General features: G+C 46.8%; 2 protein-coding genes and 1 pseudogene across 2 annotated transcripts; 1 reads left to right on the top strand and 2 right to left on the bottom strand.

Moving 5' to 3' along the window:
• Positions 1–1,942: 1,942 nt before the first annotated feature.
• LOC125447709 (sphingolipid delta(4)-desaturase/C4-monooxygenase DES2-like) lies at positions 1,943–2,776 on the bottom strand (annotated as a pseudogene).
• Positions 2,777–22,031: 19,255 nt separating this feature from the next.
• On the top strand, positions 22,032–37,421 carry polr2i (RNA polymerase II subunit I). The gene is made up of 6 exons (XM_059640890.1): positions 22,032–22,162; positions 27,042–27,096; positions 31,151–31,224; positions 33,140–33,214; positions 36,036–36,087; positions 37,146–37,421. The coding sequence occupies exons 1-6, from the start codon at positions 22,068–22,070 to the stop codon at positions 37,206–37,208; spliced, it is 414 nt and encodes a 137-aa protein (XP_059496873.1). The 5' UTR covers positions 22,032–22,067; the 3' UTR covers positions 37,209–37,421.
• A 6,027-nt stretch (positions 37,422–43,448) lies between these two features.
• On the bottom strand, positions 43,449–45,137 carry LOC125447690 (putative transcription factor Ovo-like 1). Its single transcript, XM_048522306.2, has 2 exons — positions 44,987–45,137; positions 43,449–43,762 (listed from the first exon to the last, which is right to left on the bottom strand). The coding sequence occupies exons 1-2, from the start codon at positions 45,099–45,101 to the stop codon at positions 43,470–43,472; spliced, it is 408 nt and encodes a 135-aa protein (XP_048378263.2). The 5' UTR covers positions 45,102–45,137; the 3' UTR covers positions 43,449–43,469.
• Between the last annotated feature and the right edge of the window lie 26,486 nt (positions 45,138–71,623).

The following is a 71,623-nucleotide window of genomic DNA, read 5'->3' as shown; positions in this document are numbered from 1 at the left end:
GAATGGCCCAAGGGAGTCACAGAAAACAAAATCCAGAGGACCCGAAGCCAGGAGCTGTGCTGAGGCAGATTCTCATAAAACTCCGGGGCTATCTTCCTACCTAAAAAGCATAAAAAAAACAGGAATTCAAATTATTTCTCTCACTGGGCAAAACACACACACACACAAGTTTTCTCTTCAACCCAAACTCAATTTATCCCTTTTTAGGGGCAGATGTAATTGTTCAGAGGAGATGGAAGGAAGGAGGTTGGTAGCTCAGTCAATTTGCAGCAGAGTGATGCCAACAGCACACAGTGTCAATTCCCACATCGGCTGAGGTTACTACAAAAGAAACTCTCCCTTTACCTTTCCCCACCCCCAACTCAAGGGGTGGTAATGCTAAAACACCTCCATTCGCCACTCTCTAGTGAGCATGCATCCATACTGTCTAGAGGAAGATATAGGGGAGACAGACGTAGGTTCTTTACTCAGTGGTCAGGGCATGGAATGCATTGCCAGAGAGGGTAGTGAGTCAGCCTCATTAGGGCATTTAAGCAGCTATTAGATAGGCATATGGATGCGAGTATAAGGTAGGGCTGGAGCTTAAATAGACCTTGGATTTAGGGTAAAAGTTCAGCATAACATCATGGGCTGAAGGGCCTGCACTGTTCTTTGTTCAAAGCCATTGGCAATTCGTTTGCCTGGGCTGGGGCAATGACAGTGAAGCAAAGAGATGTGGAACCAGGACAAAGTATTTTTTGGGGGTGGGTGCGTAGGAAATGTTGTTAATTGAAGACAACTCATCAACCAGTGATCTTACAGAATGGGGCAGCAGGCTGGAAGAGGCCTATCCCTATTCTAGATTGGTTGAGGTTTGTTTCTTTGGAGTGGAGAAGGCTTTTGGGGGTGGGGGTGGAAAATAAGAGGGTAGATTTTTTTAAAAATTAGTGAAGGGCTGAGATGGTCAATTTCCTTGATTAGCATGGCAGGGGGTTTGTGGTGGTGAAGGAGGGAGGCCAAGAACCATAGAGGGGTTGATTCTACCCCCCCCAAAAAAAACTAAAAAAGAGTTGGGGGGGTGGTGGTGAGAGACACAAAGCTAGCAGAGGGTATGGGCCAAGCAACATTGAAACAGATAAGGGTCTAGGCCCGAAACGTCAGCTTTTGTGCTCCCGAGATGCTGCTTGGCCTGCTGTGTTCATCCAGCTCCACACAGTTATCTTGAAACAGATAATGTGTTTGATGACCAGCACCTTCATGATTATGACCGGTGAGTGATGGAGGCAATAGCCCAAGTGGCATTAGTCACTGGACTGCAATCCAGAGTCCCAGATAGTGTTCTGGGAACCTTGTTCAAATCCATCATGGGCAGATGGTGGAATTTGAATTCAATAAAATATCTGGAATTAGGAGTCTCTAATGAGGACCATGAAGCCAATGCTGGAAAATATTCATCCGTTCACAAAATGCCCTATTGGGAAGGAAGTTGCCATCTTCACCTGGTCTGGCCTACACGACTCCAGACCCACAGCAATGTGGTTGACTCAAACTGGTTTCTGGGCAATTAGAGGTGGGCAATAAATGCTGCCTAGCCAATGCATGCCCTCATCCCTGTGAGGAAGGAGGGAGGGGGGGGGGGTAGAAAAAGAAGCACTTTTGGATTGGTACCATCTCCTCTTACCCAAGAAGAGGGTTTCATCCTAGATGCAGGCCTACCCAACAAACCAGCCATCACAGACAAGACAGATCCCATTCCTCACTCAAGAATGGCATACAAGTGCCAAACAGAAGCCCCAGCCTTCATGTCCTAGCCTCAGGCTGGCCAATGCCTGCTCACGTCAAGGCATTGCCTTGACTGACACCCATGAATTCAGGGGAAAAACACCACTGGTGAGGGAGGCCCAGTCCTCATGCTAAACCCATACCACCAAAGGGTTCATCCCCCACGTTCACTTCAGAGCCTGGGCTCTTATTCAAACTTGCCCAGTGACACCAACATAATTGTTAATAATAATAATAACAACCAGCCAGAGGAATTCAAGTTTTTTAAGAGAGTGGTGATTACCTGGGAAGCTTGCTTCCAGGGATACTGGGGAAGTCATGATGTTCCATGTGATATCCCACATTGAAGGTGAACCAGTTGAGGGGCCCGTAGTAGGAGTAGGTTTCCATATCCCTTCAGGAACATGTAGTGCTCAGCAATGAAGTGTCCAGAGAATGGGTGAAGGCCCATGCCCAGCATAGAGCCTGCCAACATGTAGAACACTGGCTTCAGGCCCCAGACATAATAAATAAAAGGTCATAGCCCAGCTGGACAGCAGCATTGACCAACTCCATTTGCGTTATAGGTTTGGGGTTGACGTACAATGGCCGCAGAACATAGAACAGCGCTGAAGAAAGAGCCAGAGGATCTTGCAGGCAGGCGTGCAGAAGAAACCTGCCTTCAAATTCAGTGGGCACATCAACATCCAGGCTGTCGCCACCTAAGGTACCGGTGGTGGTCAATGTGATACTTCTTGAAAGAGGCAGGTAAGGCATCCCAATGGGCAGGTTGGCAAATATAGCGAACCAACGGTTCCACTTGGCAGCCTTGTTCCCGAAAGCCACGGTTGTGTGAGATGTCATGGATGGCAAGGGTCAAGGAGTGGTTGACACATCCTCTCTAGGACATAGGCCCAGAACACCAGCCACGTCCAGGACAAGTCCCTGACCAGGTAGCAAGAGACAAACTGGAAAAGAACCATCACACTTACAATCCATTTTAGATGAGGATCTGGAGTCATGAGAGACTTCATCTCTGGATTACTTGGCTGTTTTAAAAAAAAACAAACAAAAGATCAATTGTTAGGTGTCTATAAATTTAGGGGAATTTTTGTTCAGTGGCGGGGGGGCAGCGGGTGAGGGATCACCAGTAAGGCCAGTATTTGTCACCTAACCCCAATGGCCTTTACAGACTGTGCTGTTTGGCCATTTCAGAGGGCAGTTCAGAGTCAGAGTCTTGATGTAGGCCCATAACCACAGATTATTAGACACAGGAGCAGAATGAGGCCCATCGAGAAAGGGTTTCTGAAGAAGGGTCCAGACCCAAAACACCAGCTTTCCTGCTCCTCGGCCTGCTGTGTTTCATCCAGCTCCCACACCTTGTTATCTAGTGAACCAGATGGGTTTTTACAATTGATGGAAAAAGGTGTCATGGACACCAACACCATTTGTGAATTCAATGAGTTCACGATATGTTAGCCTGGGTCTCTGGAAGTGACGTGTACTACTACATCTGCCAAATAGGTCTGTTTCTATATATCCCAGTCGAGTGATGAATATCTAGATTTAGAACAGAGGATGGGAGGATGCTAGATGGCAGCACAAATGCTAGTATGAACTTGTTGGGCTAAATGGCCAATTTTGCATTTAAATGGGATAAAATGCACGAGGGCAGATGTTCTATCCAACAAGCACTTGCTATTACAACCCTCAAAGTTAATGTGCCTTTGTGATGTGCTTTGGACATAGAGACCAACATACAGCATGGAACAGACCCTTTGGTACAACTTTTCCATGCTGCCCAGATATGGAAAATTAATCTAGTCCCAGATCCCTCCAAACCCTTCCTATTCATGTCCCCATCCAGATGCCTTTTAAATGCTGTAACTGTACCAGCCTCACCACTTCCTCTGGCAGCTCATTCCATACACGCACACCCCTCTGAAAAAGTTGCCCCTCAGGTCCCTTTTAAATCTTTCCCCTCTCACCTTAAACCTATGCCCCTCTAGTTTTTGACTCTCTCTTCCCCCCCCCGGGGGAAAAGACCTTGGTTATTCACCCTATCCATGTCCCTTATGATTTTACAAACCTCTAATGTCACATCTTAGCTTCCTATAGCCCCAGCCTATTCAGCTCCTCCTATAGCTCAAACCCTCCTTTTAAGTCTTTTGAATGCTTTCTACTTAGAATGCCTACAGTTGGAACCAGGCTGTTTGGCCCATTGAGTCCATACAAGAGAGCAGCCCACCCAGATCCACCCTCACCACCTGCCTGTCTCTCCCTGCTCCCCCCCCCCCCCCCCCCCCCCACAACCCTATCCCTGTTACCCCGCATTCCCATGGCGAATCCACCTCACCAGCACATCCCTGGACACAGGCAAGTTAGCATGGCCAATCTACCCCTGCCCAGAACACCTTTGGACCAGGGGTGGTAGTGGAGGGAACATGCAAATGCCCACAGCCAGTCACCCGAGGATAGAATTGAACCTGGGTCCCTGGCACTGATTGACAGCAGTGGTAACCACCAAATTGGGGGGGGGGGGGGGGCTGGTTGGGATGTGAACAGGGGGCCAAAAGGAGGAGGTTACAGATGGTTCCATTTCTGCACCGGCACAGGTTACCAGGATGAAGCCTCTTCAGGAGGCAGACACTGTGGGTGTGGTGACCCTCAGGTTAAAACACCACCAGTCATGTCTCCAATGAGAGATCAACCTATGGTCTGGTAGGGCAACGAAGGCAAGGGATTTGAAAGTACACAGTCATCAATTGCACCCGGAGATAACAAGGTGAGGAGCTGGATGAACACAGCAGGGCAAGCCGCAGAGGAGCAGGAAGGCTGACGTTTCGGGCCTAGACCCTTCTTCAGAAATGGCACCCTAACTAGTTCACTGAGCAAAAACAGAGGCCAGGTGACTTACCAAAAAAGGATACTGATACCAACTCAAAAACTGTCTCTGGAGAAGATAGAGCTTTCAATAAAAAAAAGGAGAGAGACTAGATAGGCTTGGATTGTTTTCTTCACAAGAGAGAAGACTGAGGTGGTTGGGGGGGGGGGGGGGGGGTGAAGAGAGAGAGACATATGACAGAGGTATAAGATTGAGGGGTATGGACAGGGGTGAATAGTGAGCAGCTGTGGCCCTTGGCTTGAGGGGGCACAGTTTTAGGGGATTTGTGGGGAAAAAATCCCATCTCACTCAGTGGGTGTTGGGAATCTGGAATGTGATGCCTGCAAAGGAGAGAGAGAGAGAGAGAGCACGAGCGAGCGAGGCTGGAAATCCTAGAGCATTTCGTTTAAAACAAAAATTTGGATGAGCACTTCAAAAATGGAATACGTTCAAGTAGTAAAAAGGGTCACATGCACAACATTGGGATTAGTGCATCCTTCAGAGAGTCATATCAGCATGGACTAGACGGGCCAAAAGGCCTTTTCTGGGCTGTATGAATCCAAGATGCTGCCAGACCTACTGCGTTTCTCCCAGCAAATTTTTCACATTTCTAGCATCTGCAGTATTTGGCTTTGCTTTTAAAAAAAAAAGCCAAAACAAGATCTCTTTAAAAGAGATTTAGGGCAATATCAGAGAACTTGTACAGCCTATGATTACGTTCCCTGGGAACACACAGTAAATGTGGGCTGCTCCTCAGTTGTACCTGGTAGAGCAGGTTTGGCAGCTTGGATTCCAGGGCTGAGTCAAATGACCACAAGCCCTTTTACTTTTCAAACATATGACTCACTCTCAAACGATCTCCCGATTATTTACTGTTGTTTGAAAAAAAAAAGAAGAAACAGGGACAAAAACATTGTTACCTCAGCAAAACCCAAACTGCAGTTTAACCCTGTCAACACCACTTCCCAAGTAGATGCAAGAGAAAATAAACCAAGATAACCAGGTGTGGAGCTGGATGAACACAGCAGGCCAAAGCAGAAAGGAGCAGGAAGTACGATGTGTCAGGCCTAGACCTTTCTTTTGTTGAGATAACAAGGTTTTTGTCCAGTTTCAGAGATAATGGGAACTGCAGATGCTGGAGAATTCCAAGATAATAAAATGTGAGGGCTGGATGAACACAGCAGGCCAAGCAGCATCTCAGGAGCACAAAAGCTGACGTTTCGGGCCTAGACCCTTCATCAGAGGCTCTGATGAAGTGTCTAGGCCCGAAACGTCAGCTTTTGTGCTCCTGAGATGCTGCTTGGCCTGCTGTGTTCATCCAGCCTCACATTTTATTATTTTGTCCCAGTTTCCTCCTTTGTAAAAACGGTTAAATAAACAGGGGATCATTTGATTGAGAGAGTCATATTTGAAATTAAAGGGCTTGTTGTGGTCATTGCCTCAGCCCTGGAATCCCTTTCTGAAGGAGGGTCTAAGCCCGAAACATCAGCTTTCCTGATGTGTTCATCCAGCTCGACACCTTGTTATCTCAGTTTATTTCTTGCATCTGCAGTTCCTATTATCTCAAAGTAGTAAGCCTGCCTGGTTTTCTCATGCAGAAGCTTTTCAGTGACTTGGAGACAGCGAGGACAGCAGATGCTGAAAGGTAGAGTCAATACAAATTGAACAAAAACAAAGTTACTGGAAACATTTAGCAGGTCTGGGAGCATCTGGAAAGGAAAGAAAAACAAAACAGTTTGTGTTTCAGGTCCAATGTCCCTTCTGAGGAAGGGACAATGCAAGTGGAGCTGGAAGAGCACAGGTCATACAGCAACTGAGTAGGGTTTCAGCCTGAAACATTGACTTTTCTGTTCCTCAGATGCTGTATGACCTGCTGTGCTTTTCCAGCTACACATCTATTGAAGAAAGCTTTTCAGACTAGAAGCCTGTAACCAGCAGTGTGTCATAAGGATCGGTGCTGAATCCACTGCTTTTTGTCATTTCTATAATGCTTTGGATGGGAACATAAGAGGTTATGGTGCGTAAGTTTGCATAGCACACCAAATTTGGAGGTGTAATGGACGGCCAAGATGACTACAACACAGTGTCTTTATCACTTGGACCAATGAGCAGATGGAGTTTAATTTAGACAAAGTGTGGTGCTGCATTTTGGAAAGGCAAATCAGGGCAGGACTTATATACATAATGGTAAGATCCAGGGGAGTGTTACTGAACAAAGATCCCGTACTACAGGTTGAAATTGTACCAGAGATTATGGGAACTGCAGATGCTGGAGATAAAGTGTGGAGCTGGATGAACACAGCAGGCCAAGCAGACATCAGAGGAGCACAAAAAAACTGACATTTTGAGCCTAGATCCTTCACCAGACTCAGTTTTTTTTGCAAGTAGAGTTGCAGACAGACAGGATATGAGGAATGCGTTTGCTACGCTTGCCTTTATTGGTCAGTGCATTGAGTGTAGAGTGGGAGGGTCATGTTGTGGCTGTATGGGACATTGGGTTAGGACACCTTTGGAATATTGTGTGCAATTCTAGTCTGTGCTATAGGAAGACTAGAGAAACTAGAAAGGGTTCAGAAGGGATTTAGAATCCCAATAGAGTGGAAACAGGCCATTTTGCCCAAAAAGTCCACACAGACACACCAACACTCCCCCCACCCCCACAAACAGCATCCCACCTAGATTCACCCTATCCCTGTATTTCCCATGGCTAATCCACCTAGCCTGTAAATCTTTGGACTGTGGGAGTAAACTGGAGAAAGCCCACAGACACAGGGAGAATGTGTCAACTCCCCACAGACAGTTGCCCGAGGTTGGAATCGAACCTGGGTTCCTGGCGCCATGAGGCAGCAGAGCTAACCACTGAGCCACTGTGCTGTGCAGAATTCAAAACTGATGTTGCTGGAGTTGGAGGATTTGAGCTATAGGGAGAGGTGGACGCTATTTTCCCCGAGAGTGGAGGCTGAAGGGTGACCGATCGGCTTGGAGGGGGAACATGCAGGGGTGTTGTCTTCATATATATCTGCTGCCCTTATCCTTCTGGCTGGAAGTGGTCATGGGTTGGGAAGGTGCTGCCTGAGGATCTCTGGTGAATTTCTGCAGGGCATCTTGTAGATGGTACACACTGCTGCGACTGAGCGTCGGTGATGGAGACGGTGCCAATCAAGCAGGGGCCTAAAAACACAGATTGGAACATAGCTGTTCCCAAGAGATGCGACGACAAAGAAAGCCCATCCTGCGTTCAGGGCAGTAATTTACAGCTTTCCCCAGATAGTGAGGACTGGTAATCAGTGGGGCAACCAGGGAGAGATACTCAATTCCCCTGCAGCACTCGAGCCTCAGTGCACACCCCACGCCTTCCACAAGTTTGGGTATTGTTGCAGGCTTTGAGTTAAAAAAGGAAAAAAAACACAAAAACAGCAGAACCATCAAATTCTATCACTTCCTGCCATCGGTGGCCCATCACCCAGCCTCAGGGTGTTTATTTCGTTCACCCACATCACATGAACATTGCTGGCTGGGTCAGTATTCATAGCTTGTCCTTAGCTCTCTCCTTCCCCCAACCTCAAAAGGCCAGGGTGATGAGCTGCCTTAAGAGACAGTACAAAAGAAAACTTTAAAAAACTAATTTTAAAAAATTAGAGCTTTGCAAGGGCTGAACATGCTTCTGGCTAGGCTCATTCCTAATTACCCCTTGAGAAGGTGGTAATGAGCTGCTTTCTTGAATTGCTGCAGTCCACGTGCTGTGGGTTGACCCACAATGCCCTTCGTGAAGGGATTCCAGCTATAGGGAAGGAATGGCTGATATTTCCACATCTGGGAATCGAGTGGCTTAGAGTCAGATGTATAAAGCGCAGAAACAGACCATCGGTCCAACTCATCCATGCCGACCAGATATCCTAAACTAATCTAGTTCCATTGGCCAGCATTTGGCCCATATCCCTCCAAACTCTTTCTATTCACATACCCAACACACTAGAGGTGATCCCTTGCTAAACTTCTCTCCTGCTTTGTGGAGCTCCTTCAAACCTGCACATTTGGATATCAATCCCAATGTTGCTGTAACCCCAGCTGTCAAATCTGATAGTTGGGCAGTGGGTATCACTGCTACCTCACAGCAGAGAGCCAGGTTCGATTCCATCCTAGGGCAACTGTCTATGTTGAGTTTACACACACTGTCTGCGTGGGTTTCCACCAGGTGCTCTGGTTTCCTCAGTCCAAATAAAAGGAGGTACAGGTTAGGGTGGATTGGCAGAGCTAAATTGCCCATTGTATCCAGGGATGTGCAGGCTAGACGGAATAGCTATAGGAGATTCAGTGTTACAGGGACATGGCCTCTTTGAAGAGTGTGTGGACCTGATGGGCCGAGTGGCCTACCGTATGGAAACAGGCCATTCTCTTGTGCAGCATCACACCAGTTTTGATGGCAAGTTGACCATTGCTGCCCACAACTCTGAAGCAGAACAGAGCCAATTCTTTCCCTCCTTATCAGAATGTCATTCATCTCCAAGAGGGACTGCTCCCTGCCTGTCCAACTTCCCTAAGACAGCCCTCCCAACCCTAACCCCACAGACTGTCCTCAGAGTCTGTTGCCTCCCTTCTCCTGGCTTGCTCACAGCCACTCCCTTCAACCCCTCCATAGACTAATTTGTCTTTTATCCAGACCTTCCATTATTAAACATAAGCACCATGATATGACCGATTAAACATTCTGCACTGTACTTTGTGTGAAAAAAATACAAGTGCGACAGATGACTATTCTGTATCAGCCTATCACACCGGACAACTCAAGTTGGGTCTTAAAGATCAGTTTTTTGTTGCGTGATTTGCAAAACTTCATACAAACATCCCTGTCAACACATGCTGACTACTGACTAAGTGTTTACAAACAAGCTGACTGACAAACCATTAAAAAACAAAGTGAGTGAGTATCAAATCAAATCTGGGAAAGTTCTCAGCAGGTCAGACATCTGTGGAGAGAGAAACATTCCAGAGTTTGGTGACTATTTGTTAAAAATCCAGCATTGAGTAGCAAAGTTTGGACATCTTATTGTACAAGACACTGGTGAGGAATGTTTTGAATACAGTGTGCAGTTCTGGTTGTCCTACTGTGGAAAAGGATATTATTAAACCATAACATGTACAGAAGAGATTTACTTGGACACACTCTCGTTGGCAGTTTGAGTTTCAGTTAAGAGGGGTCAGGACTTTTCCTTGGAGTGTAGGGGGACCTTTAGAGGTTTAAGGCCATGAAGGGCATAGATAAGGTAGATAGCCAACAGCTCTTCCCCAGGGTGGGGAGAGAGAGAGTCTAAAGCTAGGGGCATAGGTTTAAAGGAGAGAGGGAAGAGATACAAGAAGGGTGCAGAGGGGAATTTTGTTTCACAAGGAGGGTGGGGAGTGTCTGGAACAGGCTGCCAAAGGTAGAGGTGCAAGTGAGTACAAACTTGTCATTTTAAGAAACATTTAGACAAGTGCATGGATGGGATAGGGACCAAATGCAGGCAACTGGGCCTAGTTTAAGTTGTGAAAATTGGGTAGCATGGACAAGCTGGGCCAAAGGGCCCCATTTCTATGCTGTAAACCTCACTTTGTTGTCCATCTGTTAATTTCCCTGGAAGTGGGTGGCTTGTGTGGCCATTTCAGAGGGCAGTTTAAGAGTCGACTCCAGACCCACAGCAATGTAGTTGAGTGTAGGCCAGTCCAGGTAGGGATGGCAGACTTTGCTCCCTAAAACAAGGGAGTGAATATTGATAACAAATAGTCTGGGGCTGGATGAACACAGCAGGCCAAGCAGCATCTTAGGAGCACAAAAGCTGATGTTTCAGGCCTAGACCCTTCATCAGAGACAGGGATGGATAGTTACAGTCACTCGTCTTACGTTACAGATCTACAAAGCAAGTTAAAATTCCATTTGCTGCTGTGCTGGATTTGAACCCTCGCCCTCGCCGCATTATAACAGGACTGTAATTCACAAGCCTATGACAGTACCACTGTTTATATTGGTCCTGGGATGGGAGGAGACTGACAGTACAGTGACAGAGACTGTGGGACAAGGCACACAAGATAAAAAGGTGGATAGAAAGACACTGCTTTATTAGTAGAGGGGTCAGTAACCAGAGAGCATAGATTTAATGTGGAGAGGTAAAAATACAGGGAGAGTCAAGGCTTGTTTTTGCTCAGAGGGTACTGGGAGTCTGGAACACTCTGCCTGAAAAGGGTGGCTGTTATAAGGAAGGATTCATTAAGCTGGAACGTGTTCAGAAGAGATTTACCAGGAAGTCACAGGGACTGAAGGTTTGAATTACAAAAGGAGGGGCTGGGACTTTTTTGCAGTTCCCCCCCCCCCCCCCCCCCCCAAAACATAGGGGACTGAAGGGTAATCTTATAAAGCTCTATAATATTATGAGGCGCAGAGATAAAGTAGCAAACAACTTTTCCTCATGGTAGGAGAGTGCAGAAAAACTAGGTGGCATTTGTATAAAGGAGAGGCTGGAGCATAGGAGATGGAGGGTGACCTTATAAAGCTCTAAGGTCACAACAGGCAATTAGGTGAACAGCAGGTGTTGTAATTCTGCACCCTAGGGCAACAAACCCAGGGAGCATATCTTTTTAAAACAAAAAGGAGGGAGGAGAGATAACAAACTATGGAGCTGGATGAACACAGCAGGCCAAGCAGCATCTCAGGAGCACAAAAGCTGACGTTTCGGGCCTAGACCCTTCTTCATCAGAGAGGGGGATGGGGAGAGGGAACTGGAATAAATAGGGAGAGAGGGGGAGGCGGACCGAAGATGGAGAGAAAAGAAGATAGGTGGAGAGGAGAGTATAGGTGGGGAGGTAGGGAGGGGATAGGTCAGTCCAGGGAGAATGGACAGGTCAAGGAGGTGGGATGAGGTTAGTAGGTAGGAGATGGAGGTGTGGCTGGAGATTAGTTTTTAAGAAAACCATGTCTTTAAAGCAGTGGTTCACATGTGGAACGAACTGAGGAGGTGGAGGATAGAGGTACAGTTAATAACATTACATGGACATTTGGGTAAGTTCACAAATCAAAGATTCTTGCAGATATGGGCCAAATGCAGGCAGTTTAGTTTGGGGATTATGGTCGGCATGCACCGGTTGGACCGGACGGTCTGTTTCTGTGCTGTATGACAGAGTCAGGAACTCTGTCACTGAAGCAGTATCAAAGGTCATGACTTGCAAGCTCCATAGCCTCGGGAGGCTATACTGAGAATTGGATTGGTGTAGTCAGATCTTTGCTGACTAGCACAGACAGTGGGCCAAATGGCCTCCTGTGCCATAAACACCTATTGCCTTTGAAATCATTTGGGGAATTAGAGGTGAAGGAACTATTCTATTCACACACAAGTTTGTATTTAAATAGCACTTTTTTTTGAATAAAGGAAAATCACATGTATAGAACACGAACATGCACGCACACTTCCTCCTCCTCCGCATCAAAAGCGGAGTCAAAGAGGACTGGACTCTTTAGCCCTCAGCAGGGAACAGCGTTTAGACAAACTGATTATTTTGTTGGGAGCAAGAGATTGGGCAGGATTGTGATTAGAGTCAGAGCCCAATTCATGCCATTCCATTTGTCAGCATTTGGCCCATAATTGCTCCAAACACCTTTTACTAAGACGTATAAAACTCCAAGGGACATAGGTAGGATACACAGGAAGCAATAACTCCCTTTGGTGGAGGGAATCGATAACAGAGGGGCAGAGACGTGAGGAAATTTTTCTTCCCTAACCCAGAGGGTGCTGGAAATCTGGAACTGAGAGGGTGGTTTGGAGACAAAAACACTCACTCATCACTTTTTAGTACTTAGATATGCATGTGCTACCAAGACTATGGTCCAAATGACAGGAAATGGGAACTGAAATAAATAGATAGTATTCTAAAAGCTGCCTGTGTTCAATTCTGGGCTCCCTGCTATAGGAAGCATGTGGTGAAACTTGAAAGGGCTCAAAAGATTTACAAGAATATTGCCAGGTTTGAGTTACAGGGAGAGGCTGAATAGGCTGGGGCTATTTTCCCTGGAGTGTTGGAGGCTGAGGGGTGACCTTATAGAGGTTTAAAAAACCATGAATAGGGTGAATTGGAAGAGGTTGAGGCACTGGAGAGCCTGTAACTGATTAGAGCAGGCAATTGCAGTGTGTCAGAGCAGGTGGGTGGATTAAAGCTAGCGCTGGTTGGGAGAGGGGCAGAGACAGGAAGTTTCAAATTTTGAGAGAACATTTTTCCCCCCTCCCACCCCCAGGGTTTGGGGTGGGGGTAGAAGAAAGGAAAGCCGGGAGGCAAGAACTGTGCGCTTATAGCAGAGTCATACAGCACAGAAACAGACCCTTCGGCCCGTCTCATCTGTGCTGAATAAGTTTCCACAGACAATTGGTGTCCTTATGTGGGATCTTGCTGTGCAACGAATGGCTAGCAACTTAAGGGAATGCTACCAGACACAAGGCTCCTGTACATTTCTCTGCACAGGAGAATGTGGGACATCTGATTCACTTGAGGGGTGTTGGGGTGGGGGAGGAAAGAGAAATGTTTATTTAAAAATAAAACACCCAGTTCAACTAAAAGTGTCCTGAAAGTGACATTTTCTCATGTGGGCGGGGGTGGGTTGCTGCTGGGATGTCCCGGAAAAAAAGTGTCCGGTCTCTCATCCTCCACCCCGACAGACAGGGTTCCTTAAAAATTCCCCTGTAACGAGCTTGCCTTAGGTGAGGAATGTTAACATCGCAGAGAACAGAGTCTTTATGTTTAATAAAAAAAGCAGAAATTCCTTCTTCAGTGCAATTACCCACACCATCCCTGGGAGGGGAACTCGTATAAACTGTCCTGCCCCAGAAGAAATCCCAAGTTTTCTTAAAAGAGAAAAAAAGCACAAGTTTTTATAATCCCTAAAAGCTTTAAATGGGTTGGACAGTGGGCGAACCTCAAGGTCCCTCTGCTCCTATCTTCTATGTTTCAGTATTCACAACAGGTGGAAGCATTTTACAAATAGAGTGATCAACGAGGAGGGGGTTGCAATTGAGAATTTGCTCGATCTGGGTCTTCCAAACCAACCAAATTGTTTCAAAGAAAAAAAATGCAGCAAGATTTTAAGCAACACTTTTCAGCGTTCGAAACTTTCAGGGAAGTTAAAGAAGTTTGCAGAGAGTTTGCTTTTGATCAAAGCACTTTAGCTTACCTAGAATTTGTCTCCTCCGGTCGGAATGGGGCTGTTCTGTGTAAACCCATTCAAAGTCACCGTTTGGAACTTCCTTAACCATCTCTTGCATCCCTTCCATTCCTGAATGGTCCTAAAATCCTAACACATCAGGGAGCTTCCTTCTTCAACTGAGACAGCGAGCAACGCCCTTGATTACCTGACTCCTACCTTAAAACCCTGCAGGAGTGATCGAGTGCTCCGCCCCGTCCTTTACAAATCCCAGAGGAACCAGTCGCTTTAGCCGTGCGAGATTCGTAACTCCTACCTGGGAGTCTCCTGTAATTCGTCGTTGAACACGGGAGGAGGCGCCGCATTGAACCATTATGAGATCCCAGTGGCTCTGCTGGCACAGTGGTAGTGTGTCTACCTCTGAACCAGGAGGTTTGGGGTCAGGTCCCACTCGCTTCAGCCTCGTAGGTGTTATTATTATAAATTTAATTCCATAAAGGTATTACACAGCACCCCTATGGTGTGAAAACAGGCCCTTCAGCCCAACACGTCCACACTGAACCTCAGATCATCCCACCCAGACCCATCCCCCTAGAGCCCACACATCCCTGGACACTCTGGGGGCAATTTAGCACGGCCGATCCACCCCAACTTGCACACTTTTGGACTGTGTGAGGAAACCAGAGCTCCCAGAGGAAACCCACACAGTCACCCGAGGGTGGGATCGAACCCGGGTCCCTGGCACTGTGAGGCAGCAGCGCTAGCCACTGGGCCACCATGCCATCTAGTAGAATTTGCTCACTCCAAATATGAACACCAAACTCTCCTTCTCTGCCTGGGTGTATTTACGCTCTGCATTAGCCAAATGGATGCATACGCTATCGTGCATTCCTCTCCTCTGGGACATCTTTGAGCTAATATTACCCCAATGCCTTATGGGTAGGCATCACATGTCAATCCCAGATCTCGCTTGGGATCACAGTGTTCCAACACCTTAGAGGATGTTGGCTATTTCTTCACTTCCCTGAAAGCTGTGACGTGGCTACGCAACCGTTTCTAACGCTGACCTTTTTTTGAAAGAGTTGACGCCAAGGTGTCAGGACGGAGGCCAGGTTATGTATGAACTTCCTGTAATAATTTACTAACCCAAGGAAAGGCCTAAGCTCCAACACAGACGTGGGAGCCTGGGCTCCTTTGATCACCCTTACCCTCTCTTCCAACTGGTGCAACCCAGCTCTGTCAACTCTGTAAACAAAGTGGTGCCTGGTCCTCTCTAAGGCATAGGCCCTACCGAACTGCAGCATTTATCTAAATTAAACTCCACCTGCCACTCCTCAGCTCATTGGCCCATCTGATCAAGGCCATGTGTAGACTGAGGTAATCTTCTTTGCTGTCCACTACACCATCAATGTTGGTGCCATCAGCAAACTTACTAACCATACCTCCTACGTTCACATCCAAATTATTCATGTAAATGACAAAAAACAGTGGACCCAGCAACGATGTGAGTGATAATGGGAACTGCAGATGCTGGAGAATCCAAGATAATAAAATGTGAGGCTGGATGAACACAGCAGGCCCAGCAGCATCTCAGGAGCACAAAGCTCTCTCTGATGAAGGGTCTAGGCCTGAAACATCAGCTTTTGTGCTCCCGAGATGCTGCTGGGCCTGCTGTGTTCATCCAGCCTCACATTTTATTATCTTGGACCCAGCACCGATCCTTGCAGCGCGCCGCTGGTCACAGGCCTCCAGTCTGAAAAGCAACCCACCCTCTGTCTTTTACCTTCAAGCCAGTTCTGTATCCACATGGCTAGTACTCCCTGTATTCCATGTGATCTAACCTTGCTAAGGATTAAACCAAAGTCTCATGTCTCTGCTAGTCATCCTAACCTAGTCAAAAACATTAACATCCTTAAAACATTAACTCTGTTTCTCTCTCTCCTCAGACACTGTCAGATCTTTTGGGTTTTTCCAGCAATTTCTATTTGTGTTCCTTCTGTTTCTACATTGAGGGGTGGCATGGTGGCTCAGTGGTTAGCCATACTGTCTTCCAGCGCCAGGGAACCAAGTTTGATTCCAATCCGTGTGGCGTTTGCATGCGCTCCTGGTGTCTGCGTGAGTTTCCACCGGGTGCTTCGGTTTCCTCCCACAGTCCAAAGGTTTGGGGTGGATTGGCCGTCCTAAATGGCTCGTAGTGTCCAGGGATGTCCAGGCTGGGTGGGTTAGCCATGGGAAATGTAGGGTTACAGGTATAGGGTAGGGGCGTGCATCTGGGTGAGATGCTCTAGAGAGAACAGAGTTGATGGGCCAAATGGCCTCTATCTGCACTGTAATGGCTTTTTGATGGAAGTAACACAATGGAGTGACACGGTGGCTCAGTGGGTAGCACTGCTGCCTCACAGCACCAGGGACCCGGGTTCAATCCCACCCTCGGGCAACTGTCTGTGTGGAGTTTGCACATTCTCCCCGTGTTTGTGTGGGTTTCCTCTGGGTTTGCTCCGGTTTCCTCCCACAGTCCAAAGATGTGCAGGTTAGGGTGGATTGGCCATGCTAAATTGCCCTGTAGTGTCCAGGGATGTGTAGATGAGGTGGGTTATAGGGGTATGAGGTCTGGGTGGGATGCTCTGAGGGTCGGTGTGGACTTGTTGGGCTGAAAGGCCTGTTTCCACACTGTAGGGCTCTATGAAAAATTGTTGCTGTAAGCTGCTAAAGTTGCCTGTTAGACAAGCATTTCCTTGTAACCGGAGCTCAAATTCCTGGCCTGAAAGTCAACTTGCAATCACGCTATCATTTTCTTGCAAATTATACTAAGTGTGACAGAATAGGTATTCAGAATAGGGTGACTCAGAGAAAAGAAATTTAAAATGTTTCACCACTTCTCAACCATATGCGAGTCAATGATGTGACCACGGAGTTCTCCACTGATTGGCTGTATTCCTGGACGTATGATCACCTCTCTACACCTATGTGGGCTGCCTCACATAGTTGAACAGCCTTCATTCCCCCTGCGCAACTTCTCCCCCTGTTCCCCCCCTGCCAAGGTCCAACATAATCATCAGGAATAAATAGAAGTATTGATGAAAATACCCTTTTTCTCTTAATAGAGACAACAAAAGCATTATTCTGAGAATGCTGAAGATCTGAAAGTTAAAAAAACACTCATAAATTGCTAAAGAAACTTGTAGCGTTGGTGGAGACAGAAACTGAGTTAATGTCTTGAGACAAGTCCGCTGGGTAGGCGCTGGGACCAATTTCCCTGCAGCATTGGAGGTTGAGGGGTGACCTTGTAGAGGTTTATAAAATCATGAAGGGTATGGATAGGGTGAACAGCCAAGATCTTTTCCCCAGGGTAGGGGAGTCCAAAACTAGAGGGGCATAGGTTTAAGGTGAAAGGGGAAAGGTTTGAAAGGGACCTGAGGGGCAACTATTTCACACAGAGGGTGGTGTGTGTATGGAACGAGCTGCCAGAGGAAGTGGTGGAGGCTGGTACAGTTACAACATTTAAAAGGCATCTGGATGGGGACATGGATAGGGAGGGTTTAGAGGGATATGGGCCAAATGCTGGCAAATGGGACTGGATTAATTTTGGTTATCTGGTCAGCAAGGAAGAGTTGGACTGAAGGGTCTGTTTCCTATGACCCTATGACCCTTCTTCAAAAATTGGATGATACGATGTTGGGGAAAAGATAAGCCATTCAGCCCATCGAATCTGCTCTTTGATTCAGTGGTTGATCTGATAATCCTCAACTCCACTTTTCTGCCTTATCTCACACCCCTTGATTCCCTTCCTGATTAAACCCTCCTGTGTCCCAAAGAAGCATCACACCAGACCTGAAACATTAACTGTTTCTCTCTCCACAGATGCTGCCAGACCTGCTGAGTTTCCCCAGCGCTTCCATATTGTGTTCCATTCTAGCTCTCTTCCGGCTCTCGTCTTGCTACAGTTTCTGCCAGACTAGCAGTGCATTAATCCGGGGCAGTCCTCGTTGGCTAAGAATGCAAGAAGCTGGGTCCTCACCTATGTTAAATTCGAAATGCGAGCCCAAAATTTCATCTGTTGTCTCTGTATCCACTTTTCAGGATACTGAGTGGCTTCTTCCTAAGTGACAAAGCTCAACACAGGCTCCCCACCTGTCTCTGTTATTCAATTCTTTCCCTCTTGAAATTAATAATGGTGCTTGGTTTGATGTTTAAGGTTTCCAAGAATTTGGTTTTGTTTGATTTCATTTTATTATTGCCACTTTTACAATGAAAAGTTTGGTTTATGAGGAACGGCTGACAGGGGGGTAAAGCCTGTTTCTGCTGAAACAAGAACAAAATTGCTGGAAAAGCTCAGCAGGCCTTGCAGCATCTGTGGAGGAGAAAACAGAGTTAAAGTTTCGGGTCCGGTGACCCTTCCTCAGAACTGATGGTGGCTGGGAAAACGTCAGTTTATTTGCAGAGAATAGGGAGGTGGGTGCGGTAGGGAGTAAACGGTCGGATAGAGCCCAAAGACAGAGAAAGACAGTTGGACAGACAAAGGAGTTGCTAACGATCAGGCCGGGAGGGTGAATAGTCGCTAATGTCTCTTTCACAGATCCTGCCAGACCTGCAGAGCTTTTCTTTTCTTTTTTTCCAGAAACTTTGTTTTTGTTCCTCTTTCACAGCATCTGTGGTTCTTTTGGTTTTTGTTTCCATTTCTGCTGGAGTTTAGAATAAGTAACTTAATTGAAACATATAAGTGTAAGAGTCTGAGATAATGGGAACTGCAGACGCTGGAGAATCCAAGATAACAAAGTGTGGGGCTGGATGAACACAGCAGGTCCAGCAGCATCTCAGGAGCACAAAAGCTGACGTTTCGGGCCTAGACCTACTTCAGAAACTTAAAAGGACGCTGCCAGAGTTGGAGGGTTTGAGCTACCAGGAGAGGCTGCATCGGCTGGGGCTATTTTCCCTGGAGCATCAGGTGACATGTTAGAGGTTTATAAAATCATAAGGGACATGGATAGTTGAATAGCAAAGGATCTTTTCTCCATGGTTGAGAAGTCCAAAACTAGAGGGCATTGGTTTTCGGTGAGAGGGGCAAGATTTAAAAGGGTCCTGAGGGGCAACATTTTCACACAGAGGATGGTGCGTGTATGGAATGAGCTGCCAGAGGAAGTGGTGGCGGCTGGTACAGTTACAGCATTTAAAAGGCATCTGGATGGATACATGAATAGGAAGGGTTTAGACGGATATGGGCCAATGGGCCTAGATGAATTTAGGATATCTGGTTGGCAGGGGAACGAATTGGGCTGAAGGGTCTACTTCCATGCTGTACAGCTCTCTCACTCTATAACCTTCTCCAGGGCGATGAGAGTTGGGCAATGAATGCTAGCCACACCCCATGAGTAAGTAAAAACATAATGTGACCTCCCCATTGTTCCTATGAAAATGCACAACCTCAACATTCAGCTCTTATCTGGTGGTTTGTAACATTCAACAACACAAGTCCTGAGAATGTTCTCCCTGTTGTACTCAGATAGTCTGTTACCATGGTTCCCCGTACCTTTCCAGTACTTTGCAATCACCAAACACTGAGGGATAGATTTGAATGAAACAGGGAGACGCTGAGATCGTGTCAGCATCTCCCATCTTTCTCCACTCCACCCTTCTCAGTCACCCTATTACCTGGTTGGTAGATTCCTGTTGTGGGCTCAGGGGCTCGGCAAATTGGCCTGTCTTGCAACAATGTCTTCTATGGGGAGCTTTCCAAATGGAAATAGGAATTTATGAGCTGCTCCTCCATTCTAGATCATGTCCGGCTCAATGCCATTTTTCTCGCCATTCCCATATCCTGAGAAAGTGGGAACAAGGTCTCAGTTGGATTTTTGTATTGATTGGTAGAGCAGGCTGAAAGGGCTGAATGGTCTAATCCTATGTTTCTATCCATTGGGGTTATCATTAGCCAGAAATCAATTGAGTTCTAAGGTTATAAGAGTTTGGGTTATAAGGAGAGGCTGGATGGTCTGGGACTTTTATCACTGGAGCATCGGAGGCTTAGGGGTGACCTTATAGAAGTTTATAAAATCATGAGGGGCATGGATAGGCGAATGGCTGGTCTCTTTTCCCCAAGGTGGGAGATTTCAAGAGTAGGGGGCATATTTTTAAGGTGAGTAGAGAAAGATTTATAAAAGACATGAGGAGCAAATTTTTTACACAGAGGGTGTGTGTGAAGTCACCTTCCAGAGGAAGTGGTGGATGCCGACACAGTTACAATGTTAAATACCAGGCAGGAAAACACAGCAGCGCTTCATCGGAGGCCGCACTGATGACGTTACCCAGCGGGGTAAAGAAATGTCTGCTGAAAAAGAAACCACCTCAGCGAGCCAACCAACCACAACATGCGCAACCTGGGCTACAAATCTAATCAAGAACCTCAATTTTTAAAAGATGTTTGTGTAAGTATGTGAGCAGGAAAGGTTTGGAGGGATATGGGTCAGGAACAGGCAGGTGGGACTAGTTTAGTTTGGGAACACGGTCAGCATGGACTGGTTGGACTGAAGGGTCTGTTTCTGTATGATTCGGCTTAGACATGCTCAATGATTGATTGCCATAACCCTTGGGGAAGAGAATTCCAAGGAATCTAACTGAAATAAAGACCTCCTCTTTTCAGTGGACTTTGCCCTTATTCTGAGACCGTTGCCCCCTTGTTTCAGAAGCATCTTCCCTCTCTCTGCATGAAGCCTGTCTATCCATTTATTAATTTTATAGTAAAACCACCATCATTCCAAAGGACCATAGTGAGAGAGAGTTTCATTTGCGGGTTACCACACCATGGGTAAGGGGAAAGGTTAAGGTAGGACCTTCATGTTGACCTTGACTGGTGTGAGAATTGAACCCACGGATGGGTGTGACTCTTCATCACAAACTTGCCATCCAACCAACTGAGCTAACTGACGATCTCCTCTTTAAATTTGCTCAATGTCCCATCAGACACCACACATGGCCCTTTGAGTAAAATCATTTCTCCTTCCGTCTGTTTTAAATCTGCTAGCTGTTATCCTAAACCATGCCCTCTCATTCCAGATCGTCCCACATGCGGAAATATCCGTAAGATCACGTTCCATTCTTCTGAACTGCAGCGTGCACCTGTACCACCTCTCCTCGTGAGAGAAGAAAAGGGATATGAGTTCTAGCTAACTGGGTCCAAAATCAAGTCTTGTCAATAGCTAGCACAGGTATGAAGAGCCAAATGGCCACCTTCTGTGCTGTATGTTCATGGGATGCACAGATTGTCCCTTGGAATCCCTCAAACCATGGTTTATTCTTTTATGAAAGGTTTGGAAACTTTCAATTGCAGAAGGCAGAGAAGACCAGACCCAATCCCCAGCTCTAGCCCCACTCTAAATCCCAATCCCAATCCAAGGTCCAGCTTCATTTCCAGCTCCTGACTCATTCTCACCTCCATTTCCATTCCCACTTCCAGTACCCTTCCCAGTCACAGTCCCATTCCCGATACCGTTCCCAGTCCTAATCCCAATCCCAATCCCAGTTCTAGTCTCATTCTCAGCCCCATTCTCATTTGCATTTGCAGTTCCAATCTCAGCCCCAGCTCCAGCCCCATTCCCAGTACCAATCCCAATCCCAGCTCCAGCCTCATTCCCAGTCCCAGCTCCAGCCCCATTCCTATTTGTATTCCCAATCCCAATCCCACCTCCAGCCTCATTCCCAGTCCCAGCTCCAGCCCCATTCCTATTTGTATTCCCAATCCCAATCCCACCTCCAGCCTCATTCCCAGTCCCAGCTCCAGCCCCATTCCTATTTGTAGTCCCAGTACCAATCCCAATCCCACCTCCTGCCTCATTCCCAGTCCCAGCTCCAGCCCCATTCCTATTTGTATTCCCAATCCCAATCCCACCTCCAGCCTCATTCCCAGTCCCAGCTCCAGCCCCATTCCTATTTGTATTCCCAGTACTAATCCCAATCCCACCTCCAGCCTCATTCCCAGTCCCAGCTCCAGCCCCATTCCTATTTGTATTCCCAATCCCAATCCCACCTCCAGCCTCATTCCCAGTCCCAGCTCCAGCCCCATTCCTATTTGTAGTCCCAGTACCAATCCCAATCCCACCTCCTGCCTTATTCCCAGTCCCAGCTCCAGCCCCATTCCCAGTACCAATCCCAATCCCAGCTCCAGCCTCATTGCCGGCCCCACTCCCAGTCTCCTTCCCAGCCCGAATCCCTGCACCGAGCTTCCCTAGCCGCAGGGGGGCGCTGGCGGTTTCGAAACGCGTTTCTGCCTCCGGGCCTCCGTCTGGGGAGGAGCGCATGCGCAGCGGTGCCGCTTCTGGGAGTTCATCGATGGATTTCGAGGGAGCGAGCGGGGGGCCCGGTTTCGTGGGAATCCGCTTCTGTCAGGAATGGTGAGGGGGGGGGGTGTTTCCGTCAGGAATGGTGAGGGGGGGGGGGGGGTGTTTCCGTCAGGAATGGTGAGGGGGGGGGGGGGTGTTTCCGTCAGGAATGGTGAGGGGGGGGGGGGGTGTTTCCGTCAGGAATGGTGAGGGGGGGGGGGGGTGTTTCCGTCAGGAATGGTGAGGGGGGGGGGGGTGTTTCCGTCAGGAACGGTGAGGGGGGGGGGGGGGGGGTGTTTCCGTCAGGAACGGTGAGGGGGGGGGGGGGGGGGGGTGTTTCCGTCAGGAACGGTGAGGGGGGGGGTGTTTCCGTCAGGAACGGTGAGGGGGGGGGGGGGGGGTGTTTCCGTCAGGAACGGTGAGGGGGGGGGGGGGGGGGGTGTTTCCGTCAGGAACGGTGAGGGGGGGGGGTGGTGTTTCCGTCAGGAACGGTGAGGGGGGGGGGGGGGGTGTTTCCGTCAGGAACGGTGAGGGGGGGGGGGGGGTGTTTCCGTCAGGAACGGTGAGGGGGGGGGGGGTGTTTCCGTCAGGAACGGTGAGGGGGGGGGGTGTTTCCGTCAGGAACGGTGAGGGGGGGGGGGGGGGGGTGTTTCCGTCAGGAACGGTGAGGGGGGGGGGGGGGGGGTGTTTCCGTCAGGAACGGTGAGGGGGGGGGTGTTTCCGTCAGGAACGGTGAGGGGGGGGGGGGGGGGGTGTTTCCGTCAGGAACGGTGAGGGGGGGGGGGTGTTTCCGTCAGGAACGGTGAGGGGGGGGGGGGGGGGGTGTTTCCGTCAGGAACGGTGAGGGGGGGGGGGGGGGGGTGTTTCCGTCAGGAACGGTGAGGGGGGGGGGCAAATAAGCCACACTTCAGTTGGTACCCCCTCCCCCCTGCCCCCTCCCTTAACACTTTTACCCTCCCCCCCCCCTTACACAGAACGGGAGAGTTTCTAGAGGTGTAGGACCCTGGTGGTAGTTGGGACCCTGGTGGGGGTGAGGGGGGGTGGGTGTGGTTGTTGGTGTTGGGACCCTGGTGGGGGTGAGGGGGGGTGTGGTTGTTGGTGTTGGGGCCCTGGTGGGGGTGGGTGGGGGTGTTGTTGTTGGTGTTGGGACCCTGGTGGGGGTGGGTGGGGGTGTTGGTGTTGGGACCCTGGTGGGGGTGAGGGGGGGGGTGTGGTTGTTGGTGTTGGGGCCCTGGTGGGGGTGGGTGGGGGTGTTGGTGTTGGGACCCTGGTGGGGGTGGGTGGGGGTGGGGTTGTTGGTGTTGGGACCCTGGTGGGGGTGGGTGGGGGTGTGGTTGTTGGGACCCTGGTGGGGGTGGGTGGGGGTGGGGTTGTTGGTGTTGGGACCTTGGTGGGGGTGGGTGGGGTTATGGTGGTTGGTGTTGGGACCCTGGTGGGGGTGGGTGGGGGTGGGGGTGTTGGTGTTGGGACCCTGGTGGGGGTGGGTGGGGGTGTGGTTGTTGGTGTTGGGACCTTGGTGGGGGTGGGTGGGGGTGTTGGTGTTGGGACCCTGGTGGGGGTGAGGGGGGGGGGGTGTGGTTGTTGGTGTTGGGACCCTGGTGGGGGTGGGTGGGGGTGGGGTTGTTGGTGTTGGGACCCTGGTGGGGGTGGGTGGGGTTGTGGTGGTTGGTGTTGGGACCCTGGTGGGGGTGGGTGGGGGTGTTGGTGTTGGGACCCTGGTGGGGGTGGGTGGGGGTGGGGTTGTTGGTGTTGGGACCCTGGTGGGGGTGGGTGGGGGTGTGGTTGTTGGTGTTGGGACCCTGGTGGGGGTGGGTGGGGGTGTTGGTGTTGGGACCCTGGTGGGGGTGGGTGGGGGTGTGATGGTTGGTGTTGGGACCCTGGTGGGGGTGGGTGTGGTTGTTGGTGTTGGGACCCTGGTGGGGGTGAGGGGGGGGGTGTGGTTGTTGGTGTTGGGACCCTGGTGGGGGTGAGGGGGGGGGTGTGGTTGTTGGTGTTGGGACCCTGGTGGGGGTGAGGGGGGGGGTGTGGTTGTTGGTGTTGGGACCCTGGTGGGGGTGAGGGGGGGGGTGTGGTTGTTGGTGTTGGGACCCTGGTGGGGGTGAGGGGGGGGGTGTGGTTGTTGGTGTTGGGACCCTGGTGGGGGTGGGTGGGGGTGGGTGTGATGGTTGGTGTTGGGACCCTGGTGGGGGTGGGTGGGGGTGTGGTTGTTGGTGTTGGGACCCTGGTGGGGGTGGGTGGGGGTGTGGTTGTTGGTGTTGGGACCCTGGTGGGGGTGAGGGGGGGTGGGTGTGATGGTTGGTGTTGGGACCCTGGTGGGGGTGGGTGGGGGTGTGATGGTTGGTGTTGGGACCCTGGTGGGGGTGGGTGGGGGTGTGATGGTTGGTGTTGGGACCCTGGTGGGGGTGGGTGGGGGTGTGATGGTTGGTGTTGGGACCCTGGTGGGGGTGGGTGGGGGTGTGGTTGTTGGTGTTGGGACCCTGGTGGGGGTGAGGGGGGGTGGGTGTGATGGTTGGTGTTGGGACCCTGGTGGGGGTGAGGGGGGGTGGGTGTGATGGTTGGTGTTGGGACCCTGGTGGGGGTGAGGGGGGGTGGGTGTGATGGTTGGTGTTGGGACCCTGGTGGGGGTGGGTGGGGGTGTGATGGTTGGTGTTGGGACCCTGGTGGGGGTGAGGGGGGGTGGGTGTGATGGTTGGTGTTGGGACCCTGGTGGGGGTGGGTGGGGGTGTGATGGTTGGTGTTGGGACCCTGGTGGGGGTGGGTGGGGGTGTGGTGGTTGGTGTTGGGACCCAGGTGGGGGTGAGGGGGGGTGGGTGTGATGGTTGGTGTTGGGACCCTGGTGGGGGTGAGGGGGGGGGGTGTGGTTGTTGGTGTTGGGACCCTGGTGGGGGTGGGTGGGGGTGGGGTTGTTGGTGTTGGGACCCTGGTGGGGGTGGGTGGGGTTGTGGTGGTTGGTGTTGGGACCCTGGTGGGGGTGGGTGGGGGTGTTGGTGTTGGGACCCTGGTGGGGGTGGGGTTGTTGGTGTTGGGACCCTGGTGGGGGTGGGTGGGGGTGTGGTTGTTGGTGTTGGGACCCTGGTGGGGGTGGGTGGGGGTGTTGGTGTTGGGACCCTGGTGGGGGTGGGTGGGGGTGTGATGGTTGGTGTTGGGACCCTGGTGGGGGTGGGTGTGGTTGTTGGTGTTGGGACCCTGGTGGGGGTGAGGGGGGGGGTGTGGTTGTTGGTGTTGGGACCCTGGTGGGGGTGGGTGTGGTTGTTGGTGTTGGGACCCTGGTGGGGGTGAGGGGGGGGGTGTGGTTGTTGGTGTTGGGACCCTGGTGGGGGTGGGTGGGGGTGGGTGTGATGGTTGGTGTTGGGACCCTGGTGGGGGTGGGTGGGGGTGTGGTTGTTGGTGTTGGGACCCTGGTGGGGGTGGGTGGGGGTGTGGTTGTTGGTGTTGGGACCCTGGTGGGGGTGAGGGGGGGTGGGTGTGATGGTTGGTGTTGGGACCCTGGTGGGGGTGGGTGGGGGTGTGATGGTTGGTGTTGGGACCCTGGTGGGGGTGGGTGGGGGTGTGATGGTTGGTGTTGGGACCCTGGTGGGGGTGGGTGGGGGTGTGATGGTTGGTGTTGGGACCCTGGTGGGGGTGGGTGGGGGTGTGGTTGTTGGTGTTGGGACCCTGGTGGGGGTGAGGGGGGGTGGGTGTGATGGTTGGTGTTGGGACCCTGGTGGGGGTGAGGGGGGGTGGGTGTGATGGTTGGTGTTGGGACCCTGGTGGGGGTGAGGGGGGGTGGGTGTGATGGTTGGTGTTGGGACCCTGGTGGGGGTGGGTGGGGGTGTGATGGTTGGTGTTGGGACCCTGGTGGGGGTGGGTGGGGGTGTGGTGGTTGGTGTTGGGACCCAGGTGGGGGTGAGGGGGGGTGGGTGTGATGGTTGGTGTTGGGACCCTGATGGGGGTGATGATGATGGAGTGGTGAGATCATGGGAGGATTACAGAGATTGTGACTGTTATCAGGCTGGGTGCTGCAGGGCTGGAGGGGATTGCAGAGGTACAGAGGGGTAAGGGCCATTCAGTGATTTGAAACGAATGTCAGAATTTAAAATTGAGGCACTGCTCAACTGAACATCAGTGTGGGTCAGTGAGCACATCGGTAATAGGTGAATGTTACAGCAGGTGATTAGGGAGATTAATCAAATACTTCTTAATACGAGGGGTTTTGAATACAAAAGAGGGGAGAATTTGTCGCATTTATATGTGGCATGTAATGTGATGGTATCTTGAATACTGTGCTCAGTATTGGATATGTTTTTTAAGGAAATTGTAAATGTGTTGGTAGCAGTTGAGAGATGGTTTTTCAAACCAAAAGCTGGAACAAGAGGATTGTTTTGAAGAAATACTGAATAGATTAGGTGTGTATCCACCAATTTAAAATAGAATGAGGCAACCTAATTGAAACATACAAGATCCTGAGGGGTGTTGACAGTGTCGTGGAGATGATGCTTCCTGTTATGAGAAAAATCAGACAAGAGCCATTGTTTAAAAATAAGAGGATGTCCAGTTTTAAAACAGATCAGTCTAAATGTTTTCTCGAGTTTTGACTACTCAAAAAGATGGAAACAGACAACTTGAATATTTTTAAGGGAGTGATGCTCCTTAAGCAATAGGACAAAAGATTACCATGTGGAAACACAGAATTGTGGTTACAGTCAGAACCGCCATGATCTGTTGGAATGGCAGAGCAAGTTTGAGGGGGCTGAATTTGCCTCTTCCATGTTCGCATGACTACGAGTAGGACAGAGCCAGCAAAAAAGTGCATTGTATCCAAAAGTGAAACACATACTGTAGATCTGAAATATGAGCAGAAAATAATGGCAGCACCTATAAGGTCTGGCCGTTGGCTGTGGAGATTGTTTTCAGGTATTGGGATCTTTTCATCTGCCATTTTCTAAACATAATTTTTGTTATTTTGTGTTAGTAATAACATGCTGTATCCAAAGGAAGATAAAGAAAACCGGATCCTGCTTTATGCGGTGAGTTCATACGTTCTTAAAGTGATTGACTTATTTATTCAGAAATGTCAGTTTTGCACTTGTGGGGCAAAAGTACTAATACAATATAGATAGGTGGTAGAACAGACCCAAAATGGTAATGGCTGGAGTAAATAACATGGGTATGGGTATGGAGATGCTAATGGGACAAATAAAGGACAAAAGATGGGTTTGATGGAGGTGGTATTTGGAGGCTGTGTGGTTCTGGTATGGACTGGTTATGCAGTGGAAGAATTATCAACAGCTTTGAACCAAAAAATGTGGACAGAGGTGATGTGAAATACCTGCATTCAGTGGGGTCCAAAAGTGATGAGGTGCTGTTGCAGGAGCTTGGTTACTCTGCCCGCTGACGCTGTCCAGGACGTTTTATTGAGTGATGTGCTCTGTTTTGCGTGCCTTCCTTGGTGTGTAGAATACAGAAGGGACCCTTTGCATTTGGTCCCACCCTAGAGAAAAGTGCCCCTGTAGGTCATTGTATTTACATTAACTTTTTGATGTGAAGGAGGAAAATGTGGTCACTCTCTCATTGGTGCATCCAGGGATGTTTCTGCTGCTGCAGAGGAGGAATTGGAAAGAGGATGTGATATGACAAAATAACCATGTCATGTAAACAAAGTACCCAATATGAAGTCATGCTGTTGTGTGCTTCCTTGATGTGAAGACAGTGATTCAGACCAGAGACATAGTTACCTCTCAGTCTGTCCATCTTTGATATTTACACCCAAACAGCTGTTTGTGAAAGCAAAGTTAAGATGGTCAAGCATTTTTAGAAGAAAAGATCCATTTGTATCTCCTTTTTCATTCATTCACATATTCCCTTGTGTTCCCTGAACTGTAGCAGGCTATGGGGTGATTGTGACTGCATCGTTAGAGATGATTCAAGGATTTGTTGGGATCAGTACTGAGAAATCATCACCACCTCTAGTGTAGGAAGTCCACAAGAGGAAGAGAACTTTAAGATGAAAGCCAGGCAGTCCAAGTGCCATATCAAGAAATACTTATGGTATCTCCAGACAGTTGCTGATGGGGAAGCAGTTGTATAGAAAACTGAGGAAATGGATGAATAGAAACATGCGGATAGAGAAGATCTTAGAAAATGATCAGAAGGCTGGCTAAGTAGTGAAGGAACAAATGGCTGGAACCAAGATGGGATAAGTAACTTAACATGCTTCCCACAGTACTAAGAGTGGAAGTTAAATTGGAGAATGATTGCAGTGATAGGAATGATGAAGGATCATCAGGAAAGATTGTAGATTTTAGAACTGCAGAGGTAGTATAAATAGACCACAATGCCTTTGAATGTTCAAAGAAGGGAGAGGCATGGTTGAGGACAATGATGAAAATTCTTACTTTGAGAGGCTGTGTAGGCTGGTGCTTTTTTTCTCCAGATTGTTGGAGGGGTATGGACAGGGTGTATAGACAGAATCTTTTCACTGGGGTGGGGCATGGATGGGCAGTGTTGTCGAAAACTACAGGGTATAGGTTTTAAGGTGAGAGGGGAAAGATTTAAAAGGGATCTGAGGGGGAACCTTCTTCACACAGAGGGTGGTGCATTTGTGGAACGAGCTGCCAGAGGAAGTGGTGGAGGCTGGTACAGTTACATTTAAAAGGCATCCAGATGGGTACGTGAATAGGAAGGGTTTAGAGGAATATGGGCCGAATACTGGCAAATGGGACTAGATCAGTTTAGAAACCGTGGTTGGTATGGATGAGTTGGATTGAAGGGTCTGTTTCTGTGCGGTATAACTATGTATGGCTCTGACTTCTTTACATAAGCGGGTGTGGAAACCTGGAACACCGTCCCCTAAAAAATGCTGGCTAGTTTTGTCAGTCATCAAAAGAATGGGAAGTAGGAGTTTAAAATTCTAATCAATTCATAACAAACACAGAAACTGCGAAGCTCTGCCTTGTGTCCTTTTCAGTATGTTCACTCACCAGCCCTTCAGTTCCCCTAGCTTTCAGAGTGTTGCTCCTTCCTCAGGTATAGTTCTGAGGAAGGAGCAGCGCTCTGAAAGCTAATGTTTTCAATTAAACCTGTTGAACTATAACCTGGTGTCATGTGATTTTTGACCTTGTCCAACCCAGTCCAACATTAGCACCCTTACATCAAAACATACGAAGAACAGTGGGCCATTCAGCCCCTCACACCCTTTCTGCCAGAATTGGACGTTGTTGGCTCTACTGTTGACAACATTGACTTCTGTTGCGTAGACCTTAATCTCATTGCTCTTGCTCTCTCTGTCTTCCCCCTTCTCCCTCTCCTCCTCCCCCTTCCCTCTTCTCATTCCTTCTCGCTTCCCTCCGCCTGCTTCTCTCCACCATTTCTCCACATTTCCCCCTGTTTGTGTGCCCCATTCTCTCCACTTTTGCCACATCCTCAGCCCCTCCTCCCCTGCTCTTCTCTCTTAGTCCTCCAACTCCTTCCTCCCCATCTCTTTCCCTGTCTTGTTTTTTTCTTTCTCCATTTCGGATACTCCTTAAAGCTTGTTCCATTGAACAACCTTTTGACCATATTTTCTCTTGTACCTCAGTGACAAATCTTAAGTTAACTATCCTGTGAAGTACTCCGGAACAGTTTATAGTGTTAAAGGTGCTATATAAATTCATGGTACAGCTGTGGGAATAAGTGACCTGTTGCCAGGTTGGTTTCTCAAGTAGTCGCGGCTGCTTTTAATTTCTGACAGGTCTTGCTGTTTGTATTCAGGACTGCAGACCGACTGTGGCAGAGCTGAAGCTTACAAAGTGTAATTGTGATGCTGTGAACGGGTGTTTTTTTACAGTGAGGCTGTTAGAGAATTAGAAGAAAGGAACTCAAGTCTGTTCATGGGTTAATGCAAAAGCAGCAGAGCTTGTCATTTGAATTGAGAACTCTCTGAATACCAGAGAAATGTGTTTGTAAGCAAAAAATGAAAAACGCTGAAGGATTTTGTAGCTGATGTTGGATGGAGATGATCTGATTAAATCCCTTGACTGCTGAACATACAAAGTGCAATCTGCAGTGTTGCACAACTCCAAGGTTACTACTGTTGGTGAAATGCTAGACTGTATGACAAGCACAAAAAAAGCACGTAAACCTTCAAGTTGCAAAGGATTTCTAAAAATTGATTCATGGGATGAGGCCATCGCTGGCTAGGCCAACATTTATTGCCCATCTGTAATTGCCCAGAGGGCAGTTAAGAGCTAAAATTTGCAGGCAATTTTTTTTTTTCTTTATTCATTCAAGGGATGAGGGCGTCGCTGGCCAGGCAGCATTTATTGCCCATCCCTAATTGCCCAGAGGGCAGTTAAGAGCCAACCACATTGCTGTGGGTCTGCAGTCACATGTAGGCCCAGACCAGGTGAGGATGGCAGTTTCCTTCCCTAAAGGTCTTTAGTGAACCAGGTGGGTTTTTCCAACAATCAGCAATGGATTCAGGCTCATCATTAGATATTTCAGATATTTCATTGAATTCAAATTCCACCATCTGCCCATGGTAGGATTTGACCCAGGTCCCCAGGACACACTCTGGGTTGTAGTGATATTACCACTAGGCCATTGCCCCGCATTGTGACTAGATTGTGGCTGATCTATCATGAGATCTGGTGGATCCAGTTTCTGGTGTCTCAAGTTTGATTCAGCGATGATTGCCACTCCACCCATGGTACAGGATGAAACCCCTAGGAATAGGAAACTGAAAGTATGTTACTCTAGCTCTTGTTGCTAATCCTACAGACACCTTGTGCATTTTCTCCCACATACAGTAAAACTGTAACTGCTTCCATTTCTCCTTCATCTATACACTTGTTCTCCTCTAATCAGGACCTGTATTAAAAACGGAAATTGCTTGAAATATTTTGGAGATCTGGCAGCATCTGTGGGGAGACACTGAACTAATATTTCAGGACAAGTGCCGAGAATACTGGAAAATTTCTGCTGTGGCAGCATGTCTGGAGAGAATCAGAGTTAACATTTCAAGTCCATATGAAAAACTACAGCTTTTTTCAGGATCTGTGTGACTAGATCTGTAACTTAAATGCTGTTATGTTTAAATTTCAGTGTCGAAACTGTGACTACCAACAAGAAGCTGATAACAGCTGTATCTATGTCAACAAAATCACACATGAAGTGGAGTAAGTAACCTGGGTCTGCTGCATGCAGCTTTAAGCAGTACCTTGTAACTGAGACTGAGAGTAAATTGTAAGTTTACCACAGAGAAGCTAGCTAAGTTCAGAACTTGCATGACTAGTGGAGACACCAGAGAAACTGGAATTATTCGGGGTGTAGTCCATCCTGTTTCATGTGGCTCCCTTGAACATTGTGGTTTAATGCTGTCTGTGGCCCTGAGCCATGCAGACCGAATTTTGCTGAGGAACCTTATTGCACTCGGGTCGTACCTAGGGTCTTGACCTCGTGCTGTGGGTTAGAGAACATTAATCTCTAGTTGATCTGATTGCTGCCCCACGGTCTCAGCTGGAAGGTGTGCAAGCATGAGTAGAAACAGGGGTATGTGATACACATTTTCGAGGCCACCACACTATTCAATAAAATTTTAGCTGATTTTGATCTTTGTGCGACTTGTGTCTACTGACCAGTATTTAAATGTTTACTGGCCTCAGTCTTGAGCTTACTTATGGATTGAGCATCCTCAGTTCCTTGGAGAAGAGAATTCCAAAGATTCACAACTTATGTGAAGAAATCTTTCCCCTTCCAAGTCACAAATGGCCAGCTCTTAGGTCCAAACTTCCAGCTGGGACACCCCCCCCCCGACACCCTTTCCCAGGAATCAATCATGTATCTACATTGTATTGCACCTTAAGGGACGTACATCCTTCCTTGGATATGGAGACCAAAAGTAGACAGTACTCGAGGTGTGGTTGTTAAATTTTGTGTGTACCAGGTCAGGATAGAACAGGTACCACTGTCATCACCTTGATGCATCAACGTCTTATATACGCAGACCTGCTACTTTTGGTGACGCACTGGAGGATCGCTAAGATGCGGCTACCTGGAAACCTCACTTTAAGAGATGCTGTTCCTGAAAAACCATTTAATGATCATACAAGGATACTCCATTTAATATTTTATACCGAAAAATATATTAATCATCCAGGCAAAAGTTATACACTTTTAGCAAGTCGAAACAGTCTATTTGGCTGGTGATTTTGCAAAGACCCATTTAGTAAAATAGTGTAACTCTGGTTCTTTTTCAGAAAGGTCCTCTGTGAGCTATAAGATATAGATCTGGGTTTTGATGTCTGCAGTGAAGCAGTGGCACTTGCAAGTTTAGAAGAAAGTTCCCCAAGCAGATCCGGCAATCTCTATGGTGTGGTTTCTCCCAATCCCACCAGCTGTTTAAATCTGGCACCAAGTCAAGGCCAACTCTAGACATCTAGCAGCAGTGCCGAGAGTAGACAATCACATCGAAGCATTCCCACAGACATTGAAGGAGTTTCAAAGCCTTTGAGTTCCTTCACTTAAAATATAAACAGTTCAGACAGTAAAATAAATGATTGGATTAAGATTAAAGATTAATAATGAAGATATTTTCCAAGTCAAGTAGTTTGAAATCCACAAACTTAGCTTTTCAGGGCCGTTGGGGTGTTTAGTAATAATTATAAACTTAGTATGCCTTCAAAAAAAACCCAGTTACACTTCATTCGACACTTAGAGTTTTTATAAAGAGAATGAGTGCATTGGCTGAACTTCTGTCTTCAGTTCAGCATTTTCCAGTTGATTGCAGTCTAAGGGAGCTTCAAAGGTGCAGGTTTGGAAGGAACGTTGAATTACTGACAGCAGTTTCCAAATTTCCTGTTTTCTGCTCATGTACAGACTCCAGAAGTTGCAGTCAGTGTAAGTGGAGTAACAAACAGCAAACGTTATGACATTCATTACCATTGGACCAGTAGTCTTCAAGTTGAATTTCTTTTTGTCGAATATCTGGTCCTGATCTTGTACAGTTGAACTTTATACCAGTACTTAATTGCACATTTTTCTCCAGAGTAACTACATTGTTTTCAAAATGGTACTTTTGTTCTTCTTTCACAGTGAATTGACTCAAATCATAGCTGATGTGGCACAGGATCCCACACTGCCCAGAACAGAAGACCATCCCTGCCCAAAGCAAGTAGCACTGCAGCCTTGTGTTATTTCACAAAGATGTGGAGGTGCCGGTGTTGGACTGGAGGAGGACAAAGTCAGAAGTCACATAACACCAGGTTATAGTCCAACAGGTTTATTTAAAACCACAGCCATGATCATAATGAATGGTGGTGCTGGCTCGAAGGGCCGAATGGCCTACTCCTGCACCTATTGTCTATTGTCACAGGCTTTCAAAGCACTGCTGCTTTGTCAGGTGAAGTAAAGGGAGGCACCTCCCTCTGCTTGACCTGACGAAGGAGCGAGGCTCCAAAAGCTGGTGATTTTAAATAAACCAGTTGGACAGTAACCTCATGTCATGTGACTTCTACGTTTATTTTGCAAACGTCATTGCTCTCTCATACCCTAAATCTTTTGTAAATCCAGTCTTGAGGTATCAAGGAGAAAGAGGGTGTGTGTGTGTAACTATTGGCCACACTATGCTCTGTAATGTACGTTCATTCTCATTTGTTGATCATTGGGAACCTTTATCAACCGTGTTGAAGTTCATGGATTTGATCATACTTTCTGTTGCAATCTGGAGTAGGGATTCCTTTTTGGTGTGGTAATAGAGAACAAAGCCTACCTTATGAAAATGTCAGGTGTTTGGCCTCTGATAACACAACAATCATAGAGTCATACAGCACAAAAATAGACCCAAACCAAATTAATCCCACCTGCCTGCTCCTGGCCCATAATCCTCCAAACCTTTCCAATTTGTGAACTTATGTAAGTGTTTTTTAAACTTTGTAATCGTGCCCATATCCTCCGCTTCCTCAACAAGTTCATTCCAACCAACCTCTGAGTAAAAACTTTGCCCCCTGTGTCTTTTAAAAATTTCTGTCCCCTCACATTAAAAACATGCCCCCTGGTCTTGAAATCCCCAATCCTGGGGAAAAGACACCTACCGTTAACCCTGTCTGTATCTCTAACTTTGTGAATCATCTAGACCTTTCTCCAGTTTAACTTGACTAAGATCTAACTGTTCTGTCAGAGCCTGTTGAAAGATAATAATATCTAATCCCCAGTCACAACACTGCACCCTAGCTGTCTGCTGCCTAGACTTGTGATATCTGATGCTGCAACACCTCACTGCCCTCTTCCATGTAGAGTCGGTCTTTAAATCTCATAATCATCTCAATAACAATGATTGCTTAAAGCACTTTATCTACCTACTCCTGATCTCCACCCTCTTTCCATGGGCAAATGTTAGCGCCCTCAATAAGGAGTTATTCTCTCTCATCGTACTTATGGGCGCTTTATTTCTTTTTCCCGAGAAATGTAAGTTCCAACCAGAGCAACTTGGGTGTTATCCTGAGTCCTGGAGCAGAGGCATCCCCAGAAACAGGCGTGTCAGCCTGTGGCCTGGACATGCAGCAATAGCTGATGCATTGCAGGGAGAAAAAGCCCGAGGCTTCTAGAGAGCTAGAGCTGGGGTCGAGACTGATAACGTAAGGCCACTAAACCATGGAGGGTTTGGGATACTTGTGAAGCAGAACACTGGCTTCCATTGCCATTTAAAACAACTGAAACACACGTACCCCTCGTTCATGGTGGGGGAGGACATTTGATTTTCATAAATAAGTCATGTTGATGGAAAGCAAGGGAGGGGTGGGCTCTTGTGAACCTGGAGGACAAAGGACTTTAGGAGTAATTTTGAGATGGAGAAGTAATGTCAGAATCTAATACAGCACAGAAGGAGGCCATTTGGCTCCTTGTACCTGTGCCAGCACTTTCTTGGAGCTGTCCAGTCGACCTCCGTGTCCCCTTCCCTAACCCCAGATTTTTCCCCATAGCTGTTTCTCCCCCTTAAATTACCTAGTTAATTCCTAACAGTTCCTCTTGACTGTGCTTCCAGTTCGTGCAGTACACTCCTGATCCTAGCTTGCCTACAATTGTTTTGCTGATTACTCTGGCTTCTGTTTACTGACACTTCTGTAAACAGTTACTCTCTTGCCTATCAGAACCCTTTGAACACCTCTATCAAATCTTCTCATAGCTCCTCAGACTGTAATGAGAATACCTTCCTGCTTCTCCATTCCATACAACCGAGGTCCTTCAACTGGCACCATCTAGTAAATCACCCTGCCTCCCCTCCCAAGACCACAACACCTTACAATGTTTTGTGAGCATTGGAAGCAGTAGTCCAGCTGAGGGCTAATGTGAATTTTGAAATATTTGCATTAGTTTGTGCTTTGTTTCTGTTAAATCCAAGGATCCCCAAATTTTTCTTTTAATGGACTTATGAATATCTCCAGCCACTATCAAAGTCTTGCAGACATAAGTCTCTATTCCTGCACTCACTTTGAAATTAAATTATTCAGTTTATGTTGCTTTGCCTCATTGTTCCCAGAAAATTGTATGCCTTCAAACTATTCTGTATCTAGAATGATGAAGGGTCTAGACAAATCAGAAATAGAAAAACTGCTTTCTGTCATTAGTGGATTGAGAACAAGAGACCATAGATTTAAACTACTTAACAAAACAAGCAAATGTGACATGGTAAAGTTTGTTCAAGCAACGAGTGGATACGGCCTCAAGTGCACTGTCTGAGTTCACTTGAAACACTGAAAAGGGAATTAAGACTGTTATGTGAACATGAACAATGTGCATTTACAGATCACGAGGAAGTGTGGGAAAGGAATGAAGTGAGTTGCGCGTGCAAACGTATGAGCTGAATGGTCTCCCCCTGCGCTGCAGCAGTTCTGAAATTTTTGATGATTTGTCAACTGTATCTTGGCTTGTTTCACCCAGCTATCCAGTTTCTCCTGAAACCTGTTACAGCTGTTTTAAAATTTCGTTGCAGATGCGGACACAAGGAAGCTGTGTTTTTCCAGTCACACAGTGCAAGAGCTGAGGTACAAACGTGGACCTTATTAGAGATATGCGTGTAGTTTTCTGAAGCATGTATTCAAACTACTTGAAGCCATTGAGTATCGCCAGCGATATGGAGAGATGAGTTCTCGGTTAGAGGGCACAAAGCAAACATTAGTTGTTTTTCACTTTTTGTTCTTTGGTAAAGAAAACTGAACTTTAATTTATCCTCTTTTTAAGAAGTAAGGGAAGGGTGTTTGAACTTTGAAAGAAGGTGTTGGCATGCAATGCTGCTTTGTTTACTGACCGTACTTTTTGTTCACTAAGTGATTTCTCTAAGCACTCCTGCCAAGCCTAGTATTGAGCTGCCTACAAGCCCAAGCAGCCATTGTGACCGCTACTTAAACCTTCTCCACCTAGCCCAAAATGTGCACGTAGCTGTCTGCTTTGTAACGCCTTTGCGACAGTTTGAGAGTCTGAATGTGTAACCAGGGAGAATAGGATAATGAACAGGCATGAATTACTCAGGGTGTGTGTGGGTTTTCTTTTGTTTTCTAAGTCACGGCTATGAATAGGTAGCCTGGGTGATGAAAAGCTTTAAGTTTGACCCTTGGTTAGAGTGCTATGGGAATCTGACAGTGTGGTATATTGGTTACATACTATGTGGAAAACCATAATTATTTGAAAGTGAGATCTTTGAGGATAACAAGGGTCTTGCTTTGTAAGAAACTAATATGTGGATACGTAGCAGATTTCACGTTAAGTGCAATATGTGTACGTAAGATTTGTGTGTAAAAAGTATTTTTCAGTTTTAAAGTATAAAATCCAGGAAACTCCTCTCAAAACTATACACCGTTCAACTGCTGTGTTTACGTGCCTGTTAATGTCTAGGTCAAGACTGTGACCTTGTTTTATGTACAACGTTAGCAACATTGGTGGTTTTAAAAGGGCCAGAAACATGTTAGAATGAAGGGAAACCTGAATGCCAGTTTGCCTCCGCTTCTGCACATGAACCAAATGGTGTTTGTGACTCATTGTCACTGACAAAAGATTGAGTTTGAAGCATGCATCTAATTGTAGCTGCCTTTCCTCCCCACTGCAGGATGCAATGAGGCTGTACTATGTGTGCACAGCACCACACTGTGGCCATCGTTGGACTGAGTGAGGACACTGCTGCCCTGTGAGATTTTGCTGTGTCGTTGTCAGACTGTACCACCTGTGACCTTTCTGAACAGTCAGATAGTCAATTCATGGACAATGTAAAATTGAGACAGATAACTCAACTGTGTGGTAATAATGTTTATTTTTTTAAAGACATAGTGTACTGGTTGCTCATTTTGTAAATACAATAATAAATCTTTTTAAAAAGTTGGAATAATGTTCTGTGAATCTGCATTTACTGAAGTGGTATCTATCCGTCCTATTTCATGGATTCAAGAAAAACCACTTGGTGTCTGAAGTGACTGTACATCAAAGTTTATCTGCTGTAATCTTGCTGTCCCATACACGCTGACCTTTTTCTTTGTCTTCATCTAGTTATGTTAAGTGACACAGTAAACTACTGTGAGTTTCTTTATGGTACGGCTCTTGTATAAATGTCTCTCTCACTGGAGCTTAATCTAATCTTAAAAAAAAAAGGACACATGCTTTACCACTTCCTTCACCCTGTCCTGTGGATGCCATGTCTCCAACTGTCTGGAGGCTTAAACTCCGCAAAACCTTTCCGAAATTTACTTTCTACTTGGTTCTTCATCTTTTGAGGAGCTCCTTAAAGCTTACCTTCTAAAGAGACTTTTGTTCACTTCCTGCTATCTTGTGCTTTAGTCATTTAGAACATTACAGCACAGTACAGGCCCTTCGGCCCTCGATGTTGTGCCGACCTGTCATACTGATCTCAAGCCCATCTAACCTACACTATTCCATGTATGTCCATATGCTTATCCAATGACGACTTAAATGTACCTAAAGTTGGTGAATCTACTACTGTTGCAGGCAAAGCGTTCCATTCCCTTACTATGCTCTGAGTAAAGAAACCACCTCTGACATCTGTCCTATATCTTTCACCCCTCAATTTAAAGCTATGCCCCCTCGTGCTCACTGTCACCATCCTAGGAAAAAGGCTCTCCCTATCCACCCTATCTAACCCTCAGATTATTTTATATGTTCCAATTAAGTCACCTCTCAACTTTCTTCTCTCTAACGAAAACAGCCTCAAGTCCCTCAGCCTTTCCTCGTAAGACCTTCCCTCCATACCAGGCAACATCCTAGTAAATCTCCTCTGCACCCTTTCCAAAGCTTCCACATCCTTCTTATAATGCGGTGACCAGAACTGTACACAATACTCCAAGTGCGGCCACACCAGAGTTTTGTACAGCTTCACCATAACCTCTTGGTTCCGGAACTCTATCCCTCTATTAATAAAAGCTAAAACACTGTATGCCTTCTTAACAGCCCTGTCAACCAGGGTGGCAAGTTTCAAGGATCTGTGTACATGGACACTGCGATCTCCCTGCTCATCTACACTACCAAGAATCTTACCATTAGCCCAGTACTTTGCCTTCCGGTTACTCCTACCAAAGTGCATCACCTCACACTTGTCTGCATTAAACTCCATTTGCCACCTCTCAGCCCAGCTCTGCAGCTTATCTATGTCTCTCTGCAACCTACAGCATCCTCTGTCACTATCCACAACTCCACCGACCTTAGTGTCATCTGCAAATTTACTAACCCATCCTTCTATGCCCTCATCCAGGTCATTTTTATAAATGACAAACAGCAGTGGACCCAACACCGACCCTTGTGGTACACCACTAGTAACTGGTCTCCAGGATGAACATTTCCCATCAACTACCACCCTCTGTCTTCTTTCAGCAAGCCAATTTCCCATCCAAACTGCTATATCTCCCACAATTCCATTCCTCCGCATTTTGTACAATAGCCTATTGTGGGGAACCTTATCGAACGCCTTACTGAAATCCATATACACCACATCAACCGGTTTACTCTCATCTACCTGTTTGGTCACCTTCTCAAAGAACTAGTAGAAAGTTCCTGGACTCAGAATGTCTCCTACTCTGCTTTCTCTCTACATGCTGCTAGACTTGCTGAGTTTCCCAAGCTGTTTCTGTTTTTGTTTAAGATCTTCAGATTCTGCAGTAATTTATTTTGGTCTTTAGTTTGAAGACCATTTGTATTTGATAAAGCCTCTAGTCAAGGGCCTTGGGCCATTATACTCCTCTGTGACCCTATATAAATGAAAGCTGTTGCCATGTCCTTGCCTGTACTTTATACCACAGCTGTCTATTTCTGCTGTATTAACGTGGACTGAATGTAAATTTCAATGTCACTCTGCAGCCTGACTGACATGTTGCTGTTCTTTTCTGATGAGCAAGGTTACCAAGTTTTGACCACCAATGGCGGCATAAGATTTCTTTGTTGATCCATATGGATGGGATGAGAGACAGGTGAATGTGTTCTGTTTTGGATAGGCTGTGAATATTAGATGGCGAGAGAACAGGATGTAAATGCTTGCGGGAGATTTGAGAGCAGCACGATGGCTCAATGGTTAGCACTGCTGCCTAAATGTACCAGGGACCTGGGTTCAATTCCAACCTTGTGAGGGTGGCGTGGAACTCTAACCTGGAGCTTCTAAACTAGAAGCAGGCACGCTACCCACTGTGCCGCAAGACATCCTTTTCTCCTGTGCCTGTTCCTGAACTCATTTGGAAATACGATTTTGTTTTATCACCGTCAATCTGGCATAAAACTCCGCTCTTTGGGCAGTTCTGATCATGTTAACGTTTCCTTCTCTTCTTTTGTAGTTCCTCCACTTGTCCCAATTTAAGATTATTTATCTCCTCTTAATATAAAGTCTGTTTGATAACAACTACTGTTCTTTCCGCCCCCAGTCACCTTTCTTTAAAGTTTATTCATTTTTGTGGAATGTGGGTGTTGCTGGCTGGCCAGCATTTGCTGCCCATCCCTGGGTACCTTGTGTGCAAACAAACCGCTTGTTTATTGACCCACTGAGTTGGCTAATGAGCCAGGGTGTTGACTATTGTACTGTGAATTAAAACTGAAAATTGGCAAATGGTCAGCAAGTTAGTGGCAGCTGTATCTGTGGAGAGATCCATAGATAGCATTTAAAATTAGATAAGTCACAGACCTGAAATTTTAACTCTGTTTCTCTGCCTGCAGATGCTCCTACACCTGGATATTCTAGCATTTTCTGTTGTGTTTGAGATCTCTGTCATCTGCAGTATTCAATTAATGTTTTTTGGGTTCAGGATCTTTTTAAATAGTAAAAGGTCCAGAGTGACTTAACAAGGTGTGGGGGTGGATGAACACAGCAGGCCAGGCAGCATCAGTGAAGCTGATGTTTGGAATCTGGATCCTTCATCAGAAAAAAAACTTGTTTTTTTCAGAAAGTCTTTTTGGGCTGTAGCAGAGCTTGTGAAGACCAGAGCACCTTTTCCCTATTCGAGCAGGCTAATTCCTCTTGCAAAATCAAGTTAATGGATGGTAATTACCTGACGATAATAGTCAGGTCATTTGCAGTCTTGTACAGCAGTGATTGATGGTGGATTACCTAATTTGTTGGATACAGTGACCTCAGTGCATACAGCTATAAGTCAATTGCAGACTGTGAAAAATCATGGGTGGGAACTTTGTGGCTCTGGCTCACCCCTTCAAGTACTGTCTACAATTCTGGGCACCTTAGAAAGGAGAAGTATAGAACATTTGCTCAAACTTATTGCTAAAGAAAATCATAGAGGCAAGTACAGTTACATCATTTGAAAGAAATTTGGACAAATACTTGGATAGGAAAGGTTTAGAGAGCTGTGGGCCAAATGTAGGTAACTGGGACTAGATCAGTCTAGTAAATGCGATTGGTGTGGATGAGTTGGGTGGATGGTCTGTTTTCTGTGCTGCATGACTCTATGAACAGCTATTTTATATTGACTATTTTGTTCTGACTTGCACACAAATCAACTTACAAATGTACCCAAGATAGGAATTCATTTGTAACCTGGGGACTGTCTGTGCTTCAGCACGGCAGTTAGAGAATATTTGCAGAGCGAATTCCTGGGGTAGAGAGGTTGGACCTAAGCTCACCGGCATGTAGAATTTTCAGATGTCATGTTTATTGAAATATAAAATCCTGAGGTGGATTGCCATAGTAGATGTTGCTCCTCACTGAATCTAGAACTGGGGTCGTAGTTTCAAAATCAGAGCTGCTCTTTCATAATCAGGAATTTCAGAGGGTCGTTAGTTAGAATTCTCTCCCGTAGTGAGCAATGGAGGCTGAATATATTATTGAACATATTTAAGGCTGAGTTAGATTTTTAATTGACGAAGGAGACATGATCTATGAGAGATGGGCAGGAAAACAGAGTTAAGTGCCATGATTTTATTGGCTGAACAGGTTCTGGGGAGAAAATGGCCTACCCATGCTCTTAATCCTTATGTTCTTGTCAAGATGACACAACTTAAGTGCAGTCCATAAATTTGAACCATGGGATATAGAACATAGCACTTTGCAGCACAGGAGCAGGCCCTTCAGCCCCTGATGACTCTGCCTGAATATGATGCCATTCCAAACTAATCCCATCTGCCCGCACATGGTCTGTACCCTATGTTCCCTGCCTGTTCATGTGTCTGTCTAAATAGGTCTTAAATTTTGCTACCACCTCCCCTGGCAGCACTTTCTATGCACCTATCAAACTCTGTCTATAAAAACTACTTCCCTTGCACATTTTCCTTCAATCCTTCCCTCCTTCAACCTATGCTACCTAGAATTAGACATTTCCACCCTGCCCATTGCCCCTTGTAATTTTATATCCTTCCATCAGACCAACCCTCAGTTTCCAATACGCTGGTGAGAACAGTCCAAGTTTGTCCAACCTCTCCTAGCTAAAATAGAAATCGCTGGGAAAGTTCAGCGGGTCTGTCAGCATTTGTAGACAGAAATGAGAGTTTACATTTCGGGTCAAGTGACCCTACCTCTTCCTAGCTAATCTTTCCAACTTGTGTGATTTAGGACCACAATGGACACGTCCAAATCACAAGTTTATTCCAGGGAAGCAGCTAATCTCGTTTCTTTCCTCTGGGTTCAAGTGTCCGTGGAAAGGCCAAATTTTTTTGCGCACCCTTCGATGTCATTGAACTGGGTGTCGTGCCCAGCCATTTTGGAGGGTATTTAGGATGCAGCACTTCATAGTGGACCTGGAATCACAACTGGTCAGACCACACAAGGACTGTAGATTTCCTTCTCTAAAGAAAATTAATGAATCAGGTGAATTTTTTTAACAATAAGTTTTATTGTCCGTATGACTGAGTCCCGTTTTTATTTACAGATTTATTTGGCACCAGCTGCTATCCTGGGTCTTTGAAATGTTAGACAACAAAGTGTGGAGCTGGATGAACACAGCAGGCCAAGCAGCATCCCAGGAGCACAAAAGCTCACGCTTTGTGCCCAGACCCTTCATCATCCCTTTTCTGATGAAGGATCTGGGCCCGAAGCGTCAGCTTTTGTGCTCCTGAGATGCTGCTTGGCCTGCTGTGTTCATCCAGCTCCACACTTTGTTATCTCGGATTCTCCAGCATCTGCAGTTCCCATTACCTCTGAAATGTTAGTTCAGTGATGTTACTATTTGCTAAGTATGAAAGATAACCTTTTCTAAAGGACAGCATTGATTGTCCAGATGAGCTTTTACAGCAATCGATGATTGAGGCTACCTTTAAATTCCAGGCCACCAGCTGTGATGAGATTTTGAATCCGTGCTCTGGGCCTTTGCATTGTTAGTCAAGTGTTATTACCACTGTCATCACCTTGTTAGTTAGACTGTGCTCTGGCCACCACCACTATCCCCCATCTGCCCTGCCACTATGTAAGCCCATGACCCAACACAGTGACTTACTGAAACCTGAAAGAGCTGTGAATGATGGAAATCAGAAGCAAAAATAAATTGCTGGAAAAACTCAGCAGGTCTGGTAGCATCTGTAGACAGAAGTCTCCATTGGTGATGTACTAGTGGTGGTTAATAGATGAAAAATACCGCAAGTGATTGAGGGGAGGGGATAAAAACAAATGTGTGTAAGAGCACTTCTGGATATAAAACTTAAAAAAAGTAGGAAAAAATAACTCTGAGTTAGCCTTTCTTCAAAAAACGTGCACATGATTGATTCCAAAAACAGTTTGAAACAGCAGTGGAGTTCATGTCTGGTATCCTAGTCAATATTTATCCCTGTCAACATAACTAAAAGCAGATGATCTTGTCAGCACATTGCTCAGGGCAAAATGCCACAAACAGCAATATGGCCTCCATGGTGCCTGTGTTACAACAGACAATTCATTTTAAAAGTATTTCTTGGGGAAGCATTCTTTGACTGTGCTACCGGTGGCTGCTTCCTTCTTGTCTAGTTTCTAGACAAAATGTGGAAAGAGTAGCATGTCTAATCTGTTCTGAAGTGATGAGTTTTGCTTGCGCAGATACTTGCGTAGTAAAGGGCTGGTAGGGTGATGGTCCCTGATGTGCAGGAAGTACGTGTCCCCGTGATTAGATGTAAAACCACAGTCCTCACATACGAAAATCTTGGATCGCCGTTCCCGGTAAGCATAGTTCTGGTGTATGCTGTGAATCTTCTTCAGGTGGGATTCCAAGGAGCATCGTTGTGTGAATGCCTTCTCACACAGGTCACACTTGTAGGGCCGAATGCCTGCTTCAAACAAAGGCGAGTTTGTTAAGACCCCTCCTGCCGTGAGGAAGTATCACACACAACAAAAAATTGCATCTATATAGCAACGAGATTCGTAGTTCCTTGAAAGTAGAGTCGTAGGTGGATGGGTGATGAAGAAGGCGTTTGGTATGCTTGCTTTCATTGTTCAGTGAATTCAGTTAGGAGGTGGGATGTTGTGTCGCAGCTGTACAGGACATTGGCAAGGCCACTTTTGGAAAACTTTATTCAACTCTGGTCTCCCTGCTATAGGAAGGATGTTGTGAAACTTGAAGCAGAAAAGATTTACAAGGATGTGGCTGGGTTTGGAGGGTTTGAGCTACAGGGAGAGGCTGGGGCTATTTTCCCTGCAGCGTCGGAGGCTGAAGGGTAACCTTACATAAGTTTATAAAATCATGAGGGGCATGGATTGTGTGAACAGTCAAGGTCTTTTCCCCAGGGTAGGGGAGTCCAAAACTAGAGGGCCGTAGGTTTGAAGTGAGAGGGGATAGATTCAAAAGGAACTTAAGGTGCAACTTTTTCACGCAGACGGTGTCGTGTGTATGGAATGAGCTGCCAGAGGAAGTGGTGGAGGCTGGTACAGTTACAACATTTAAAAGGCATCTGGATGGGGACGTAAATAGAAAGGGTTTAGAGGGATATGGGCCAAATGGGAATTGACGTTTGGTCGGCATGGACAAGCTGGACCGAAGGGTCTGTTTCTGTGACATCTCTCTGGCTCTAAAACCTGATAATGACTCAAAGGCATCTTAAAGCCAATGAAATAGTTTTGAACTGTAATCACCATTTGTTTGAACATCAGAAGGTACCTACACTAGTTTGAGTCCCACTGGTTCCTGCAGATAACTGGAAGGAATGACTTGCTCACCTACATTAGGTTTCATTTGAGTGATAAATGTTGGCTCAAATATTGCGAAAATGACTTTGCCATTGTTCCACATTTTTGACATCCCCTGGGAGGACAGGTGGAGCTTCGGGTTGGCTCTCACCCAAAAAGCAACGCCTCTGACAGTGCAGCACTCCCTCGGTGCTGTCCCGATCTTGTGCCCTCGAGTAGCCCTTGGCTGCTCAGAGGTTCACGTGCGAAGGCTCAGCAGACACTCCTGACGGGACACTAAGGGTGCACCTCTCTGCTGCTGGTGCCATCTTTTGGGATCAGACTTTACTCTGCCAGGCCTGATGTAGCCAACCGCCCCAGTGCCGTACCTGTGTGTGTTCGCATGTGTCTCTTCAGATCGAACGTGTCGTTGAAGCCTTTTCCACAGAACCTGCAGATGTGCTTCTTCACGGCGCTGTGGCATTTCAAATGGCGGGTCAGCATGCGATGTAGTGGGAAGACCTTGCTGCAGGAGTAGCAGAGGAAATGGCCCTGGGTGTATGCTGATTTCACCTTTCAAAAGCAAAGGTTAATGATTCAAAATGAAAGAGAATAATGTACAGCACAGAGCCAGGCCATTCAGCCTGACTAATCCGTGTTACTGTTGAGCCTCTTACCACCAGCATTTCCGCCCATTTTTGCTTCGAGCATGCGGCCAGTTTTATTTTGTGTGCAACCCCTTAAGCAAAGTGCATGCAACGGCTTTTATAGGGCTCAACGTATGTTTGGTTTCTACAGGAGCGTTTCTTCATTCTTTTGCAGAATCCCAACAGTGTGGAAGCTGATCATTCAGCCCATTGAGCCCACACTGACCCTGCATTTCCCATGGCTAACCCACCTAGTCTGTGCATCCCTGAACACTATGGGCAACGTAGCATGGCCAACCCACCCTAACCTGCGCATCTTTTGGTCTGTGGGAGGAAACTGGAGCATCCGGAGGAAGCCCACACAGACAGTCACCTAAGGGTGGAATCGAACCCAGGTTCCTGGTGGTGTGAGTGAGCAGTGCTAAGCACTGAGCCACCGTGCCATGTGAAGAGTTAATGCTTCGAGTCCAGTGACCCTTTGTCAGTTCTGCCCAACCTGCTGAGTTTCTCCAGATATTTCTGTTTTTGCTTCAAATCCCCAGCAAGCGTGGGTTTTTTTTGTTTTATTTTAGGATATTAATTTCCATTATTGTCAACTCACGCACAAGTGGAAACAGCTTCTATCTTGTCAAACATTTATATCAACTTAAGCAGACAATAATGCGACCAGGATTGGTCCAAATAGCCCTTCACACAACTGTATAAACCAACTGGTGCTGAAAGGTTTAACTGAAATCGGGAATCGTTTTGGCACAAATTACCTGGTCCTAGACTCTAAACAAACAAAAATGAACTGAAGATGCTGGAAACCAGAAACAAAACAAATTGCTAGAAAAACTCAACAGGTCTAGGCCATTCTGAAGAAGTGTCACAGGATCTGAAACATTAACTCTGCTTTCTCTCCACAGATGCTGTCAGACTTAACGAGTTAGTGCAGCAATTTCTGTTTTTGTTAACTGGTTTTAGTTTGGTTCCAGTTTAATGATAAGTTCTTTTTAGCCAACAGTGCTGACTACTTACTCTGCAGCATGGCCTGATGATTACAAGGGATTCTCTTGTAGCTCCGATGTAATGCAACCAACTATTAAGAACCATGTAATATACCTTTTCTGTTCACCGAGACTGAGCCTCATTTCTACTGAAGACTTTGTATGGGTGTCCTTTCCACTTGGAATCATTAAAATTGCCCACAGTATCTCGCATGGTTCTGGTAGCCACAATGACAACAGATACCATGTTGGCAGAGCTAGTCGTCAAATATCCCCTACTGACAGCAGTCTGGGTTTTGTCTTATATATCAGAAACCTGGGTCCTGCCATTCAGTAAGATACTGCCTGACTTTCTACAGCAAGCCCTTGAGAGATAGCAAGAACTGCAGATGCGGGAGTCAGTAAGGTCCTGACCCGAAGCGTCAACTCTCCCGCTCCTCTGATGCTGCCTGATCTGCTGTGTTCCTCTAGCTCCAAATTGTGTTATCTCTACAGCCCTTGCTTTGCTTACTAATTGAAAAAACCTGTTGACCCTGACTTGAATATACTCAACAACTGAGATTCCACAGCCTTTTGAGGTAGAGAATTCCAAAAACACTATCCTGTTGAGCGAAGTCGTTTATAGAGTCATACAGCATGGAAACAGACCTTTGGGTCTAACCAGTCCATGTGAGTCATAATCCAGGACTAAACTAGTCCCAGTGCCAGCACCTGGCCCATATTGCTCCAAACCTTTCCTATTCATGGACTTATCCAAACGTCTTTTAAATGTTGTAGCTGTACCCACATCCACCACTTCCTCTGGCAGTTCATTCCACAAATGAACCTCTCTCTCTTTTAAAAAAAAGCTTGCTCCTCATGTTCTTTCTCCTCTCACCTCGAAAATATGCCCCCTACTTTTAAACTCTCTCACCCAAGAGAAAAGAGACTTGATGTTCACCTTATCTATTCCCTTCATGATTTTATAAACCTCTATAAGGGACTTTCAGATAAGCACATGAATGTGCAAGGAATGGGGGGACATGGACCAAGGGCAGACAGAAGAGATTAGTTTAATTTAGCATCATGTTCAGTGCAACATTGTGGGCTGAAGGGCCTGTTGCTGTCCAGTATAGTTCTATGTTCTATACGGTCAACCCTCAACCTCCAGTGAAAAAAGCCCCAACTATCCAGCCTTTCTTTATAACTCAAAACCTCGACTCCCAGCAACTTCATGGTAAATCATTTCTGAATCCTGTCCAGTTTCATAACAGCCTCCCTTTCACAGGGCGACCGCAACCAGACTCAGTACTTCTCACCTTAATCTGAAATGACCAACTGAGAGTGTGCTCCCCAAGTTAACGATTGTTATCAGTGTTGCTGGGGGTTTTCACATTAGTTTTCTGTTTGTAGTTCTTGCTGTGCTACAGATATTTTGCTTTAAGTGAGTTTCCTCACACTCGCTTGCCTATGTTGGATTCCAGTAATTCTACAGTGCCCATTACAAGCGGACATTTATTAACCTTGAACTTCAGTGGTGTATATCCCACCTGCTTGTGGAGGTTGGTATGCTCTTTACAATGTATCCCAATCCCATCTTCATTCAGCATCTACTCCCAGCCCATCACCATAGTCTATACTTATTTACAAGATAGTAGGAACTGCAGATGCTGCAGAATCTGAGATAACAAGGTGTAGAGCTGGATGAACACAGCAGTCAAGCAGCATCAGAGGACCAGGTTTCTGCTGCTTGGCCTGCTGTGTTCATCCAGCTGTACACCTTGTTATCTCTATACATATTTCCTTTGGGTCTTCCAGCAAATGGGAATCTCATTAAAATAATATGGTGGTGGAAGAGGGCAATGATGGCAGATCATGAATATTATGACGGTGGATCAGAACCCCAGGGTTTATATAGACTTCTTATTTTTAATTCCAAAACATGTTTGTGTTCTCAAAGAGGATTGCTATGGAAGAAAAGATGCTGTGGATGTAAATTCAGTGACTATCTGGAAAAATTCCGAGTGTGCGCCCGTGGAATGTTGTACCTGTAAAATATAAGAGAAACGTAAGAAGATATTGAGGATGTTGACCATCCATCCTTTCAACAGAAAGTCACCTAAGGCAGTCACGTTCCCCCAGGAACATACAGAAAAAGGCAGTTTAAAGACTCCTTCTACCACTGGACTGTGTGTGTTATTGGCTGATTGTCTTGGTGTGTAAGAACCAAATGAACTGTGGATGCTGTAAATCAGGAACAAAAACAAAGTTGCTGGAAAAGCTCAGCAGGTCTGGCAGCATCTGTGAAGGAAAAAACGGAGTTAACGTTTCAGGTCTGGTGACCCTTCGTCAGGTCTTGGTGTGTAAGCTGGAGGGAGACTGATTTAAGAGCAGCCTTTTTAAACACCCTTGCACTGCAGGAAAATAGAGAGAAAGGCTATTGATTTCAATGCTGGAATTCAGCTCTGTCGAAAGGAATCAGAACAGAATTTCAGCCAATCTGCAAAACCTGTTCCGGTTTTCTGGGAATTCTGGTCTCCCGGCTACAGGAAGGATGTTGTAAAACTTGAAGGAACTCAGCAAAGATCTACAAGCATGTTGCCAGGTTTGGAGGGTTTGAGCTACAAGGAGAGGCTGAATAGGCTGGGGCTATTTTCCCTGGAGTATCGGGGGCTGAGGGGGGACCTTACAGAAGTTTATAAAATCATGAGGGGCAATGATAGGGTGAATAGTCAAGGTCTTTTCCCCAGGGTAAGGGAGTCCACAACTAGAGGGCATAGGTTTAAGGAGAGAGGGGAAAGATTCAAAAGGGACCTGAGGAGCAACATTTTCACACAGAGGGTGGTGCGTGTGTGGAATGAGCTGCCAGAGGAAGTGGTGGAGGCTGGTACAGTTACAGCATTTAAAAGGCATCTGGATGGGGACGTGAATAGGAAGGGGTTAGAGGGATATGGGCCAAATGCTGGCAGATGGGACTGGATTAATTTAGGATATCTGGTCCGCATGGATGATTGGACCAAAGGGTCTGTTTCTGTGCTGTACAGCTCTGTGACTCAAAACCAAGAATATCAATATTAACTGCCAAAATCATTGTTACTGGTGTTGTTTAATGACAACTGTAACATCATCTTATTTGTTCTTCACAAGCAATTCAGACTGATTTTGTTTGGATTTATCTCATTTCCACTTTGTGTGTTAGCATTCCTATTTATTCTCACACTTACTAATTACTGACCTCTCCTTGGTAATGAAAGAATGTCTGGATAAATTGGTTCCAATCAACACATAACTTCATTGGGTTTGGGAGAGTTTGGAAGGGATCAATTCTAAGTTAAGCCTGTGACCACCCAGGAGACAGGCGAATACCCATGGGCGACCCACTACATCCTCCTTTCTGCCTGGAAATGGCACAGATTAGAGAGTGTCTCCTAGAGAATAGTCGTAATAATTTAACACAAAGAAGATGTACCTTGGCTCTTTTCAGCAGTGGCTGTTCTTCAGGATGGTCTATTTCATGAAGACTTTTATCGAACGATCTTACTCTCATGTCCTTTCCATTCATCGTGGAACGTTGGTCAAGTAAAGACTGTTGAATACCTGAGCATTCTGTGGATTGAATGAAATACTATGCATCTCAGATCACAGCTATGTCAATAAGATGTGTCTTTCACAATGAGCATCACAACTGTATCAAAGCAAATATCATAAAGAGACGGCCAGAGTATTATGAAGCTGGAGAGGGTTCAGAAGAGATTTACTGGGATGTTGCCGGGTACAGAGGGTTTGAGTTTTAAGGAGAAGCTGGACCGTAGGAGGTTGAGGGGTGACCTCATGGAGGTTTACAGGATCACGGGGGCCACAGATGAGATGAATCATAGGTACCTTTTCCCTGGACTGGGGGATTTCAAGACTAAGGCGAGAGGAGAAAGATTTTTTAAAAAGACATGAGGGGCTTTTTTTTTAATACAGAGAGTAGTTTGTCTGTGGAATGTACTTCCAGTTGATAGGATCCCTACCCTGTGGAAGCAGGCCATTTGGCCCATCAAGCCCACATTGACCTTCCAAAGAGCATTTCACCCAGACCCACCTCTCTACCCTATCCCTGTAACCCTGTATTTCCCATGGCTACCCCCCTAGCCTGCACATCCCTGGGCACTATGGGGCAGTTTAGCATGGTCAATCCACCCTAACCTGCACATCTTTGGACTGTGGGAGAAAACCGGAGACATGGACTGATTGGACCAAAGGGACTGTTTCCATGCTGTACGACTCAAATGAGCCAGTGGCAACTACTTCGCTGATGTCGGGTGAGGAGAAAGTCTTGCATTTTGAACAGTGCCTTTCATGATTTCAGGGTATCCCAAAGCACTTGAGAGCCAATGAGGTACTTTTTGAAGTGTAGTTCCTGTTGTGATGCTGGCTAGTTTCCACAACAGAAAACTCCTATGGTTGGAGATGTGGCAATACCCAGAATCTCTCAGTGATGTCAACGAAGAGACAGACACTGATCCGATGACCCCAGGGAAAGGTCCTTTGCTCCTCTTAGATGTGGTTGCGTGGGATATTTTCTGCTCATCTGAGAGCCAGAACTTTGTAATGTCCCACTGAGGCTTGTTTTTCAGAAAATGCCTGTGTATCACGCTGTATCTCTCCACCCATCCTCCTCTCCTTCCCCGTTAGTCTCCTTCTAGCTATCTCTACCTCCCTATCCATCTGTGTGTCTAATGTATCTGTATGAATATTTATGTTTAACACTAAATTTATTTCCTTATCTATGTAATTTATACCATAAAGAACAGTAATGTGGAACTTTTGGATGTGAGTTTGCTCGCTGAGCTGGAAGGTTAGTTTTCAGACGTTTCGTCACCATTCTAGGTAACATCATCAGTGAGCCTCCGACGAAGCGCTGGTGTTAAGCCCCGCTTTCTATTTATCTGGTTAGGTTTCCTTGGGTTGGTGATGTCATTTCCTGTTCTTTTTCTCAGGCGATGGTAGATTGGCTCCAAGTCAATGTGTTTGTTGATGGAATTGTTGTGGAACTTTTACATTTTGCCCTTATTCCTGTATTTTTGTACCTTAGTACCCAAGATCTGTGCCTCGTTACTTCGTCCCAAATGAAAACCGAAGGAACTGCAGACACAAATTAGAAACAGAAATTGCTGGATAAACTCAGCACATCTGGCAGCATCTGTAGAGGAAAATCAGAATTAAGGTTTCAGAATTAACCAGGCTCTGAGGAAGGGTCACTGGACCCGAAATGTTAATTCTGATCACTCTCCACAGATGCTGCCAGACCTGCTGAGCTTTTCCAGCCATTTCTGTTTTTGGTGCTTTGAATCTAAAATGGCACTGTGTGCAGTAACTTAGTTCACTTTTCAACTGCACTTTGTACTTGACAATAAACTATAATTCTAATTCTAATGTCATTATATTCTATCCCATCCAGCGATGCCCACATTCTACGTGTGAATTTAGAAAAAAGTTAGACGGTGGGGAGGAGAGGGGGTGGAATTTGGGATTTGAAGCTGAAGCAGATTGACCATGATCTTGTCCACTACCACAGCAGGCCTGAGGGGCCGAATGGCCCACTCTGCTCCTAATTCCTGTTTCCGGTGAGCTGGCCGATTTTATTAATCTCAGCCCCAACAAGACTGCTCAGCATTTAGTAATCGAACTGCTGTTTATGGGACTGTACGCAAGTCGGCGTTTGGAGTACCATGTACAGTTCTGGTCGCCCTGCTACAGGAAGGATGTTATTAAACTGGGGAGGCTTTACAAAAGATTTACCAGGATGTTGCTGGGAATGGAGCGTTTGGGGTGTGAGGAGAGGCTGGATAGGCTGGGGCTATATTCCCTGCAGTGTCAGAGGCAGAGGGGTGACCTGATAGAGGTTTATAAAATCATGAGGGGCATGGATAGGGTGAATAGCTATTCCCCAGGGTAGGGGAATCAAAAATTAGAGGGTCATAGGTTTAAGGTGAGAGGGGAAAGATTTAAAAGGGACCTGAGGGGCAACTTTTTCACACAGAGGGTGATGTGTGTATGGAACGAGCTGCCAGAGGAAGTGGTGGAGACTGGTACAATTACAGCATTTAAAAGGCATCTGGATGGGGACATGAATAGGAAGGGTTTAGAGGGATATGGGCCAAATGCTGGCAAGTGGGACTGGTTCCGTTTAGGTCAGCATGAACAAGTTGGGCTGAAGGGTTTGCTTCCATGCTGTATGTCTCTATGCTCTATTCACCTTCATCCATCTCTCATCTGCCCCCCTTTCTTTCATCCTGAAAGGATCGGGGTTGTTTCGGGGGGGAAACCTACCTGGAATGTAGAAGTCCCCTCGCTGATCATCCGAAGTGTTGCTCCAGTTGTGAAAACTGCACTTGATGCGTTGTTTTTTGACCAGAAATGATCGAGGCATTGTGGCAGCACAAGGAGCAGGTTGAAAGCCAACAGGGAATATCACAGGCACTGTCTCGTGACAGGAGCAGACCTTCAGCTGTGTCCTGCACACCAGCTAAACACACTACCTCCCAAATTCTCTCTCTAAATCTAACCTACGGCCCATGCTGTTTATATACACACAGGTGTAATTTGCCTAATGGCTGATGCTGACAGCAAGCACTTTGGATTAAATATATTTAAATTTCTTCATCCTTTCAATTGCTTTTCCATTTGTGAACAGTCTGATCATGTAAAGATTGTGCAAATCAGTTCAGTATCCAGTCTTTACATCCTCTTTATGCAAATCCTCTATCTCTCAGTGAAAGCAGTGGCTCAGTGGATATCATTAACGTCCCTGAGTCCAGCTGGATTCAACCCCCTCTCCAGGACTGTGCAGAATAAAATAAAATCAAGGCCGACTGGTGCATTACTGGGGGAGTGCAGCATTGCCAGATGCACTGTCATTCAGATAGGCTGTTAATCTGAGGGGCTGTCTACTGGATGTAACAGTAGCAGCAGTGTGTACCATCTACAAGATGCACTGAAGAAATTCACTAAAGATCCTCAGGCAGTACCTTCCAAACTAATAACCACCTCCATCTAGAAGGACAAAGACAGCAGGTACATGTGAACACCACCCCCTGCAAGTTCCCCTCTGAGCCACTCATCATCCTGACTTGGAAATATATCGTTGTTGTGAAATAGATATCCTTGTGCACCAGTTGCTGAAGGTAAGCATGCAGGTGCAGCAGGTGGTAAAGAAGGCAAATGGTATGTTGGCCTTCATTGTGAGAGGTTGTGAGTACAGGAGCAGGGATGTGTTGGTGCAGTTATACAGGGCCTTGGTGAGATCACACCTGGAATACTGTGCGCAGTTTTGGCCTCCTTTTCTGAGGAGGGATGCTCTCGCTCTTGAGGGAGCGTAGCGAAAGTTTACCAGGCTGATTCTGGGGATGCTGTATGAGGTGACATTGATTAGGTTGGGATTGTTTTCGCTAAAGTTCAGACAAATGACAGGGGGCTCTCATAGAGGCTTGTAAAATGCTAACAGGACTGGACAGGGTAGACGCAGGACGATGTTCTCAATGGTGGTTGTGTCCAGAACCAGGGTAGACAATTTAGGACAGAGATGAGGAGACATTTCTTCACCCAAACAGGAGTGAGCCTGTGGAATTCATTCCCACAGGAAGCAGTTGATCCCAAAACATTGAATATATTCAAGAGGCAACTAGATGTAGCACTTGGGGCAAATGGGATCAAAGGTTATGGGGACAAAACAGGATTAGGCTATTGATTGGACGATCAGCCACGATCGTGATGAGTAGTGGAGCAGGCTCAAAGGGCCGAATGGCCTCCTCCTGCTCCTGTCTTCTATGTTTCTATGTTCCTTCAGTGTCACTGGTTTATAACCCGAGAATCCCCTCCCTAATGGCATTGTGGGTCAACCCACAGCACATGGACTGCAGCAGTTCAAGAAGGCAGCTCACCCCCACCTTCTCAAGGGGCAACTAGGGACAGGCAATAAAAAAACTGGCCCAGTCAATGAACACCCACATCCTATGAATGAATTTTTATTTTAAAAAATCACTTATTTGAGGAGAAGCTGGGAAATTTCCTCCGTTGTTTCCTCTCCCTGGTAGCCTGGCAATATTTAACCCCCAGGCAATGTCATAGGAAGAGATGAAATGGTCATTATCGCATGGCTGCTTGTGGGAGCTTGCTATGCGCGAATTGGTAGCCCTGCTTCCAATACAACTGACAACAGCTCCACTTCAGAAAGGACTTCTTCTGAGATATTGTGAGGTCAGGCGAAGAAGACCGTCATCCCAGATGCTCAGCATGGGAGGGGCTAGTCTAGTGGTGATGTGGCTGGGCCAGCACGATATAGGGCTAGGTCACTGATACAAAGATGTTGGTTCAAATCTCACGACAGTGAAAATGGAGTGGGTGAGAAAAGAAACAGTAATTACAGTGTGGCTCAGTGGGTAGCGCTGCGGCCTCACAGCACTAGGGACCCGGGCTCGATTCCGCCCTCGGGTGAGTGTCTGTGTGGAGTTTGCACATTCTCCCTGTGTCTGTGGGGGTTTCCTCTCACAGGTTAGGGTGGATTGTCTGTGCTACTTTTCCCATAGTGTCTGGGGATGTGCAGGCTAGGTGGGATATCCAGGGTTAGGGGGATGGAGTAGGCCTGGGTGGGATGCCCTTTGGAAGGTTAATATGGGCTGAGTGGCCTGCCTCCATGCTTTAGGGGATTCTACAATTCTCAGCAACCCACTGTATAAGGCCGGGTCTCAAATTCTAAAAAAATCTCCTTCTTGGTTTCATTCTCACCCCATCCTAATCAGTTGAGTCTCACCCAGCTTCGCAACCCTCAAAAATGGTTTCTAATTCCAGCCCCCATCTTAATCATGCTGCTGTCAGGGATAAGCAGTAACATCCCTGTGGGAATGTCAATTCACTCGTGAAGTCTGTATTCAATCGCAAAAACAAAAGGTCAGGGTTAAAAAGCTAGCCTAAAGTTGACCACACAACTATCAATTCCTGTTGAAAACTCCATCTGGTTCACTAATGCCCTTTATGGAGGGAAATATGCCATTCTTACATGTGACTGCAGACCCACAGCAATGTGGCTGACTCTTAATGGCCTGCTGGGTAGTTAGAGATTGGCAATAAATACCCACTAACCCACAACACCCATATCCCATGAATGACTAAAGCCGAACTGTGCCTTCCATGATTTCCAATGCCACAGTCACTTCATTGGCCTGCAAATGATTTAGGTGTTCTCAATGTGTTTAGGAGTTGAGATGTCATGTTGCAGCGGTACAAGACATTATGTGAGGCCACCTTTGGAATATTGCATTCATTTCTGGGCACCCTGTTGCAGGGAGGATGTTATTAAACAGAACTGGGGGGTGGGGGGGGTGGTGAGGGGGTGCAGGAAATATTTACAAGGATGTTGCCGGGGTTGGAGGGTTTGAGCTACAGGGAGAGGCTGAATAGACTGGGGATATTTTCCCTGGAGCGTCGAAGGCTGAGGGGTGACCTTATAGAGGTTTATAAAATCATGAGGGGCATGGAGAGGGTGAGTAGACAAGGTCTTTCCCCCACGGCTGGGGGAGTCCAAAACGAGGGGTTTGAGGTGAGAGGGCAAAGATTTAAAAGGGACCTTTATCACGCAGTGAGTGGTGTATGTGTGGAACGAAGAAGTGGTAGAAGTGAGTATAGTTACAACATTTTAAAAGGGATCTGAATGGGAATATGAAGAATCATAGAACCTCTCCAGTGTGGAAACAGGCCCTTCGGCCCAACAAGTCCACACCAACCCTCAGAGCATCCCATGTATGGGCTAAGTGCTGGCAAATGGGACTAGTTAAGCTTGGGACATATAGAACATAGAACTGTATAGCACAGGAAGGGGCCCTTCGGCCCACCTTGCTGTGCTGAACATGATGCCAAATTAGACTAATCCCTTCTGCCTGCCCTTGGTCCATGTCCCTCCATTCCTTGTATATTCATGTGCTTATCTAAAACTGGCCTGGTCAGCATGGATGAAGGGTCTGTTTCCATGTTGTACACCTCTATGACTCTTCTATTATGAAGCTCCAAGCCTGGAAGTCCCTCTCTCCTCATTTAAGACACTCCACAGAACCAAAGTCTGTGATCCATGTTTGGTGTTCCGGCCTATTAACTCACTCCGTGTAACACATTGTTTTCAAAAACTTCTGGGAAGTGCTTTGGGAGTTTTCAACGCAAGGGGATGGCAAATAAAGTTACGATCCAACCCTTGCCTTCTAAACATCAGAGGCAGCTTGCAATAGAAAGAGCTAAGCAATCCTACAAAAAACGATCAATCAATCTTGCCCCATCCCGTTGCGAATGGTAATGGATAAGTAACAATCAATCATAAATATCCCCATCCTCATTAATGGGGAAGCCCAACACTTTAGCAGTAAAGACTAACCAATCAGAAGTGAGGAGTGCATGATCCATCTCAGCCTGTCCTGACCTCCACAGCATTTCAGGCCCCAGTCTTCAGCCAATTCGATATAATCCCCATGGACAATCAAGAAATGGCTGGAAGTACTGGATATTGCAAGGCCCATAGGCTGTGACAACATTGCGCAGGAGCAATGAAGCCTTGTGCCCAAGAACAATGTCCATCCCCGAGTCAAGTTATTCTGGCACCGCACCAACATTGGCATCTACCCAACCATCCGTCTGTCCAAACAAAGGCAGGACAAATCCAACAGGACAATCCATCTGTTTGCTATCAATCATCACAAGGTGGTGGAAGTTGCTATTGAGTGGGGCTTTTGAAGCAATAGCTGGCTCACTGATGCCCAGCTTGGGTCCCACCAGGCCCACTCAACCCCTGACTTCATTACAACGTTAGTCCAAATGTGAAAGAAAAGCTGAACTCAAGAGCCGAGCTAGGGATGGTTGCCAGTGACATCAAGGCAACTTCTGACTAATTCTGGCATCAAGGTGTCATCAATGAAAGCCAAGGAGAGCCAGAGAGGCTACTCTCCACTGATTGGAGTCATACCTGGCAAGTAGGAAAATGGTTGTGGATGCTTGAGTTTAGTCATCTCAGCTCCAGGACATCTCTGTAAAAGTTCCTCAGGGGAGTGTCCTCTCTCCAACCATCTTCAGCTGCTTCTTCAACGACCTTCCCTCCAACATAAGGTCAGACGTGGGGATGTTCGCTCTTTTTGGTCAATGTTCAGCATCATTCACAACCCTTCAGATACTTCAGATGCACAACAAGACCGGAACAGCTCAGGCTTGGGATGAGAAGTGCTAAGTAACACTTGTACAACTCAAGTGCCAGGCAATCAGCAAACTCCAACAAGAGAAAATCCAACCATCACCTCCAGATTTTCAGTAAACTAACCACTATCAACATCTTGGAGTCACCATTGAGCAAAAACTGAACTGGACTAGCCATAATCAAAACGTCTAAAAGGCATCTGGATAAGTACATGAACAGAAAAAGGTTTGGAGGGATATGGGCCAAGCGCAGGCAGGTGGGACTGGTTAAGTTTAGGACTATGTTTGGTGGGGATTAGTTGAACCAAAAGGCCTGTTTCCATGCTGCATCATTCTATGACGATAAATATTGCCTTCAAAAGCAGGCCAGAGGCTAGGAATGCTGCAGCAAGTAGCCCATTTCCTCACTCCCAAAGCCTTCCCAAAGGCACCAGACAGGAGTGTGATGGGCTGCAGCCCACTTGCCCTCGACGGAGGCAGCTCCAACAACACTCAGGAAGCTCAAACCCATCCAGGACTAAGCAGCCCCCGCTTGATTGGCATCAGATCCCCCACGTTCAACACTCACTCATTCCACCTCAAAGACATGGTAGCAGCAGTGTGTACCATCGACAAGATGCACTGCAGTATCTTCTAAGGTATGATAGACTTGTGACATGTGACCGACTGTTATCATCTAGAAGGAGAAGAGCAGCAGATACTTGGGAACACCACCCCCTGCAAGTTCCCCTCCGAGCCACTCCCCATCCTGACTTCGAAATACATCGCCGTTCCTTCAGTGTCACTGGGTCAAAATCTTGGAATTCCCTCCCTCAGGATATTGCAAGTCAACCCACAGCACACAGACTGCAGCGGCTCAAGAATGCTCACCCCCACCTTCTCAAATAGTGATGGGCAATACACGTTGTCTGATAGCAATGCTGAACATACCATGAATGACTAATATTTAATAAACAAAATAGGACAAGTGTAACACATGCACAGACACAGGCAACATACACAGAAACACACATACATTGCACATACACACACAAACACACACACACTGTGCACACACATACACACACACAGAGACACATACATACATAAGCACTCACCAACACTGACACACAGAAACACATGTACAAAGACACCAACACACACAGAAACACACATACACAACACTGCACACACATGCACAGACACATACATACCCAGACACACACAGAGACATGTTCATACATACACACTCACCGACACACACAGAAACACACACGGACATGCAAATGTAAAGACACACACACATATTGCGTACGCGCACCCAAACATAAACACATACATACACTGCACACACACACAGACACAAAAACACACAGACACATACAGAGACACATACAGAGACATACATGCATATGCACTCACCAACAAACACACAAATACACACAGAAACATGCACACACTCACCAACACACACACACACACACACACACACACACACACACACACACACACACACACACTTGGCCTGATGGAGAAGCATTCAGCAATATTGAGAGTCACTGGGAGAAAACTGTCACATAGACTGGAAATTATGGCATGGAAAACATATTGATATTTTGTGATGAGAAGTTAATTGCAATTAACGATAAGTGGCAACTAATGAAGGGAAGTCCGGCTTATCGGAGCAGGTTGATTGGATTAATCTTTGAGCTGCTGGTGTTTGCACAGGACAGCTGATCAAACTGAGGGTGGTGTATTTAAGTGCTGGTGTGAACACCAGGAGGCAGTAGCCCCTCTCCGCACTGCAGCTTTCCACAAGGAGCGCTATGTTTGCACTGAGCTTTCTCAGTGATGATTAACTCACTCATCTGAGTACAATGTCTCAGACAAACTACATATTCAATCTACCCTGATCCTATTTACTTCCTGATTTGCAAATTCCCCGCTTACTTCCCTCCGAGCCCCAGATGCCCACAGCAAGAGTAAAGATCCATATTGCCCCTACCCTGTGCTGCCCCTGTCCATGAGAACGTTTAAGGGGAATATTGTAGAGGAAGCTTTACTCTGTATCTATCCCTGTGCTGCCCCTGTCCTGGGAGTGTTTGATGGGGACAGTGCAGAGGAGCTTTACTCTGTATCTAACCCTGTGCTGCCCCTGTCCTGGGAGTGTTTGGTGGGGGGACAGTGTAGAGGGAGCTTTACTCTGTATCTAACCCCGTGCTGTCCCTGTCCTGCATATGTGCCTCACATTAATGCGACCTTGTATTTATTTTTTCATTTTTGTCTAAATACAGGATTAGCTCCAAAACAATGGACAATAGGAAGGATATAACTGGATGCTGAGCAGGAGTGGGGAGCTGCATAGATTCTGTTTACTGTAAAAATGCTGGCTAAAGAGAGAAAGTCTGGGAGAGTTAAACGCTCAGGGAACTGGGCTTGGGTTCTCAGTAGACAGAGCATGAGGAAGAAAACTCCATGGGGAAGCAAGAGGGAAAGTGAGGGTTTGAGTATGTGTCTGATTTATTGCTGCCACATGTACTGAGATACAGTGAAAAGTGTTGTTTTGCATGTTCAACAGGCAGATTGTACCATACAAAGAGATTTTGGGGATCAGAGCAGAGCGTGGTATACAGTGTTACAGCTGCACAGAAGATACGGAGACAGAGTGATCAGAATTAAAATTCGAGAGCTCCATTCAGCAGTCTATTAACTGCAGGGAAGAAGCTGTTCTTGAATCTGTTAGTACGTGTGTTTACACTTTTGTATCTTTTGCCTGATGGAAGAGGGTGGAGTAGAGTATAACCGGGGTGGGGAGGGCTCTTTGATGATGATGGCTGCCTTCCTGACGCAAGAGGGAGGTGTAGATAGAGTCAATGGATGGGAGGCTGGTTTGTCTGATGGCCTGGGCTCTGTTCACAACTCCCTGCAGTTTCTGAGATAACAAGGTGTAGAGCTGGATGAACACAGCAGGCCAAGCAGCATCAGAAGTTTCTTATGGTCCCTAGGCAAAGAGTTGTCGTACCAAGCCGTGATGCATCCACATAGAAAGCTTTCTGTGGTGCATCTATAAAAATTGTTAAAAATATTTACAGACTTGCTGAATTTGCTTAGCCTCCTGAGGAAGTTGAGATGTTGTTGTGCCTTCTTGACCATTGACATGAATGGACCTGGACATATTGTCGGTGATCATCACTCCCAGGAGCTCGAGACTGTTGTTCATCTTCACCTCAGAAGTTTTTTTTGATGTAGGAGGAGGAGGCCATTGGTCCATCTTGTCTGTACTACCCAGTAGAAGATATCGATGGGCTCAATGAGAAGGGACTGGCAGGAGATCATTGAGGCATCAAACTGGAACCATCGATTCTGTTTCTCTGACGCACATTGACTCATCGGGAAACTCTGTTCTCCCAAAAAAACGTCCCCTTAACAACTCATTGAGAACACACTGACTCATGCTTTTTGCTGTACACTGTAGTATGGGGGTGGCTCAGCGGTTAGCACTGCAGCCTCACAACGCCAGGGATCCAGGTTCAATTCCAGCCTCAGGTGACCGTCTGTGTGGAGTTTGCACATTCTCCCTGTGTCTGCGTGGGTTTCCTCCGGGTGCTCCGGTTTCCTCCCACAGTCCAAAGATGTGCTGGTTAGGGTGGATCAGCCATGGGGAAAATTGCAGGGTTCCAGGGATGAGGTAGATCTGGGTGAGGTGCTTTCTTTCCAGAAGGTCACTGCAGACTCAATGGGCTGAATGGCCTCTACATGTAGGGAAGCAGTGATTCTAGAGTGAACTGGATTGACACATATCTGCAAAATGTACCCTGGTTCTTGAAGGACAATATCGAATCCTGTGTAGTCAGTGTTGTGGAGATCCCAGGCTCTGGGTCTAAGACATTGATTTGGGAGGAAGTGAAGTTAATGTGCTGGAAGGAAACATTTGTGTAAAAGAATATTTTGGGTTATCGATGGAGCTCTAGTCATTCCTACAGATTTGCAAACTGCCTTCGCAGTTTCTTCTCATGAATGCAAATAGTTCAAATCAGAAGGAGGTGCAGGCTTTTTCAAAAAGAAGTATTAAGTTAGACAACACCCCAGGGTCTGATGAGGTCTATCCTAGAATGCTGAGGGAGGCAGGTGAGGAAATTGCTGGGGCTTTCAGGGAAATCTTTCTGTCCTCTTTACTCACAGGAGAGGTGTCGGAGGACTGGAGAGCAGCCAGCCTTGTTCCCTTGTTTAAGAAGGGGAACAGGGATAATCTGGGAAGTTATAGGCCAGTGAGCTTTATGCCAGCGGTAGGGAAATTATTGGAGAAGATTCTTAGGGATAGGATTTGCTGACAAAGTCCCTCATAGCAGGCTGATACAAATGGTTTGGCCACGCGGGTTCAGGGTGAGCTGGTAAGGTGGATTCAGAGCTGGCATTGTCGTAGAAAACAGAGAGTAGGGGTGGAAGGGTGTTTTTCTGACTGGAGATCTATGACCGGTGGTGATCCTCAGGGGTCAGTGCGTCAGAGATAATGGGAACTGCAGATGCTGGAGAATCTGAGATAACAAGATGTGGAACTGGGTGAACACAACAGGCCAAGCAGCATCTCAGGAGCACAAAAGCTGACGTTTCGCTCCTTGTAACATATATGCATGATCTGTAGGGAGAGTGTAGGTGGTCTGATTAGTGAGTTTGCAGATGACACAAAGATTGGGTAGTGAGGAGGATTGCCAAACGATACAGCAGGATATCGATGGACTGGAGCCTTGGGCAGAGAGATGGCAGATAGAGTTTAATCTGGACAAATGCAAGGTGATGCATTTTGGGTGATCAAATGCAGGAGTAACTGGCGAAACATTTAGCGGCATCAAGAGACCGAGGGATCTAGGCGTATAGATCCACAGTTCCCTGAAAGTGGCATCACACCTAGATAAGATGATCAAGATGGCATGTTTGCCCTCATCGTTCGGGGCACAGAGTATAAAAATTGGCAAGTCATGTTGCAGCTGTCTTAACTTTAGTCAGGTCACATTTGGAATATTGTGTACAGTTCTGGTGAGCACACTTCCAGAAGGGTGTGGAGGCTTTGGACGGCGTACAGAATCGGTTTGCCAGGACGTTGCTGTTGTCTCTATTCTGATCCCTCTCTCTCTCTCTCTCTCTCAATTGGAAGTAGAGTTGGATGGGGCTGGTGGTTGGAATTGGTGTTCTCAGATTTGCTTCACAAAAGCAGTAGCTGTAAGAGACTTGACAGAGCATTTCCATACATGTGCTCGGGATTGTTTTGGTTTTGCAGGTTCAGTTGCACTCTCCCCTGTTCCTTATTCAAATGTCTCGGCCATGCTGTAGGAGTGAACGATGTGGCATGGAACATTTCACAAATAAACCCAGGTCAGGAGCCCGGTCAGAACGGGATGGGGTTTTCACGCTTTGCAAAACCCTGTCGAATTCAGACGATGGATGCAGAATGGTGGGATCAGACAACAATGCATTATAGAAGGAGGCCATTTGGCCCATCAGACCAGTGCTGAGCTCACTATCAAATGACTCCCATTACCCTTGCCAGTACCGGCACATTTTACTCTTGCCTTGATCCAATTTCTTTTTGCAATTGAGTTTGTTTCCGACACTTCTTTCTGGATAATAATAGCACTCTGCATTTGTTTAGCAGCATGTACCAAACAGTACCGAATACACTAAGAATCACACCAACAACCAAATTGGGGGGTGATCAACTGGGTGTAACTCTTGAGGCCTCTGGTCTCTTGTATTTTTTGAAGGGATGTGTTCATTGGCTGTGGGCATCACTGGCCAAGCGATGATTTATTTATTGCCCATCTCTAATGCCCCAGAGGGCAGTTGAGAGTCATCCACCTTGCTGAGAGTCTGGAGTCATACGTAGGGCCATAAGGCATGAAGAAACAGGAATCTCAGCAGGCCATTCGGCCCCTCTAGCCTGCTGCATCATTCAATAGGATCATCACTGATCCAACATTCTGCAGAACCACTTTCCTGCCCTTTCCCTGTAACCCTCAAACGCCTGTCTGATCAACAAGCTATCTCAGCCTTAAATGTACAGGACTCTGTCCCCACAGCTCTCTGCGGCAAGACTCACAACCCGCTGAGAGAAGTTAAAGGCTGCAGATATCCTTCGCTAAAAGGTATTAGTTAATCAGATGGATTTTGATAGCAATCAACAGTGGTCACGTGGTTACCCTTAAGCCAGCTTCGAATTCCAGATTTTGTTTTAATTGAATTCAAATTTCACCATCTCCTTTGGTGGGATTTGAACCCAGGTCCTCAAGATATTAACCTGGGGTTCTGGATCACTGTTACACCATGCCTCAAGCTGATTTTAGACCAGACAATAAAGGAGCAGCATTAAGCTCATTTGACCCATTTAGTCTGAACTGCCATTTGATCGTGGACAGTTTATTTCTCAATTCCATTCTCCTGCCTTCTCCCCATAACCCCCGATCACCTTCCCAATCAGGAACCTATCTATCTCTGTCTTAAATACACTCAATGACCCAGCCTCCACAGCCCCCTGCAGCAATGAGTTCCAGATTCACCACCCTCTGGTTGAAGAAATTTCCCTGTCACAAGGAAGAGGTATTAGAAATCGTACGGAGGGTGAAGATAGATAAGTCCCCTGGGCCAGATGGGATTTATCCTCGGATCCTCTGGGAAGCCAGGGAGGAGATAGCCGAGCCTTTGGCATTGATTTTTAACTCGTCATTGTCTACAGGAATAGTGCCAGATGACTGGAGGATAGCAAATGTGGTTCCCCTGTTCAAGAAGGGGAGTAGAGACAACCCTGGTAATTATAGACCAGTGAGCCTTACCTCAGTTGTTGGTAAAGTGTTGGAAAAGGTTATAAGGGATAGGATTTACAATCATCTAGAAAAGAATAAATTGATTAGGGATAGTCAGAACGTTTTTGTGAAGGGAAGGTCGTGCCTCACAAACCTTATTGAGTTCTTTGAGAAGGTGACCAAACAGGTAGATGAGAGTAAACCGGTTGATGTGGTGTATATGGATTTCAGCAAAGCGTTCGATAAGGTTCCCCACAATAGGCTATTGTACAAAATGTGGAGGAATGGAATTGTGGGAGATATAGCAGTTTGAATCGGAAATTGGCTTGCTGAAAGAAGACAGAGGGTGGTAGTTGATGGGAAATGTTCATCCTGGAGTCCAGTTACTAGTGGTGTACCGCAAGGGTCGGTGTTGGGTCCACTGTTGTTTGTCATTTTTATAAATGACCTGGATGAGGGCGTAGAAGGATGGGTTAGTAAATTTGCAGACGACACTAAGGTCGGTGGAGTTGTGGATAGTGACGAAGGATGTAGGTTACAGAGACACATAGATAAGCTGCAGAGCTGGGCTGAGAGGTGGCAAATGGAGTTTAATGCAGACAAGTGTGAGGTGATGCACTTTGGTAGGAGTAACCAGAAGGCAAAGTACTGGGCTAATGGTAAGATTCTTAGTAGTGCAGATGAGCAGAGAGATCTCGGTGTCCATGTACACAGATCCTTGAAAGTTGCCACCCAGGTTGACAGGTCTGTTAAGAAGGCATACAGTGTTTTAGCTTTTATTAATAGAGGGATCGAGTTCTGGAACCAAGAGGTTATGGTGAAGCTGTACAAAACTCTGGTGTGGCCGCACTTGGAGTATTGTGTACAGTTCTGGTCACCGCATTAAAAGAAGGATGTGGAAGTTTTGGAAAGGGTGCAGAGGAGATTTACTAGGATGTTGCCTGGTATGGAGGCAAGGTCTTACGAGGAAAGGCTGAGGGACTTGAGGCTGTTTTCGTTAGAGAGAAGAAGGTTGAGAGGTGACTTAATTGAAATATATAAAATAATCAGAGGGTTAGATAGGGTGGATAGGGAGAGCCTTTTTCCTAGGATGGTGACAGCGAGCACGAGGGGGCATTGCTTTAAATTGAGGGGCGAAAGATATAGGACAGATGTCAGAGGTGGTTTCTTTACTCAGAGAGTAGTAAGGGAATGGAACGCTTTGCCTGCAACGGTAGTAGATTCGCCAACTTTAGGTACATTTAAGTCGTCATTGGATAAGCATATGGACGTACATGGAATAGTGTAGTTTAGATGGGCTTGAGATCGGTATGACAGGTCGGCACAACATCGAGGGCCGAAGGGCCTGTACTGTGCTGTAATGTTCTATGTCCTATATCTCAGTTCTAAAAGGTCATCCCTTCACTCTCTGCCCTTTGGTCCTGGTCTCTCCTACTCATGGAAACATCCTCTCCACATCCACCCTATCCAGGCCTCTGAGTATTCTGTAATCTATTGGGCTCTTCAAAGAGTTATCGAGGTTTATAAAATCACGCGGGGCATAGATAAGGTTGTTAGCAAATGCCTTTCCACTAAAGTGGGCAAAGATTTAACAGGGACCTGTGGGGCAACATTTTCACACAGAGACCTGTTTGTGTGTGGGCTGACTTCCTGAGGAAGTGGTGGATGTGGGTACAATTACAGCGTTTGAAAGACATTTGGATAAGAACACTAATTGGAAATTTTGGAGGGATATGGGCCAAAAGTAGGCAGGTGGGACTCGTTTAGTTTGGGGAATTTGGTTGGCATGGATTGGTTGGGCCTGTCTCTGTGCTGTATGACTCTATGGCGAAAGAGCAGAAGGAACTGAAATGTAAACTCTGATTCAAGACCTAGAGCTTGCCGTAGCTGGCTTTGTTTTTAATTTCAGGCCACACTCTGTGACAGATTATCCTGTTTCCCACACATTCTTGGTGAGGTCACAGAATCGTAGAATCTGCAGAGCAAAGAAACAGGCTATTTGGCCCAAATCAACCTTGTGGAGAGATTCCAACTCAGACCCACCCCCAACTGTAACCCTGCATTCCCCATGGCTAACCCACCCTAGCCTGCACACCCCTGGGCACTATGGGTAAATTAGCACAGCCAACAGAGAAATAGGAACGCACCCTTAGCAACACTGAACGCGCTTTTGGTCATTGGTGTTCACTAATGTACCTTTGGGGGGTGCGAAATCTGCCATCCTTACCCTGGTCTGGTCTATATGTGACTCCAGACCCACAGCAATGGGAGTGACTTTTAGGGAGAATCCCTACAGTGTGGAAGCAGGCCATTCAGCCCGTCGAGTCACATCGACCCTCCGAGGAGCATGCCACCCAGACCCACCCTATCCCTGTAACCCTGCATTTCCCATGGCTAACCTAGCCAGCCTTCAAATCCCTGGGAACTATGGGTAATTTAACACGGCCAATCCACCCTAACCTGCACATCCCAGGGCACTATGGGTAATTTAGCACGGCCTATCCACCCTAACCTGCACATCCCTGGGCACTATGGGTAATTTAGCATGGCCAATCCACACTAACCTGTACATCCCTGGGCACTATGGGTAATTTAGCACGGCCAATCCACACTAACCTGCACAAGTTTGGGCTGTGGGAGGAAACCAAGGCAAACCGACACAGACATGGGGCTGGGCTCAAACCCTGATCCCTGGTGCCCCCCCATGAGCCGCTGTGCCGTCCCAGAAAAGCAGAAGCCCACTGTGCCCCAGCTTGTTAACCCGGGGCAGGCACAGGCCGGGAATTAAAACGCCAAACCCCGTGTGAGATGTGGAGCGAAACTGAGAGGCCCAGGAGGCGGAGAGACAGAGAACTTCCTGCCGGGAGTAGCGCAGCGTTTCCAATTGGAGACTGCACCAGTAGCAACTGGTAACCATTAGCTGGCCTGTTTGTCCAAGGCAGAGCATTGAGTTCAGATACCTGACTGGGACCAGCTGTGTCAACATCGCCCAGGACTCCATGTGAATGTAGCACCATACAGTCAATGCTTGCCGAGAGTCATGGGGCTATCGCTGCTGCGCTTCCTCCAGCTGTAGGCAAACCAAAAACAAACACTGCACCAAACAGAAGATGACGGACCAGTGGCATTATCGGCGGACTGTTAGTCTAGGAACCCAGATGCTGTCCCTGGGACCCAGGTCCAAATCCTGCCACAGCTCGTGCTGGAATTCAAATTCAATAAGGAACTAATTGGTATCATTGTCACTGGCTGGGCCCAGTCTGTATTGCCTGTCCCTAGTTGCCCCTTGAGAAGGCTATGCTGAGCTGCCTTCTTGAACCGCTGCAGTCTGTGGGCTGTAGAAACACTCGCTGTGTTGTTAAGGAGGGGATTCCAGGATTCTGACCCAGCGACACTGAAGGAACGGCGATATATTTCCAAGTCAGGATGGGGAGGGGCTCGGAGGGGAACTTGAAGGGTGGGTGTTCCCATGTATCTGCTGCCCCTTGTCCTTCTGGAGGGAAGTGGTCCTGGGTTTGGAAGGTGCTATAATGAATCCATTGTCGATTGTCAGGAAAAACTCATCTGATTCACTAATGTCCTTCGGGGAAGGAGACTGACATCCTTACCTGGTCTGTGCCTACATGTGACTCCAGACCCACAGCAATGTGGTTGACTTTTAACAGCCTTCTGGGGAAACTAGGGATGGACAATAAATGCTGGCCTGGCCAGGGATACCCTCATCCCATGAATGAATGAAACTAAAATCTGTAGCAAGACCGTCCCTGAAGCTTCCAATTTTTGACAATTAATCTCCAGTCTAGTGCCACGTGTAATTCTGAAGAAAAGTCAAAGGTTTAGCAGCTGGTTAGCTTTTAGTAGCCTCATCAATGTAGCAAAAAGTCCCAGGGGGTATTATAAAGGAAGACTGTGTTATGTAAGGACAAATCGAGGCAGATCGGGGAAAACCGACTCAAAGGGGTAGAGTTTTAAGCAGTACGCCAATGCAGGAGAAGGTAGTTGGGAGCTTTATAGAACCATGGAATCCATACAGTTTGGAAGCAGGCCATTTGGCCCATCAAGTCCACACCAACCCACCACGAGAGTTTCACACCCACACCCATCCACAAGGCAATTGGTTAAATTCTAAATTGCCCTTAATCTGGCATCAAGAGACAGTGTCAGCGATGATGACCATGACATCATCATTGGCTGTTGTTTAAAAACACTGCCAGTTCACTAATGCCCTGGAGAGAGGCCAATCTGCTATCCTTACCCAGTCTGGCATACAGGTTGCTCCCAACTGCCCTCTGAAATGACCGAGTAAGGCACCCAGTTTGGGGGCAATTAAGGACACCCTCCCCCCCGACCCCCGCCTCCTCGTGCCAGGAATCAGTGGAGTGAGCCTGCTCTGATCTGTTTCTGAAGTAGCTAGGCCATTCCCTAAGTGAGAAGACACAGCTGTGCCCTCACTAACACTCTGTGCAACTTCAGCAAAACGTCTCTAACGCTACGTTCCCAGTGCAACAAACACCAACATTTCATTTGCATTCCTAATCTTTTGATAGAATCCTACAGTACAGAGGCAGGCCATTCAGCCCACCACATCCCTCTGAAGAGGAGCATCCCAACCAGACCTGACCCATCCCAATCATCTTGCATTTGCCAAGTTTTATCCACCTATCCTGCACATCCCTGAACAATACAGGGTAATTTAGCACAGCCAATCCACCCTGACCTGCACATCCCTGGGCACTATGGGTAATTTAGCACGGCCAATCCACCCTGACCTGCACATCCCTGGGCACTATGGGTAATTTAGCACGACCAATCCACCCTGACCTGCACATCCCTGGGCACTATGGGTAACTTAGCACGGCCAATCCACCATAACCTGCACATCCCTGGGCACTATGGGTAATTTAGCACAGCCAACCCACCCTAACCAGCACATCCCTGGGCACTATGGGTAATTTAGCACGGCCAATCCACCCTAACCTGCACATCCCTGGGCACTATGGGTAATTTAGCATGGCCAACCCACCCTAACCTGCACATCCCTGGACACTATGGGTAATTTAGCACGGCCAATCCACCCTAACCTGCACATTCCTGGGCACTATGGGTAATTTAGCACAGCCAACCCACCCTAACCTGCACATCCCTGGGCACTATGGGACAATTTAGCACGGCGAATCCACCCTAACCTGTACATCCCTGGGCACTATGGGTAATTTAGCATGGCCAATACCACCCTAACCTGCACATCCCTGGGCACTATGGGTAATTTAGCATGGATAATCCACCCTAACCTGCACATCCCAGGGCACTATGTGTAATTTAGCACAGCCAATCCACCCTAACCAGCACATCCCTGGACACTATGGGTAATTTAGCAAAGCCAATCCACCCTAACCTGCACATCCCTGGGCACTCTGGGTAATTTAGCACAGCCAATGCACCCTAACCTGCACATTCCTGGGCACTATGGGTAATTTAGCACAGCCAATGCACCCTAGCCCGCACATCTTTGGACTGTAGGAGGAAACTGGAGCACCCAGAGGGAACCTACGCAGACAAAGGGCAACCTTGCAAACCCCACACAGACAGTGGCCCGAGGTCACTAACCTATGCAATCTGCGTATCAGGGCTTGCAACTCTCTCTTTATCTGAGGTCCTGAGCCAGATGTGAGCAAGGCAAAGACATCCCTTCCTCATCCGTCACACAGTGTTTGAAACTTGAGCTCATTAGCGCGGATCTGAACTCCCTCAATTTGCAGAAACCTACTGCAAATAGGATTTCTGGGAACCCACAGGTTCCCACCAGCACCCACACACTACAGAAGCAGCGCATCACCTGGTCTGCCATCTTTACTGAGGTTAGTTGAACTTGTTGGAAAGATCACAGAACTGTCACTTGAGGTATGTCAATTGGTTTCATACATTAAGCTGTGAATATATTGCAATACAATGTGGGATCTCTTGTGGCGCCACAGCACTACCTCTGGATCAGGGGGTCAGGGTTAAATTCCCACCTGCTCCAGAGTTCTGTAATAATATCTCTGAACAGGTTGTTTAGAAAATACCTCCAATACGATGGCATGCCCAGCATCAATTTAAAATACTACTTAGAGGGGACAATATATTTAAAAATCATCTTCTTGCTCAGCTAACTCAACCATTGAAAGCTCACCAGCATCTGAGCTTGCAAAAGTAACAGCTTGAAAAAGATAGCACCCCTTTCCTTGTTGGACTGCAAACTTTTATCTGCACCTAGGTATCGTTGCACACACTCTCTGTGTGAATGTGAACTAAATGTACGTTTAGCAAGAGTTGATCATTCGCACCCAAGTGTGAACTGCAAACTCACCTTCCTCCACATATTCACTTTAAAGGTGTTTGACAGATAAATGCCACAGCCGCGTGGTTTCCATTAGCCTGACGCCTGAACTGATTTGCAGGTTTAATGCTCTAAAAACAGACAGTGACGGCTAATTTAGCTTGAGAAAAAAATACCAGATATGTTCTCGCAGGCCCCATTTCCTAATGTAACACTTAAATATTTTTGCCTTGTAACACTCACACTCACATTAACACCCGTTTAAATTCATGTGCTCAAATTCTCACTCTCACATTCACACTCACAGTCACACACACACACTCACACTCACATTCACACATACTCTCACTCATATTCACACTCACACTTGTGTTCACACATACGCATTCACACACATACTCACATGCGCATCCACACTCTCACACATTCACACCCACACTCATCCACATACTCTCACTCACATTCACACTCACACACACACTCGCATTCACGCACACACTCACATTCATGCACCCACACACACACTCACACACACACACACACACACACACTCACATTCACACACGCACACTCACATTCACACATGCACACACTCACATTCACACATGCATACACTCATGTTCACACCCACACTCACACACTCACATTCACACACAGACATTCACACATGCGCACACTCACATTCACACCCACACACACACACTCACACACACACACACACACACACACACACATTCTCACACACACACACTCACATTCACATGCACACACTCATGTTCACACCCACACTCACACACTCACATTCACGCACACACATTCACGCATGCACACACTCACATTCACACACACACACACTCATGCTAACAGCACTGCTGTTCCTCAATCAGAGAAGGAAACCAAATGGCTAATCATATGGCAAAATAACATAGAGAGAAGCAGGAGGCAAAAAATCAATAAGCTGGAAAAGCTAAATCACTGTTTAATGGCAGAGAAAGAGCAGTGCTCCATAATAGCATGAATCATTGAAGCTGATTTTCATAGAACGATTAAGTGGTCATCTGGTATCCAAGCAGCTGGTAACTGAACTCAAAGGGAAAGACAGAGG

This window comes from Stegostoma tigrinum, chromosome 39 (genome assembly GCF_030684315.1).
Source record: "Stegostoma tigrinum isolate sSteTig4 chromosome 39, sSteTig4.hap1, whole genome shotgun sequence".
Taxonomy (NCBI): Eukaryota; Metazoa; Chordata; class Chondrichthyes; order Orectolobiformes; family Stegostomatidae; genus Stegostoma; species Stegostoma tigrinum.
The sequence above is the reverse complement of the archived record's forward strand: the minus strand, read 5'-3'. Positions and strand labels throughout refer to the sequence as shown.

What these genes read in the sequence shown, in the direction of transcription:
- polr2i (XM_059640890.1), top strand. Translation starts at nt 22,068, where the DNA reads ATGCGCAGCGGTGCCGCTTCTGGGAGTTCATCGATGGATTTCGAGGGA. An exon ending in ACCGGATCCTGCTTTATGCG is followed by an intron (nt 27,097 to 31,150) that starts GTGAGTTCATAC and finishes TTTAAATTTCAG; the next exon opens with TGTCGAAACTGTGACTACCA. An exon ending in CACACAGTGCAAGAGCTGAG is followed by an intron (nt 36,088 to 37,145) that starts GTACAAACGTGG and finishes TCCCCACTGCAG; the next exon opens with GATGCAATGAGGCTGTACTA.
- LOC125447690 (XM_048522306.2), bottom strand. Translation starts at nt 45,101, where the DNA reads ATGCTGACCCGCCATTTGAAATGCCACAGCGCCGTGAAGAAGCACATC. An exon ending in ACACATGCGAACACACACAG is followed by an intron (nt 43,763 to 44,986) that starts GTACGGCACTGG and finishes TGTTTGAAGCAG; the next exon opens with GCATTCGGCCCTACAAGTGT.